The sequence below is a fragment of the Ciconia boyciana genome, chromosome 4 (assembly GCF_034638445.1).
Source record: "Ciconia boyciana chromosome 4, ASM3463844v1, whole genome shotgun sequence".
In the NCBI taxonomy this organism is placed as follows: Eukaryota; Metazoa; Chordata; class Aves; order Ciconiiformes; family Ciconiidae; genus Ciconia; species Ciconia boyciana.
In genome coordinates this window covers 97,549,978-97,622,066 of record NC_132937.1, presented here as the reverse complement: position 1 = coordinate 97,622,066, position 72,089 = coordinate 97,549,978, and the positions used below count along the sequence as shown (strand labels likewise).

General features: G+C 38.8%; 1 protein-coding gene and 2 non-coding genes across 3 annotated transcripts; all 3 read right to left on the bottom strand.

Moving 5' to 3' along the window:
• Window positions 1-37,384: 37,384 nt before the first annotated feature.
• On the bottom strand, window positions 37,385-40,054 carry COX7C (cytochrome c oxidase subunit 7C). The gene is made up of 3 exons (XM_072859289.1): window positions 39,888-40,054; window positions 38,584-38,729; window positions 37,385-37,479 (listed from the first exon to the last, which is right to left on the bottom strand). The coding sequence occupies exons 1-2, from the start codon at window positions 39,960-39,962 to the stop codon at window positions 38,613-38,615; spliced, it is 192 nt and encodes a 63-aa protein (XP_072715390.1). The 5' UTR covers window positions 39,963-40,054; the 3' UTR covers window positions 37,385-37,479; window positions 38,584-38,612.
• On the bottom strand, window positions 38,135-38,196 carry LOC140651525 (small nucleolar RNA Z39). Its single transcript, XR_012042420.1, has one exon. It is a non-coding gene; the product is annotated as a small nucleolar RNA Z39 (small nucleolar RNA).
• On the bottom strand, window positions 39,156-39,218 carry LOC140651526 (small nucleolar RNA Z39). The gene has a single exon (XR_012042421.1). It is a non-coding gene; the product is annotated as a small nucleolar RNA Z39 (small nucleolar RNA).
• Window positions 40,055-72,089: the final 32,035 nt, after the last annotated feature.

Below are 72,089 nucleotides of genomic sequence, written 5' to 3'. Positions count from 1 at the left end.
TGTGGTACAATGCAATAACATAAGTTCATTAGAAGTGGAACACCTTGGTCATAAAAGTCTCAATTTTTTCCTGAAATGAACAAAATCATGATCAAGAGGCAAATTTTAAGTTTCATTTTGAAGTATTAAAGACATTCAGGTACGACCTTCCCTCCCCCCCCCAGTACTAACGTCCTCATTTGTTTTTATGCTATACCTTTATCTTTAGCAAATTAAATGCTGCCTTCCAGGAAAGGACAGGCTGTGTCTTTACTTACAGAAGGAGGGAGGATGAGAGAAGAAATAAAATGATGTCATAGATTTTGATGTGCTTTATCTTAATAAATGGCGAAACAGTGATTTGATGGTTTTTGTGAACAAAAAACCAAAGCCTGGTTTTCAGAAGTTTGGAGAAGTTTAAGTGCTTTGAAAATCAGACAACTTTATTTAGGGGCTTAATTAAAGATTTACTGCCTTTGGCACTGACACAAAGGTGCGGGTGATGGGTCAGAATATCAAGCCAGTTGTAAACATATTCTTATCCTTACCTTGTTTATGCTGTGTGACAGTGTTCACTGATTGTAATGACTGCTGCAAAGCCTTCCTTTTTGAAAATCAGTTGCTGAATATGAAAGCAATTACCACAAACAGATGTAGTCAATTAGCACAAAAGGATGGAGGTGTTTGAGCTAGAAGCTGCTAGATGATGCAATTCCATGACACATCCTGTTTCTCACTCTGCACCAGCAAATATCCCCTAGCCGTATAACAAAGACCTATGTGATATGGGAGCTGTTGTTATCTAAAACAGGATGATGAAAAAGGGGTCCCTACCCTGATGTTGGTATCTGCTGCTCCTGGTATTTCTTATTGTTGCTTTAAAAGGGACCATATGTTCCATTGTGATTATTTCAAATGTGCTTACAATTGAAGAGAGCACACAAGGACATGCTTATAATGTGTTTCAACAGAAATTGTTATTAGAGCAGACTCAAGAACCTGTAGCATAACACAAATTCTTAATATCAAATTAAATAGCACACCTAGTGTAGATGTGCTAACATATATTCTAACATACCATATGATTTAATCAGAAATGTGAGTAACCTTAAGTGTGAGGAAAGGATTGTTTATTACTCAGTTCCACAGAATTGTGTCTTTACTCTTGTAATAAGCATCCTATGGTTTCCAAGTACAACTGGTCTGTGAGTGATTTCTCAACCAAGCATTAAAGAAATTAGAGGGAGGCCGTTAGTGTATGTTTAAAAGCACAATCTAGAGTGAAATCTACGGCAATTTAATTGTCTTACTGTTCTTATGTCTAATTTGCTGCCTAGTGGTGCAATCTGTTTCTTAAACTAATGAGTTTTAGCATAAAATGTAGGTTAATCCTGAGAGGTAAATAGCACTCATTTGTTAGGCAAATGCGGTTCACAGTCTGAACAGCTATTTTGGATTGAGTTGTGCTGTTGAGTATTACTTTCATTAAACACAGAATTCTTGTTTCTTTCTTTTGCTTTTTCTGAGTTAAATCTTTTGAATGCATTAATTTTATCCTTGATGGCCAGTAGTTTCCAGCAAGAACTGTACTGATACTCTGATAAATACCACTGTGACTCTGCAACATGTACATCACAGTTTTGTTTTAGGACAATTGCCACCTCTCCACCCATTATTCAAATGGGATGAACCTTATTACAATCACTTTTCCATCAAACTCCAGTTGGGAACTACAAACACGGCAAAATGGTCTGCACTCTGGTGTTGCCCTACCACAGTTTAGACCTACGCCTTTATAGAGCTCTCCAAAAAAAAAGTGCAACTACTGTATTAGGTTTATAAAGGATAGTGAAGTACAGCTGATAATGTCTAATTAGCAAGTCAAATGTTGAAATTAAAGGAGAAGTTAATTATAAATTTATATAGGATATATATATATTTAATATATGTTTTTATATATATTTATATTGCCTTAGAAACTGCTGGAGTTGGATGATTTGAAACTTCTCAAAGGGATGAACTCTTCAACAAAATTTCCTCAAATCTCAATGCTCACTGCAACTGCATTTTCATAGCTCCTGATTTTTTATGAGATTTTGGTAATATATAGAAATTATGTTTGGTAGATCTTAATTCCTGCTGTGTTGCAGTTCACAACTGATGTAAGAAAACCAACTGTAGAAGAACATGAGTCACAACTTTTCTTCAGATATGTCTGTCGTGAATGTGTGATTTAGATTTAGATAGCTCAAAAAATCACTGTCAAAAGTATTAGCAAAAGTAGTTTTAATGTGATTTATAAAAGTGTGACTTAACAAAGTTTGATGGCAAGGTTCACTCTATTAATTACTGCATGGAAGAAACATACACAAGAATATTGGGTTACACTTGAGTTAAAGTGATTCACAGAGAGATCAAGGATACAAAGGGTATGGAGGACACTCCTGTTGAGTCACAAGGTTCAGAGTAGACCCCCTTGCTTTCTAAACTCCTGATGGAGCTTAGGTGCAGCTAGGTCCAATCTTAGTCTCCGACTTGGGCAACAGTTTATGTCTAATGGAAGGAATATGAAGAGTAATGAAGACCATCCTATTGAGTCACGAGGTTCAGAGGAGACCTCCTTGTTTTCTAAACCCCTGATGGAGCTTAGGTGCGGCTAGCTCCAATCTTAGTCTCAGACCTGGACAGCAGTTTATGTCTAAGGGATTATATATGCAAGATTTATCAATTCAGCATGCAATCAAAGTTACCAAGACAGTATCAAAGTTACCATACTACAAGGTTACGTGCAATACCGGTCGCTTACCAAAGATCTGCTGGTGGTAAAAGGTCTCTCTGCCTCAAGGAGCAACCTTGAGAGCTGTCCCAGCTCAAGGGGAGATCACCGCCGTGCAGCCACACTGCCTAGCAGGGAGAGCTCAAAGAAGGCTCACTTGGGCTGTCATATTTATAGATAAAGTGATTGGCTTGTAGTCAAATTACATGGGATAGAAACGATATGCGTGAGACTCCTTGTACCCACAGCTTTCTTTGTTCCTTGAAAAGTGAGTCTTGGAAAAGCCACCTGCTATTCATGCGTTAACTGCATAATCGGTGTGCCAAGCTCACATGGATCGATGCTCACTGTGTCACTCTGCTTCTTTGTGGATTTTCAGAGAACAGATCAGGACCAGAGCAGTCCTTGGTCTGGTCATGGCTCAGGCCTTTACCTCCTTTGGAGCCTGCACCAAACCACTGCCAGATTGGTTAAGAGGTCGAGTGCATCCGTCACAATGTCAAGACACCAAACACATTACTCCAGGTTTGGTTTTTTTTTGAAGACGGGTGGTAAAATGAACATTGAACTCTATTTGCTGTCTGATCTGCAGTAGCTGCAGTTTCAGACTGAGGTATGGTGGAAATGCTAGATGTGACTCAGCTGAAATGAATATTACCCAAAATAAACTCAGCAGTCCTGCATCTCAGAGGGATTTTTCTCAGATTGTCAGGCCAGTGGAAGAAGGTTGCATTGCTGGAAAGGTAGACTTTACCCCTTCCTGACTGAGTGCTTTGTTTATTTTAAACACTTTTAGGGTAGCCTTAAAAACACTTGCAGACAACACAAAAACTTTAGGTAGCGTTCCTGAAAGTGTTGAAACAACTGTGGGTTGAATTTTATGCATGAAACTTTTTCAGAAAGCTATGCCAGCTAAACCTCTGGTGGAGGCATCGTTTGCAAGATGCTGGATCCACTAATTTCTCAACACAGTATTGTATCAGCATATTAACCATCAGCTCCAACATCTTAGCACATAAACCGAGTTCACCTGATTTCTGCATATTGGGCCAAGAGCTATGCTTGTTCATAGGGATTAATAAAGGGATTAGAAATCTGCCTCGGTCTATGGGGACAGGACAGATGCCTGGCTGCCGCTCGTCTATCTCCCAGGAGTCCAAGTGATGCTTATTGTATTTTGATATATTGACCAAGGGGAAAGGAAGCTGTGCCAAAATGTACTAAGGACATTAACTGTGGTAACACCTAAACAGACAGTTTTAAGTATTGTAAAGATTTCTCTTTTATTTTCAGCTGTCTCTGTGGGAATATATCTCTGTTTTATTCATTCTCCAGTTACTAGGCAGTCTGCTGGTAGACTTTTAAAAAAGTAGGTAAAGTGATGAGGAGGCAGAAATAACATCTTTGAAAATGTATTTTTTTCCATCTTCCAGGAACCCCAGTTCTCTTTGTGTGTTTTCTCTTTTCTTTACTGGTCTCCTCTACAAAATATCAGTTCTGTAGCTTCATGACCAACAGTTTTTCTCTTTTAAAATAAGTTTTTTCACTTATATTCTAAATTCAGATAAGTGAGTTAATTTGAGGAACTGTTCCAATGAGAACTAGCTGCTTTGAAGCATAGCAACTAGCTTCATAAAACATGAAATTACTGTCAATGAAAAGCTTCTTGTGTGATGTTCTCACTGTGATGATCCCTTTCAAAACAGGTTTCATGTCCTACCACAGCAAAACAATTTTTACAATATATCTTCAGCTGATTAAACGCAGTACTTCTCAATATAAGAGTGCTACAAGGAGTTGCCCTTTTCTACCTTCTTAGTATCTAAAACTTTCTTCTCTATTCTGCTTTATTTTTAGTATATTCAAAAGAAAGAGAGCTGAATTTAGGTTTGGTAAATTCAGTCAGTGATTAGTGGGCTCTAATCTGAGAAAAATCTTATAAGCAAAATTAGCTTTCTAAATAAACATGTCTATTTACCAAAAACAAAAAACCAAAACCCCCAAACCTTAAAAATGGCCATTATGACAGTATACCTGCTCTTGTTTCCTCCTAGGAAGATCTTTTCTTTTTTATTTCTTTATTATCTACCTAAGAACTGCAGTTTCTGTCTAGCTTAGCTAACTTAAATGGCAACTGCTGAAAGAGTGAATTGATGTCTTTCAGGAAGTGAAGATAAAAACTTGTCTGTAACCACACAAAAAAAATAGGAAGAAAGTAATTTATTCATATGGAAAGTTCTAGGCATACTCAGGATACCCTGCCATTGTGTGACAAAAAGCCACTTCTCCAACTGGAAAAGCAGAGGCAGCAATACTATTTCTCTCTGACATCTGTAACTTGGGAGCAGAAGTTGCTGCTCAGCCACCAAAGCAATATTGGGCTTAAAATAGGTGGGTGAAAGGTATTTTTCCTTCAGTTTTTCCAGCAAATGTCCTCTACACTGGTTATAGTTGAGTCCATACCTTCATAGCTTGGGAGGACTAAGTGGTCCTCCCCCCATACCCACTTTACTTTAAGGAGAAAGTAAGGAGTCATGTGCCACTGGAAGAGTAGCACTGGGGTCCAGCCTGTGGCATACATACTGGGAAGACCTGTAGACGTGCATGTTGTCACTGCCAATGCAAGGTCTTTCATCTCAAAAGCTTTCTGTGTGGAGGTCATGATACCCCAATGCAAACTAAAGGGACTTCTGTGTTTGGACCTATGGAGAGACCTGAATGTAGAGAGCACCTGCACACTCTCCCTCTTTTATCTTTCCCCTCTGGAACACCTAGAAGTCTTATCACTGGTCTTCATGAGTCAAGGGGAAAGGAGGAAATACACAACGGAGCAGACCAGAGGATTGCACTCCCATACAGTTCACCTGCCTCATGAGTCCCAAAAGAAAAATGTCTCATTCATAGGCAGGAATGAAACTCTTGGGATGGATGGCAAATGCCTGGGCTCTTGCTGAGATGCTGGTTTTATGTTAGATAGGTAGCTTTTATCTGCAATGAGTCAGCGTGACAGACTATTCCATGTAGGACCAGGACAAACTGTAGATCAGGCTACTCAATTAGTTTTGACTGAAGTCTAATAGATAACGTGCTTGAAAACAGCATACTATATGTATGCTGCCTTTATGCGGATGGAGGCAGGACACAACTATTTTCAGAGAAACTTGATTTCACCCTTCTCCAGCCTTCTCCCACCGTGATGTCTCAGACATGTTGATGTGATCCCAGAAGAAGGTACTTCTAGTATACAGCTGTGCTAAAGCTGCTCAAGTGGCAGAGTACATCTTAACTCTTGGTAACAATTTCATTATTTCCATCGTGTCTCTTTTTTTCTGACACCCCTGCATATTTTTTTCTGGTTACTGAATAAGTTCAATATCTAAGTCAGTTTTAAAATTAAGAGGAAGAAAAACAAAAAGTTTGGTATAAAGCTTAGCAGAGCTTACAACACCTGCCTATTTCCAGAATTATCATCGGTATTATAGACTTATCTACAGGACTCTGCAAAAGACTTAGAGCTCTTCACACTCACTTACTCATTATTGTTCTCATGATGCTTTAAAAATAAAAAGTATCTCTCAATCTCTTCATCAAGACTCCAAAGTTTTTAATGCAGGTCGTTGGAAGACTGGATTGATTTGAAGCTGTAAGTTCCGTGAACCTTAATTTTTAAGTGTACTCCATGCAGAACACCTGAAATTAAATTTTAAGTAGTATTTACGAAGTGGGAGTAAATTCAACTCTCAGCACTGACATAATTAAGGCAGATGAATAGCTTTTTTTATAGGTCCCTTTGAAATCTGTAAATGAACTTGTCCGCTCTTAAAGTCTTGCCTTGGTTAAATATATGGCTCTTATTAAAGACAAATTCTAATACATATACTTTTATTACCCATATGTTCACAGGAAGAGATTGATAGATGAAACCATATACTATCTCCATAAAATCCTGCTTGAATAAAGTTGAACCATTAAATGGAACATTTTTATTAAATCCTCAAATATGAAGCATTTGTGAAGACCACTTAAGTAAGAACTTATTAAAGGTATTAATACAATGGTTATATTATTACAATAAACCGAGAGAACTTATCCAGAATTTATCCAATTTGTTCTGTATCCAGACAAATGGGCAAAGTTGCTAACACAAGAGTTATGGCGGGAGAAAGGGTTGTAATCAAATGATGCCACTGAAAGATATTTTTAGTCAATAGAAAGCATGTGAGACGAATTTTTGCATTTTAGCTTTCTTTTTATCCTCCTCAGATCAATGCTGTAACACTCAGAACACATCCTGCACAGCACCAGTTGTGCTCTTTACTCTGTTCCATTTTTACCCTTGATCATTCACTGGTCAAAGTGCAATGCGGTATGGAATACAGTTACTGGTTCACCACTGCTTAGTGGTGACATGTCCTTTTTTCAGATGAGATGCAGAAGGTAAGGTGACGCAGATGCAGGAGATGATGGCTTCTTGGTGCTGTGGGTGAATTTCCACCTAGGAAGCCCTCTTCTTCCATCACTGCCTCCACACATCTCCTTCTGCTACGCTGGGCAGGTTTGGAGATGGAGGCATTCCCTCCAGCTGACAGCCCGATCTTGGACCTTCCTGCTGAGACCAATCTTCTCTGTGCTGTCTGTTCCTCCTATGATGAACACAAACTCAGTGCTGTTCCATTGAAGTAGACTTTCCAGTAATGTGATATCTGTGTGGGCACATCCCTAACTTTTCCCAACAAAGTGGACCTAGTACGATATGGATTTTTTTGAATCCTCTTCAATAGGTCTAAGCAAGACTAAACAGGCATACAAGCAACATTCTTGTCTTCGAGGTCTTGGCCTCATTGCCATAAAAAGCCAAATGCTCCACCTGAGCATTCCAGGGCGTACAGCAAGATAACACTATTCCTCTAAAAGTTGGAAGCCTTAAAGAGTTCCTTGGGCTAACTGGGAAAAATATGTATGAAATCAATCAGCTTTCTTAGTTTATTTTTGTTAGCTGCCATTAATTACAGGCAGCAAGGAACTCATCTGGCAGTGATGGTAATTCAGGCTTGCAAGGTATTTCCAGCAATTAGATTTGTATGAACTGAGAGGGTTCAGTGAATCTACTACTTCTTGGGCATTAACTGCACAAAATATATTTATCCCTGAGGAAAAAGAAAAAGGCTTGATGTCAAATATGCTACAAACTTAACATTTCTTTTATTATTTTTTCCTTCTTGCTCCTTCTTTTAAGAACATTTCAGATTGATTAAAACTAAAGGTTAAGAGCAAATTTTCTCCTATGTCTCTAAAAATATCAAAAGCAAATATCATGGATAAATTGGATTTCTGGTAACTTTGCATCCTGTGAGTTCTTAGCTTTTGCCTAGCTTTGTATACCCAGTACAAACAATTTTAAAAGAGCCTTGTGTAACTAATGGAGATCCCAGCAGCCCATCTGCAGCACCTTTGGCATAGCAGCACTATGCAGAGCTTTCTTCTCTCCCCCCCCAGCCCCCCGCTCCCCACTACACCTTTTCCTTACTCCCATAGCCCAGTGCATGGTTTTTTTTCTGGCCCATGGATTTGTGACAGTTGTACTGATTTCGGTCTCAGTGGCTGTTTTGCCCTTGGTAGCTAGTTTGGCATCTGCTGCCAGCCTTTTATTTCATCTTTCTTGTTTGATCGGCTTGAATGGGTGCCTGTGGACCTGCATTGCTGATATCTTATAACCAGAATCTTATGTTCCAGGCAAGAGTGTGCTGTCATCGAAATACACCTTCTTGAGGCTACAGACCAGCTGTGATGCTGTACGACACCTTCAGTTACATGTCTTTACCCCTTCCCAGCTGGCCTTCATGCTGTCTTCCTTGGAGGAAGCCAGCCCAAGGCTTCTCCTGCAAATACGGGTTATGGTGAACAGATGGGAACTGTATTGCACTTGCTATCCAACAAGTATGTCGAGGGCAGATGTTTTCTTCTATGAATCCACCTTTAATAAAATAAACACACAGTATGGCATATAGATTCGGCCTGAATGTAGCACATCTTGTTGGTGGAGACCATTATTGTATGTCTTTTACGTGCAGTAAAAGGCAGTAAAAACATGCGGGTTTTTTTTATTTTTCAGTGCCTTGCTTAATACAACAAGTACATTCAGACTGAATTGGGAGGGTAAGAATACAAAAATGAATGTGGTAGCATGATTGTGTTGGGAAAAATACAACTCAGTTATCTGAATAGATAAAGACTTTCCTAAAAAAATCTCAGAGAAAATGAATACATTTTATCCATTAAAAATTCTCAAAAAGACAGGTATTTTTGAAATATGTACAAAAAATATGAAAAAGTATTTATTCAGTTTCATTATGATTCCTTTATCTACTTGTAGGCCCCAGCCTAATCTGAGAAGGGAAGGATAAAGAAGGAACAATCTGAATAGCAATGATTCATTCAGTGCTCATCTTGTCTCTCTTTCTCATGCCCTTTACCTCGCATGATAAATCTACATGCATAGATAAATCTACAGTATAGATACCACACCACCTATGCTAATTCAATTTTCAGGACATGACAGAGGAAGTGGCATTTTTTTTCCACAAATGTATATTCATGGCTGAAAATTCAAGGTGAAAATATCTTGTCTTGAATTACAGGACCAAACACCTGAAATGTCAATAGCTTTGGAATATTTTACTACAGTAACTTTTTCCCAATGTCAATTGCCAATAGACACTTCTGGTCATCTAGAGGTGGGTGCGTAACTCACAGTCATTTCTGCATGTTACAATTTTTGTTTCTCATTTAGTGAAATGTTTGCAAGTGAATGAATTATCAAACCAAACAGAAAAATTTGGTCCAATCCTGCAAGTTAAAATAATTGCAGCGTTGCTGGACAGGAAGGGAAAAGGAGGGACTTGTGTAGCTATAGCGATTTATAGTGACTTGGACTTCTAATATTTAGAGAGTCAGGGAAAAGACTCCATCTCCAATTCCTCGAGACTGAATACTGAACTAGTACATTATATATGGTATATTAATATATCAAGCCAGAGCTGTGAGGGAGGTCAGACTTCTGTTACCACCCATTATTTTAGGAATTACCTACCTCCAGTGAGGTCAGACCCTGCCATAACAGTCAGTATCTGCAGTCGTGTCTTGCAAGGATATGAACAAGATTACATTGCTCTAAAATATGATAATACCTTCTTATGCTGCAATGAGAAGAAATGCTAGTAACTGAGCTGTGGTTGCAAAACACACAGTAATACTGTTAGAAACTGTCTTTTAGAGAAGTTAAACCTCATCCCTATTAGAAGTCCCATAGCTATATAGTAGTTCTTGGTGGTGATATGCCAAATCTCCTGGAGCACCTACCAATGAACCATGCATGTCTTATTTTACTGGATCTGACAGAAAAGGGAAAAGTTACGAATATTTATGGTCTGTGGCTGCATTTCAAGGTGAGATACTGCTGTTCCTGATGTGGCCCTAGGAGTCATAACAGGACCAGCCCAGTGACTCAAAACAAAAAGGGTACCCAATGGCCAGTTGAGGCAACCAGGGGCTTTTCTGACACTCTCAGTCTGGGGCATACCTGGGAGACAGGCTCCATTTTCCACAATGCTTTTGCCACCTATGGCAAGTTTTGACAGACAGTTGATACTGCCTTCCCCCACAGGTCTCCTCAGTCCTTATCATTTCCACTCTGTGGCTGAAGAAAATTGTCCTCTTACAGGATGAGTAATTATTCTCTGGATCTTACGTATATTCAAAGCATATTCACCCTTTCTCTGCCTATTCTTCTTTGAGCTTCCCTCTTGTAAAGGACCCTAAAAAGACCCTGGTCTATCCAGCACTGCAAGCACACTGCAGCTGTGGCATGTGGCTGAAACACTTGTAGGCATGTCTGAAAATACTTTTATTGAGTCATTTCAGGTACCAGTCCTATGTCTCGGGCATATTCTGTGCAGAGCTGCCATGAGTCTCCTACAAAACTCCGGACGAACAATTCCTCTGTTTTTGAGCTCAGCGCTTTGTCCTTAAAGATGTTCTGTGTTGGTTTTTGGTTGCACGATCAGAAAATCTCTGCTCTTATTCTCCTCAAATTTTGCACACATTGCTATATAGATGAACTCACTGTGCCGAGCACGACTAGCCTCAGCTTCTCCTCCTTGCCAGCAGCTTGTCTCCTGCCTCTGCTCTCAGTGCAGCCTGCAGCTTGCCCAGATCTGCCCTCCAGCTCCAGCCTTGGGCTATGCTACTGCAGACATCCTGCACAGGGGACCTTTCCTTGGTCTGATGCATGCCGTGTTCCCTTCCTCTACTGAGTCAGAAGAGAAAAATCTTGTTTGCTTTTCTGCTCTGGAAGACTGTGTCCAGGTGGGGATTCCTTCCACAGCAGATCCATCACAGCTCCTTGTCTACACTCTTGTAAAAAAGGTCACAGAGTTCTTATCTGTGCATGAAACAAACACGGAAATACCAAAGTGCTGTGATGCATCTGAAGCTGGGAGTTGGATAAAATGTCCCTAAAATGTCCCCCAAAATGTCCCCCAAAGAAGAGGTTAAATGCTTAGCTCCCCCTCCTCTGACATATACAGAAGCATTCTGGGGAAAGATGACCTCCAGGCAGTTCCAAACTTGCTGCTTTAGCAGAAGGATACCGACAGTTGAAGGTCAACCTGTAGACTTAATGTCTTAACTACAGGTGGTACTTAAATGTATAGATGCCCAAGCTGGATTTCAACCAGGTATTGGAAGCAGTCAAGATATTGTAGTGTGCAGTTCAATGTCATCCAATTTATTTTGCTTTTTAGATGAAGTCCATATCCTAGGTATATGCAGCCATCCACTTGTAATCCTTTTTCACATACGTATAATGACAGCTCTTCAGTGCGGACACTCGTGTTGATCTTTGCTGTAGCAGAATGACACAATAGAAAGGAAAAGAGGTCTTATCAAGCACAGTTTTTCATGGAATAATAAAAAATGGGACTGGAAACAAAGACGACCTCACGAGGTCACCTAGTCAATGTTCTGGTACCAATTTTAGCTAAACCATTCCTGACAGATGTTTGTCTAGCTCTTATTTTTCTCAACCCAGCATATCTTTATTCTCTGGCTGAACTTACTCTATTATGAATCAAGCACTATCAAGTCTCTGTAAAAGATTAAAAGTTCTCTTTGAATAAGAGACTGTACATTGTAAGAAATTATGTACAGCAGACAAGGGAGAATTTCAGAAGAGAAAATATCTGACCTAGAAGCTGCTGCCATGACTAAAAGGTGTTCTTTAAAATGAATTTAGGATTTAATAGATAAAATAAACATTACAGCATACACTGAGATTTTAAAGAATCCTTAATAAAATAAAAGCAAAATTTAAAAAAAATCAATTATACCCTAAATGGTGTTGATAATGTGCATCATGTCCTATACAAATCTCACAGGAATAAATAGTTAATGCTTATTAAATGAAACCCTTGGCTGAAAGACACCGTAGAAATGTGTATTATTACTACTAGAAAGAATCATATATAAGTTTTCCAAATTATATTGTTATAACTAACTGCTTTAATGAGCAGGCTTTTTTCTTTACATGTGTCTAGCTTTTGTCTTCCTTACAGATGCTGTCTCTCTCACAAATCCAGAAATCCTTTTCTTGGTGCTGACTGCAGCCTGGGAAACATTTAGACCTCCAGCATACACTGCAAAGCAACACCAGAGCTATGCAGGTTTGCTGGAATGATGTATTTTTGGCACAGTGTCCCTCGCCTGTGATGCATTAAGGGTCGGTCAAAGAGTGCATTGTCCTTAGAACCTTGCAGAAAGTGAAGGCATGCTGCAGAGGGCACTATTTACTAAGAAAATTAAGATAGCCACACAATTGGGGTTAGGGAGTGAACGATGCTTATAAAAACACATAGGATGCATTGATCCCTCTATTTTCTTACTCGTTTTAATCAGGTATGAAGTATGGATTCAATTCAGGTTTTTTTGCCCCAAGTTCATAGATCTGGGAATGTCTGCACTCTGAGTTTTCTCAGGATAATGTATAGACCATTATTATTTTTTCAGGAAAAAACAATATTTACTAAGATGATATTATCTGACACAATGTTATGTCTGAGACAGGCAGTTTTTATACTTTGAATTTATTCTGGTCTGCAATAAATTGCTGGAAAATGAAGGAAAGTCAAGATATAATCTCACAGAGACTAACATTATATTGTAGTTTTCCACAAAAACCCCGACACTAATAAAATGACTGAACAAGATAAGATGGTCAAGTTCACTGTTTTAATGTTCTCAGAGAAGATGAGCATATCACTCTCTGTCTGTACACAAGGTATTTTGTATGTTAATTTAAATGCAGCCATCCTGCTGGTAATAATCTACATATTGTAAACTCCCTGATGGATGTTACACAATAAACACATTCAAAATTTTCATGGGAATTAGAAGGGAGGTGGGAAGATATCAGGTAAGAGAATGAAAATGTGTTGTAAGACGTGAAACTCTCAATATCAGTGTATCACACTATTCTAGTCAGAGCCTGGCTGCATATTTTATCACAGTAGGTAGCTTTAAAAATTATTTATGAGACTTGCAGAACACTTAGTGTACCAAAGAAAGGACAAATCAATTCTGCTTAGTATATACTTATGCTAAACTCTCACTAGTCTGTAGCAAGTTTAAGATAAAGCTTCTCCTCTTTTCTTTCTGAGGAAAGCAATACAAATGTGATAGCAACAAGCGCGGGACGTTTAGCAGTTCAGCACCCGTGCACTCGCACAGGGCTGGGAAATAGTTTTCTCTTCCATCTCTGCAGCTATGCAACGGCAATGCAAGCTACCCCATTTTGTCAGCAGGAATCGTTTCCAGCAGCCTTTTGGTGAGTTATTACTTGATTGAATTAAAAAAGGGGAAACATGCAATCAGATCAAATTTACAAGTGTTAGTCTGAAAGGAACTTTTATCTCCAAATCAGATTATATCAGTCAGATCTTTAGCTGTTGCTAATAAACTCTGAGAATTAGATTTGATCTTAGCCTGGAGACTGAAGCAGACCCTCTGTCTTGGATTATTTCCATTATATTAATCAGGAAAATCTGAATGTTGATCCGGTCACAAGACATAATCTCCACAACCAATTTCCATGCTTGCTGCAAGTCCTGTAAAGCAGCCAAAACTGAACATGCAGTAAGATGTCCTGGCCTCGCAGGAGACCATGTCACTTGCTTCAGTCGCTGGCAGTGTGATCGGATTAACCACCCACATCTGGTGGGTCTTCTGCTTGGGCTGGAGATGGAGGACTCATTTCTTCAAGGAATGCAGTGAGAAGTGCCAGCTACATAACTCATATAATTTGTTAACAGGAGTAGTTCAGCAGCTGAGGAAAAGAAGCCAGCACAAAATCATATCAATGTGTTACTGGAGCACAATATAAATTCCCCACACCTCACAAAAATTTACTACTTCTTGTTCATCCCTACTCCATCAAACATAAGGATCTACTACAGACGTTCACCAATTTCTTCCTCTCTTTGTGTTACATGAAAATAATAAAGTGTTATATGCTTCTCTTCACATGAAGATTTCTGGTGATTTTAGTGGCATTAAAAAAAAGGTCAGACCACCTGGGACATGTGTTGTTGGTCATTATGACGGAAATAAGGTGATTTGCTTCTGATGAGGAAAGGGTTTGGTTTTGAATGTTGCAAAAAGCAATAAAAACTTTTGATGTACTTACTTGTTAGAGTCAAACACGTCTACATTTAAGAATGTTTTCAGCAGATACTTATAAGATCATTTTGACACTAACAATGGCATAAATATGGAAATCATACAACAGTAAGCTAGCTGATTTTTAAGCAGTGGAATAAAAGACCCTAAACAGTAAGAGTGATAAATGAGTCTGTGCACATATGAAAAATATTTTTTCTGTAGATACTTTAGAGGAATGGCTGCTTTGCAACTTCCTCCAGGCTGAAACCTTTCACGTAGTTTATTTGTCTTGTTCTGCCAGAATGAAGGACGTTGTGAGAAAGACAGACAGAAAAATGCTTGTGAGATTTCCCTTTGTAACAATGCAACTTTAGTTTTAGTAATAGAGTGCTAATGTCTCCTTTTTGTTTTTGCTTTAAACTCTGACTTTCTGTAACAATAGAGTCTGAGTGCTCAGAAATGAGGACAGGAAGGTTTCATCCTGTATAACCACAGTCTAAGCTGACAGTCAACAATATCTACAGTACCTTTTTGCATCCCCCTCCTGTGCCATATGCAGCTGAAATAATTTGGTCAGGGATTTATAACTGAAAGTGTGAATATATTCTTTCTTCATGAGGAAATGAACCCATATTTAAACTGCAGAACTAAACCATTGTCACAGTATAGGTAAGGGAATTGAAAGAGGCCTTCAGAAGTCATCTAGTCATTGCTGCTAAAGCAGGATGTAAGAATTTGGTCCACAGCTGTTAACAATGAAGACAGCAGGTCTGCCGATTCCTGACCAGTGGCCAATAAGTATTAGCTGCATTCAGCCTCACGTTAAGTTAGCTGGGGAAATCTTTGCAGAGATTGAACAGTTTTATTTGTTGAATGTGAGGTGGCTTTGTATCACCTTTGTTTTGTTTTTGCAATCTTTGTAAATAAGTGGTTATGATGATTCTAATTTTTATAAACTTTCATTGAAGCAGCAAGATCAGTGGTATAATCAGAGTCAGTGATAACATCATATTTCCTTTCCTTTTGCTAAGGTGAGAGAACAGACTTGCACAGCTCTAGCTTAGCAGCGAAAACCCCAGAGGTCCCTGGCTTTGTGAAGGCAGACATACAGGCCATTTTACTGTCTCATTCCAGAAGGGTGGTTGGACACGCTCCCAGCATTTAGTGCAGGCTACTAATTGCCTGGAGGAGAAATTCTGTGGATAAATTTTATATACAATGGCAATAGATCAAGTTTGACAGTGATATCTTTGACACATTCTGACAACTAAATTACATACTTCATGCTCAGTCTTTTAGCAGCGTTTCTCCCTTCACTTTTAAAAAGTGCATTTGCTAATAGCTGTCCTAGTACTGACACACTCCACTAGCCGCCGTTGTTGGTGAGACAGACCTCCTTGTTCTCTAATAAACATTATGATGAAAAACAGTGAACGCTCATGGGTACTGAAGAGCACGTTCTTTTCGTTGTGTTGTGTGCTTTCCATGCAATGTGTGCTGCTACAAGCTTTAAGCAGGCTGCTTGCTAAGAACAAGCCATTTCTTTATGTAAGATGGAAGCCCAAGACTGATGAAATGTATATAATCCAAGAAAAGACAAAGAGCAAAACTCAGTGGTTCAGTGAACTGCACATGGCATGACAGTGTCTTTAAAAAGGTGCAGAGGAAATGTTATCAGTTAATATAGCTCAGCAGGGAGCCCAGCATAAGATTAGATTCTCCGAAAGTGCAATACTAACCTTTAAACTAGATACTAAGATTGTTTCCTATTATTTTATTAAAGTAAACCTAACTACAGTTGCAGGCTTGACAGATGAGACAAAATCTAGCCCTAAATAATTTCTTATAACCATTTGTCTTAGCTCCCTTAGGTCTCCTACTGCAGTCAGGTTCGCTATAGCAAAATAGCAAAACATAATCTTTTGTTGCCTGTGCAAGAGCAGCATCAACACATTCACTGGTTCCTGAAATCATTCCCTCCCTGAAGTTAAGACAATTCATTTTACTAATTTCAGTGAGTAATGAAGCATGATCTTACAGAGGAATCAGTGTGATTCTTGGTGAATTGTATCAAGAGATGTTTTTACTGAACATTTTTTAGCGTCTTGAATCCATAAATAGATTTTCTTATGGAATCTCTCGAGTGATGTGTGCACCTTCAGCATATCTGCTTCCACAGTTTAAAAAGCACCCTAGCAAATTTATTTTATTTTATCTTTGTCTTATCCACACTGCTCTTTGGGTAGTGAACCATGCTGCTTTAGCTATTCAGCATGGTGAATTGGTTGGATTGGCAAACCCAGCTCTTGGCACACTGCGATGGTTCCTTCCCACCCAAGCCTGGACCAGATATATGCAGGCTGCAGTTTGTGAAATAGAGTTGCAACTTGTAAGAGCTTTGAAGTGGTTCCAATTATTCCATTTACAGTCTTGCCTCGGTTTGCTCCCCACCTTATATCCCTGTTCCTCGGCATTTTAACTGCACTTAAGGCTAAAAATAAGATAGAGAAGGATGTCATATAACACTAATGTTTTTTTCTAAATAATCAGTGATAATGCGATAAGACCTTATGAAAGAGAAATGTTTACGGATTATGTGACTATATTGATGTACTAACCACATATCCCATTAGGTAAGTGCTTTACTTCACATGCATAAATACTGCAGGAAGATATAGCATCAGATGTTATCATTGCAGTAGCAGAAACAAAAATTGCCTCAATAGCCTTGCCTCCTGAGAAAACAATTTTAACTGGAAATTAGTTAATCCTTTACCTGTGTACTAAAAAGCACGTTGGCGTGCTTCTGAGACTTGCATATTTTTGACCTAAAAAAAGTTGAAGAACACCATTGGAAACGTGGAATTTGAATTTCTGCTCAGGATAATAGTAGAATTCTTCTTGCATGTTGTAGAATGATCGTTCCTGGTCCTGTTGGCACTGTGTCTGCAAACAAAACTGCCTGGTTCCACGTGTGTAGATAGTGTGTGTTAAATCTGGAGGAGACAGCTCTTGGTCTCTAGGATGGTGATGACATCTGGAATTCCATTGTCATATTGTCAGGAGAAAGAGTCACTGTAAAATGAGAGAGGAATATGCCTTATCAGGACTGTGCAGAGATGTAGCAGCAGAGGTCCGCACAGCTTGTTTTGTGAGAGATGGGGCTGTATATCGGTGCGGTACCAGGCATGATATCTCCATCAGCTATACCAATGTACCAACACCGAAGGCTGTATGTTAAAGAAATGTTGATGGTACTTGTATTTATGCCCTTGCAAATCATGACATCCCAAATCCGTGCTGCTTGTGCAACTATTCCGGCATAGCTACAGAGATTCTCACCTACAGGGAGATTAAAGATGATTTTAAGCCATCAGTAGTTTCTAACATGGTAACTCTTCTTCTCATTATACATTAGGACATCCAAGATGTCTCATAAACTACAGCTAAAATGATGTGTACTCCTACCATCCTCATCTAAATTACATGGGGGGACTGACAAGTAAGCAACAGTGCTGTTCTTGCAGGTTTGAACTGTTGGTTAAATTCCTCCCAAAAGCCTTGCAAGGACCCCTTCACTACTTGTTCAGACTCCCCATCTCCTTCATGTGGTTGGGCTACCACATTTCTAAAACTCAGGTGACTATATAGGCTTGATTTCAGGACGTCATCTCCAGGTAGGCACCTGGTAAGGCTTTTTGTTTTGCTAGTTGGGATTTTTTCAAGCAACAGTGAAAGATTTCATATTTGTGTTTTTAACTCTGAAGGAGATATGCATGCATGGGGGCATAAACCTAATGAACAGTCCAGTGCTAGATACATAAGTCTCGATCATTGGCAGCTGAGACAAAGAAACAGACAAAAAAACCCCAGAAACGGCTGAAGATATCTTTGTCTGTGGAGCTGCGTGGTAGTGCTACTTATTTTTAGAAACAGAAAAAATATGTACAATGTGTTGTTGGTTTTTTTGCTCTTCTCACTCACAAATCTCTTTCCAGCTAAGCCTAAACGTGGACAGTGTTGTTTCAAATGAGAATGTTTGAAAACTTTGAGTGACAAAAACCAGAGACTGGTAATGGAAACAGGTGTGAGATCTTAGCTGCAGTACTTTGTGACCAGCATCAGCTCTTCCACTGATGAAATATGGAATATCTCTGCATAGGATTTTGAAATACCAGCTCCTTTAACTTTTTGCCATCCATGGAGTTGAGCTAAATCTTATTCCCACAGAACAGGTATAAGTGAATCCTCAAAAAACTAAAAGCCGTAGAAATGGGACTCAAATTCCTGAAAGTTTTTTGTAAGTTTGGGCATGGTAAACTTGCCTACATTATTCGGAGTGTCTGTAGAAAACCAATTTCCTAGGTCTTTTTTTTTTTTACCTCCAGGTCTGTCTCAGGTGCCTGTTACATATATATAATTTTGTTTGTAGACAGCATGTGCTGTTAAGGAAAAACATTAACCTATTTCAGACAATGAAAAGGAACAAGTCTTAATTTACACAGAAATACCCATAGGACGTTAGGAACTGGTCAAGCTTGTAGTTATGACCTTCCTTATTTTGACATGCAGGCACCATTTCCTTATGTGGGTTTTGAAGTCCTGTTTTAGTACATTGCCACTATGACAACCTGTGCATTGTAGCTTTAAATTACCTTGTAGGCTGAAGTCTACTGAATGAAAACAGAAAATCAACGAAAGAAATGTTTTTTTTTGCCAGGTGCTTGCAAACTAATATGTTTCCCTGCAGGCTAGAAATAAAAAGCATCTTATTAAATCACATCATAAATGACCCATGTAGCACAGTTTATTTTACATTACCTAGGTAAGGCGGCACTGAGCCAAATAAATCAAAGTGAACAAGGCAATAATTGTTCCTCCTTTTATATCACCTAAAATATGGGAGTAACGAAGGAAACGTGATTAAAGCGAGAATACTTTATTAGTAATAGGCTTTTCTTTCATTGTTTTTTAGAGAAATCATGTTCACTGTGGATATGGAAGCCCTTTTCCCTGTATTTTCAAGCTGACATTTCATATATTTGAAAAGGATAATACTGTACTTATAAAATAAGATCAAGCACAAAATGTAGGTGGCTTTTTTTAGAGTACAGATTTTATGAGCTGGATTTATTTTGAAATTTTTTTCATGCCTCCTTGCTGTGAGAAATCATGTGTTCAGGAAGAGGTCAAAACATCTCTTCAGTGCTTGTATTAAAAATTCTATGATTTTCTGGAGACTAAAGACCACCATAGATTCTTTCTTTCATGTGCCAGCTAGTTTTATTGAAATAAATGGAATTACTTAATGGAGGTTATGTGGTGAATCTGTTTCTTAACTGAACTGTGTACTATACCCATTAGTCTTCAGTAGGATTAAGATTTCACAGAGTAGCAAATTAGATTTAATCATTACAGCTTAAGTAAATGAAATAGCAATATGGCCCAGAGTAGAAAAATGGCCTTAATTATGATTAAAAATATAAAACAAAGAGAACTATATCTTCATGATCAAGATTAATCATGCACTTGCCAGGTCTGAAACACGATTAGATTTTTAAAGGTGCATCTTAAAGGACTGGTTGTTTAAGACAATATTCCAACCTGCTTGCATAGAAACATCCTTCCTGGCTCAGACCGAGGGTCCTCTTAGTGCAGTGTCCCATCTCTGAGGTCAGCCAGCAGCAGACACACAAGAACATAAGAAACAGGGAATTACAGAACTATATAGAGGTACTAAATACAGAATTATATACAAGGATACCTTTCCCAGGATACCTCCCCACAGCTTTCTGTCTTATGGTGAAGAGTTCACATTGTATTTGGGCCATCATGTTTATTTCATACTGATGGACCTGTCCTCTTTGAATTTGTCTAATCTTTTTCTAACTCTTCCACAAATTTTACTCCTTTGGAGCAATGTGTTCTGCAATGGAATTATGCAATCTGCAAAAAATTATTTCCTTCTGTTTCTTTACAGTACTCTTAATCCATTACGGGAATAAGAAATGCTGACTATTTACTTCCTGCTCAGCAGGCAGTTGCTGGCAGTACTGGAATGAAGTGTTTCAGTTACACATTGAATTCAGATTTTGGGCTTTCGAGTCATCCAGACATTGGAGAGGGGCAGAAGGCCGAACCACATAAACTCCAGATAGCTTGCTGGTCTTTCTAATTACAGCACTGTGACATCCAAACCATAACTGGGAACCAAAAAGACCATGAGCACGCCTTCAAATAATACTGTTTCCCCTGAATGACTATGTTTACCATGAGACATAAGTTGTTGCCTACCTTCTCCTTGTGTGTCACCTATAACTGATATTTATAGCTCTTCCAATTTTCTTATTTTCTGGTAAAAGCTATTTGCCTTGCTGCTAACTGGGATCTCACATTCACCGAGTTCTGCATTTTCTTCTACTTCTTATCTGTACTTTAACCACTAGCCTTGACTCAAGTCATCAGTTCTGCCTCAACTCACTCACAACCTTTCTCACCAACTACATTTTTCCCCATGCATGGCAACCATCATCCATGGTCCACAGATGATGCTGTTCTGCAAACATAATTGTATTGCAATTATATGGATTTTGAAGAAACACTTCAGATTAAATCTGATCTTATTCTGAAGGTATTTTTCTTTACTTTTCCTGTTGAAATTATTTCAGATTCCACTTGGCCAATTATTCAGATTCCAGGAAAGAGAGGTGTAAACTGTATGCATCATTTCTTCCTGAACTGTAATTGAATATCTTGATCCCTTGTGCTGCCATCTATCTCTGCAATTGTGTTGTGCGAAATCCTGTAGGATGGGTCTGTATGAAGGATGCTAAACATGGCAAATGCACATATATGAGCTAATCATGTGAACGGGTGATCCTAGACACTGTGGGCCACCACCTCACAGTGATACCAGTTCTGCCTCGGAAGTGACTTCTGCTTGCGTGGCCGTACCTACCATGTATTTGCAGTAGAAAAGGTCAGCCAACTCAAACTCTAAAACTCTAAACTCTAAAACTCAAAACTCTAAAACAGGTGGAACAGGCAATGTTCCTAGTAACAGCCTAGTAACAATCCAGTGCAAAGCCTGCTTATTCAATTAGCTGAGTATTAGCTGAAATTCAACGTCATTTCCCCGAGGGAGTCCTTCAATAATGAACTGGATACACAGACCTGCTTGTCCTCTCTCAGGGGAGCAGTGATCAACCTTGGCACAGAGGGCTGTAATCAGTATTTCCCATTATTGGCAGGTGTGAAACAAACTGACACTTCATGAATTGTTTTGTAATCCTTTTGGGATGAAAAAAATAATTCTGTAAGTAGTATAATCCTCACTGGGCCTTGTGGCTCTCTCATGTGCCAGAAATGAATGGACAGGAAGAACAGCCCATATCCTTTCTCCTTTGTAAAGGGTCTTCCAGAATTTAGACATCTAAAGCACCTCAAATTCACCTTTACTCAAAGCACATACCTTCTTAGAATATTGTTTTCTCATCCCATATCACCCCCATAGATTATAAATTAATTTCTGGAGCCAGCTCACAGAATTGGCTCAGGAGTCAAATACTTGGGAGAAGAACAGAGGAAAGAGAGTTGGGCCAGCTCCCACCAGCTGTCCAGAGACGTGATCAACCCATTTGTGCATCTGTGCTAACTCTAACCTGCCAACCAGTCTGTGAAATATGTTGATAATTTTGATCTCCCATATAATAGTATCTTTCAGGATTAGTTTTTTTGTTTTAAGGTGCAACAGAACCAACTCATTGGTACCAAGAATATTAACACTTTGTCAGGGTTTTTATGGCCAAATGAGACCCAATGCACTACTTTCTTGTGTTAGGTTACAACAGCCATCAAGCGAAACATTGAGTGAATGACCAAGGGGTTGTACCCATGCTTTAGCACCATCTGGCAAAGCAGGCATGATCGTCTCTTCCATACTGTGTCCGTATTCACCCCTAAATGTCTCTCTCTCATCGAAATTAGCAATTATTTTGGGTACAGGCCAACAGGAGAATAACGAGGGATATTGAGAATGGTTTCAAAAGATCAGTTTTCAGCTAAATAGCTCTGTTCAAAATGAGACATTCCTGGGCTGTCCTAACAGCCCTTTGGTGTAGGTCAGTGCGGATAACACGCAGCACTGGCCATGAGTCATTTCTGACAGGATTCAGGACTGGATCAACGAGCCTGATGCATGAAGCCAAAATGTAATCAAAAGGGTGTTTAGTCCTTGTGCTCTTGGCAGACGAGCATTACCTGCGTGTCGCTTATGGCTTCAATCTACAACTGAACTGTGTATGGATTTTGTTTATTGCCACTGAAGATGGCAGAAGAGTAAATGCTGTCTTTGTATACTGTTTGTTGTCTTAAATTAGTGGCTTTCAAGGTGATGGTTCTGGCTTGCTCTGTTTATTTTGGTGTGATGGGACTGGGGGTTATGAGCATTACTTTGGTAAAAAAGATTTTATGTTAAAGTCGGTCATAATTGAAAGGGTTAGAGTATATCCAAAAGTAACATTAAACAGATTGTGCTAAATACAATGTGTTATCTTAATCAAATGTGTCGTTTGAAGGGTAACCAAATACAGTCACAGCTTTATTGTCACTACATGGTCATTTACTAGAAGCCAGTAAACTACACACTGCTTGTTAAAATCTGAGTGACCTTTTCAAGGCTGAGTAGAGTGTTAAGTGCATTAAATGAGTCACGTTTTCTTATCTGGCATGACAGATGTTTGATTTTGTTGACATTTGCAGGAATGCACAGACAATTACGACTTCAATTGTTTATTCATCAGAGAATGTGAAGTTACCTGATGGTGCATATATACTGGGGGGTTTTGTACAATAAATCTTGCTATTGTTGTTGGTCTCACTTAAGTTTATCAGCATTTAAAAAGACATAAGCAACGATTGTTTTCTTCATGGAAAGGTCATTTCTTTCTGACAGGTGATGTTTTAGACACTAGCAGTATCTCAGGGAAGCCTGAGACATTTAACAAATTATTTCCAGACATTACAGAGAAATCAAGCATTTGCACAAAACTACATGAAAAGGCATCTAATTTAGGTACTCCTGAATTTTATAAGCCTCACTAAATGAAGGAGTATTCTGCTCTTTTGGATGCTCTTTGAATGGATGGGTAGTATCTGCTGGATGGTTTACTGGGAATTCTTTCCCTTTTCCTTGGCGGCAGTCCAGAATATTTAATTTTTTGGCAAACATTTGAGCGTATATTTCAATTTTCTTCTACTTATAATACTTATTAGAGCAACACAGCAATGTAAAAACACTGCCTGTTGAGAAAATGAGGTATGGGAATGATTGAAGTTATTCGGATTTTTGTATGAGACCACTTGAACTGAGCAAAGAAATGAAGTAAGAATTAAACAATATTTATTCAGGTATTGCAGTGCTATGTAAGTAATTATTCTGTGCAAAGAATTAAGTTTTAGGAAAGTTAGGTTTTATGGCTAAGCTCTACAGAATAGGGGGAAATGTAATGGGAAAGTTTTACGAATGGTTTTAATTTCTTCATTCTGTGCATATTAATTCCCAAGTAACAAATACTATTTGTCAGTGTAACAGAAAGCAAGTCTAAGCATTGAGACACTTCTGTAAATTCTTATTACTTGTACACCACTGTACATAAAAAGGAAGAAAATCAATAACTAGGAAAAGATGCATCAAATAGAGCTAAATACAGTGGTAGCACAAAAAACTGACATGATTTTTTACATATTTTTGGTTTTTTACCACTTCTACAAAAGTTTTACAGGCCATTTGAAATTAAAAGGAATTTCTTAATTAGCTAGACTTTGAATATAGACAGTTCCTATTTTGTAGCTTCCCTGTCAAAGAAAAACCTACAGCACTTTTTGATAGGACTTCTCTATTTTTTTAAAACTATGCCTGTATTTCAAGAAATGCAAATATCTTCTCCAAGGTCTGAAAACACTCAATAAGGAAAATCTGAACTTTCCAAAGTCACTTAACTACTTCTGTTCTAAATGTCTGCTTTATGTGACATTAGCAGTGTCATCCTTGCTAGCTTAAAACCAGATTTGCATTACAGCATGACAATACCGTAGAGCTTTGGCTCTTTTTTGGGTTTTGAATGCTTTCTAAATTTACTATCTTTTTAAGATAAAAAGAAGCTAAATGTGACAGAAGAACCTGCAGAAGATTATGTCGGAGAGGGAGGGAACAGTGAATTTCTGATATCCTGCAAGAGTAACTGAGACATTATGAGGCCAGATGGTGCATTGCCTCCTAAAGTACTTTTGCATTTTACAAGAAGACTGGAAATTTTTAAAGTATCAGCAGTTGAATGGGATTGTCAAATAGGTAGCCAATCATCAGCACCAAACGGGATGAGTGTTGAAGTTGCATAGGATACTTATTGCTAGAAATGGAGAAACTGTAGTTTTCCAGAATGGCTAGTGAGAAGATACAAAATTTTTGAGAAGAAAAATATTTGGGGTTAAAGGTAAGCAACAACATAGCTTTTTACATATACAGGCTGAAATTTTTCTAAATTATTTTTAGTTTAATGACCTCTAATTTTGAGAGTATGACTTCCCGAACTCTGCGTTGATCTGGTGTTCACAAACTGAGTTGGCAGACTTTTTCTGAAAAATTGCCCTGTCTGAATACCCATTTGAGATTGGGTATTCAGAACCAAGTACCGAGGACCTTTTCTATGTTGTAGAAAATACGAGCCAGAATAAGGAGATCCATTACTGCTGTTCTATTTTTAAAGGACTCCTGTAATTATAGATGGCTTAATTCAGTATCAGTTAATGTAGATAGGAGTCCTGATTTCTGATTCTTTGGGAAAATTAAAAATATTATGTTCTTCGTCATGCAGCTACCAAAACCTGTTTGCCCATTCATGCGTGTGTTCAGTGTGTGTTTCAGTGCTAAAACCATGACCCTGCTCTCTGCCTCCCAGGCAGTGGCAGGGTGTAGCTTTTACCCACACTGTTCAACCCGGTACCGCCACCACCCCCCAAAACCACATCCATCCCCGCTGCCCATGGACCTGCTGGCTGTACCAGTACAAACTCACTGTTGGTTATTCACATGAAGACGGAGGCAGTGAGGAGAAATACCTGGGAAAATTTAGGTCCCGATTTTTCTCTGTTTTTTTTCACCTGGCACGTGGACACACACCCTTCGGTGGGCAGTTTTTCTTAAATGTGAGTTGTTGCAGATATGAGACATTTTAACCTTGACTTAGTATCTCTCATCCAGCAGCGCCCTCCGCTATTTCATCTTTAGTGAGATGGTTTGAACTCTTGGTTTTTTCTCTTTTGTCAATAGACTTACCTTGAATTGTCTTCTATTTCTGTTTGGTCACTAATTTTTCAAAGGTCATTGATTTCTAAGGGAGACCAAAGGTTTCATTTAGTAATCTTACCTGAAAATTGCTAGGGGGGTTTAAGAAATGAATGTTTTCACTCCCTGATGACATATTGTATTTTCCCTCTCTTATAATTTCAGAAAAACTTAGAGTATGTATCTGACAGTAATGCCGTTTTCAAGAGCAGAACCTGCTGTTATTTTCTGTCCTGCATGACCTGATTTAGTGGGTGTTCACATGGCTACTCGAGTGGTATCTAAATTTAGCTGGAGAAAGAAGTAGTATGTGGTCACCTCCCACCCAGGGGAGCTTTTCTGCAGAATATGAGAGACCCAGGTTCAGTTTCAAGTGATCTCTGGTGGCTTCCGAAGAGTGTGCTTTAATCCACGCAGTTTCAGGTACACTGATGAGGGTGTGTTCTCAGTACCACCTGCCAGAGCTATTCCACTTTTCAAGGATTATTTAAGTATCTGTTGCATAGAAGGGATGGTTGGGGTATTTTACTAGGAGAGAAGAAATCTGAATTTGTGTTCTAACAAATGAAAAATATTAATTATATACAACTGTATTTAAATACTCACTGGAGCAAGTGCTGGAAGTCAAGTCTTCTCTCACATAAATTAGGTTGACTATCAATTTATGGGCTTTCTATAATGAAATGAAAACGGAACCACTAAAAACCTTACGACATGGCCCCTACATTGGGCACGGTTCCTCCCTTGAGACCACAAGTGAGGCACCTAACACCCCAGAGAAATGGGAGGGTCTGAGCCCCATCCTGATGTTTGGTACTGTACCGGTGCTGACGCTCTACTTGGCTTTCTGGGATTTGCACATCCCATTCTTAGGGTTGCCTACATAGCAAACCTCAGGAAAATTACCTTGAATTAACTTCTTAAAAAATGAACTACCTAAAGTGCTATTAGTTAAGTTTTTGCCGACCTGCTTAGAATTAGAGTAACTGGCAAATTTTGTTACGTAAATTGATTTCAGAAGTAAATTTGAATTGAACTGATATAGGGCTACTTTAACTTGAAAGCAGTGTCAAACTGAGAATTAAATAAAGTTTAAATAATTTTGAAGTCACACCTTCAGCTAGTTAATTGTCCTGTAGATAAGCTGTCAGGTGCCCATACTCTCCCTTTGCATTATGTACTGGGCAGAAGTGCTTAAATGGTGCATAACAAGTTAAATGATGCAGTATCTAAATCCTTTTGCAGAATACCTCCCCCTTTGTGCTGCCACTTCAGAATATGAAAAGGAAGACCTTATTTAGGGGTGGCCAGCCTTCCCCCTGCCCTCTCCAAAAAACCCCCAGACCCCCAAACCCCCCACCCCTCCAGCTTCATAAAGCTAGCACTAAAATACTCCCAACTGGGCTATAAAGAGGCATTTATAGCTCCTGGCAGTGCGTGGAGATAATAGTGAGTTAAGAACCTAACTGCTGCTGTTTGGCTGAAAACAATTTTCTGCAATATTGGATTCAGAGGACAGCAGCACGTCTGGAAAAACAAACAGGAAAGAAAAGTGACAGCGGTGGGGCAAGGGCGGGGGGAGCGGATGCACAGCCTGCATGGTTTTGGAGCACAGTGAAGTGCACGTTTCCAGAAAAGTTTCCAATTAGCTGTCCCTAAATCTGAAGCAGCAGTGCTTCAGGCTGTCAGAAAAAAACCTCCCTAAGACAAGGTCTTAAAGAGATGGATCTTCTTTAGAGAGGCACATCTTCTTTAGCTTTCACTTTCAATTACCTGGATGGATCCTGAACACACACAAAAATAATTGCTCATTCATATTAACGACCCATATATATATATATATGTTTACTTTTTTTTCCCCGACAGCCCGTCCTGCCACTGTTTCAGGCGACAGATAATAGCTTTGCTTAGCTGCAAAGCCCCATTTAGTCAAATATCCGTGCTGACTGATGGCAGCAGGCTAGTGGCTACCAGGTTTCCCCTTCCTCAAGAATGAGATCTTTCTTCTGGTCTTTACAAAACTACATTTAATGCAGAATTATGGAGCACTTTTTTCTGCTACACTCAATCTAAAGAACCCTCAAGCAATTCTGAATTCTAATGGTGCAATCAAAATTTTAGAAAAAAGAAACAAAACTTCAGACCACACTCTTTCCTCGCAGCTGTCTACTTCCGCTACGTGTCATGATTTTTACACACAGTTTTTTCACCAGCAAGGTACATTTCCACATTTTGTTGCTGTCTCTGGCTTAGTTAGGTTCTCAGTAACAATATTTATACACTGACATTTTTCAAAGAGCTGCATGCTCTACATAGCTAATGGAAAAGGTGGCACAACCACAGGAAAGAACTTAATATTATTCATGGAATGCTGAAAGAGAAAATGGAACAGTGGATCACATTAATTCCAAAAAATACTATTATTTTAAACTCATTTAAATGCAAGTCTAAGTTATTGACCATATCATCCTAGAAAGCAACTAACATTTATCTCTTGCTAGAATCAGAGCAAACAAAAGCTGGGTAGGGAGTCGGTCAGATGTTGGTGTTCACAGTTTGCAGGGACAGGCCATTAGCACAGCTTCCTCTGATAAAACCTACGGATACAGCAGAGGAGGGGCAATTCTACCTTTATGTTTTATTTAATTGGAACAATCATTAATTGCATGCATTCCCATCTGTACAGAGGGTCTTATGGTCACTGTCTTTTCATCTGGATCTGCCATAAACCAGTCAATGCTATTCCGAAGTCTGTGTTTCCAGTATCATATACCCAAAACTTACAGCATTCTTCCCATTTTTCTACTTACGTCTTTTTGTGGTAATTGAAGATGCAATTACAATACCTGTAACAAAAAATTAACGTGTTATTGTGTTCCTCTGATACCCATTCCAATTTCCAGTTAAACAATCTAGAGACTTACCTCTATTTTGCCCCACTCTACATATTTTCACGCATGAAAATGAAGATTACACAAAATTCTTATGGCTTTTTAATGTTCCCCACGGAGGTGAAAACAGGCAGGAATATTTCTATAGCACTGGACAGCTGGATTGTATCCCAGCTCTGCTATGACTTAGGGGGTGTATCATTCAACCATTCTGTAACTTAATTGTCTTGTTCGTGAAATTGAGAACAATCAATTTCTTTTACATGGAGGCACAAAGTTAGTGATTCCTTCCTTCCCTCCTTCCTCTTCCTTCCTTCCTTCTTTCCTTTTCCTTCCTTCCCTCCTTCCCTCCTTCCTTCCTTCCTTCCCTCTTTCCTTCCCTCCCTCCTTCCTTCCTTTCTTTCCCTTAACAATTCCATTTAATTTTTTAAATACTACCCACCAATATCGCTACAGTGAGATTCTGGAAGTCAGCCAAGCTAATGAAATGCAATGTATACATGACCTTTATCTTTAAAGAATAAAAATAATTTTCATGTGTTAGCCTGTGCAATACTGTCCAAGCTCTCACCCACTGCTTATGTTCAACAAGAACGGCTGCTAATTTGGTTGTCATGACAACCACATCTCCACTTTCATATTTTCTTCCTCAAGCCCAATTTGTTTATAAACCTCTAAATTGTTTCATGTTCCTACATTAACTTCAAAAAGAAATAAAAATCTCAGGCCAGCAAAAAACACACACAAAAAAAGAATAGCTGACAACTTATAGGAGAAAAGATTTAGAATTTTTACTCTACTATTTAACTAGTAGTCAAAAGATTTTTATGTAATTTTCATAAGGAACTCTTAATCTAGTTATTGTATAGAGCAACATATCACTTCAAATGGTCATCAGTAACTTAATTTAAAGCAAGAAAAAACTTAGCCCAGGTTTCTCTTGTACTAATATGCAATCTATTGTGTAAGGGTTGCCCACAATAGCTCAGAAGTGTGGTTCATCAAATCCAGTATCCTGTCTCCAATGAGGTTTAATACCAGATGCTTCCAGGCTCAACTGAACAAAACCTGGAATTTCTATTCTTTAGGAAAAAAAAAATAATCTAATGCCCATTGGTTTCTGAAAACTGAATTTGAAAAACATACATTGTAAAATGAATTGCTGAACAGAAATTCCAGAAACTTTTGATTTGAAAAATAATATATATGAAGTTTTTCATCAAGTCAAAATATTTACCCCATTTAATGTAACTGAACACAAGTCCTTCATGCCCCCCTCCCATTCAATACTAAATTTCATTCCTGTATGACAGTATATTGCTTAATGAAGAAGCAGTTCAAAGTTGATGCTCCATTTCCCCCCTTTAAAAACAAGTAAACTAGCTAGCAAACAAACCAACCCTTTTCATCCCCTTAACCCACTGCAGAAGTCACAGCTTGGAGGTGTGAACAGTGAATTCTTGTCATTGGGACTAGTAATATTTTTCAGATGTGAATGATTTTGAGAGGATAGCTTTTTCCTTTCAGTCTTTTCTAAACTAAAAAGTTCTAATAATTTACTCCCTCTTCATGTTGAAACCACTCCATATCTGAAACTATTACATTTTTTTCATGTCCTTCAGTAATCTGGGTAGAATAAGAAAATTCCATGTGGTTCAAGGAATGGCATACCACTTGTATGTATACAATGGGACTGTGATACCTGCAATTGTGGTGCCCTGGTTTCAGCTGGGATAGAGTTAATTTTCTTCCTAGTAGCTGGTATAGTGCTGTGCTTTGGATTTAGTATGAGAATAGTGCTGATAACACACTGATGGTGTAGTTGTTGCTGAGCGGTGCTTACACCAGTCAAGGACTTTTCAGCTCCCCATGCTCTGCCAGGTGCACAAGAAGCTGGGAGGGGGCACAGCCAGGACAGCTGACCCCAACTGGCCAAAGGGATATTCCATACCATATGGCGTCATGGGCAGTATAGAAACTGGGGGAGTTGGCCGGGGACAGCGATCGCTGCTCGGGGATGGGCTGGGCATCGGTTGGTGGGTGGTGAGCGGTTGCATCACTTGGGTTTTTTTCCTGGGTTTTGTTCCTCTCTCTCTTTTGTTGTTTTCCTTTTCATTACAATTTATTATTATGTGTATATATTTATTTTTTCTTTTCCCAATTATTAAACTGTTCTTATCTCAACCCACAAGTTTTCTTACTTTTGCTCTTCCGATTCTCTCCCCCAGGGTGAGCGAGCGGCTGGGTGGGGCTTGGTTGCCGACTGGGGCTAAAGCACGACAGTCCTTTTTCACGCTCAATGTGAGGCACGAAGGGTTTGAGATAATGACAGATTAACCAGAGTTTATCAAGGAATTTAGATCTGTTAACAGTTGCGGGTCACAATATTGATTAATCTGTTCTCGATATTGGTTTATCTGATCTCGTTTATCTTTCCATCCCTTTCTGTAGATTCTGAGATTAACATCCTACTTGCCTTTTTGATTGCCACTGTACACCGAACAGATGTTTTCATTCAGAAGTCCGCAATGGCATGTTCTGCTAGAGTCATCATGATTCATTCAGGATACATCACCTCCAAAAGAGTTAAAATTGCCCCACTATCACCTTGCAGTTGTCAACACTTAATTTTATCTATCAGGTTGTTTAAGAATTAGCTATCTCTGTGCATCTCTGAGATACAGAATATAAATGTGAAGCATTGCTTTGCCATCCTATTTGTGTCAAATGTTCACCATTTGTTATTTCTAAAAATTTCTAACCTCTGATACACTCCCTCTCTCCATCGAAATACTTCATTTGACAGCTTCAGAGCACTTTGTAAAGATTTTGTGAATGTTCAGCTGTGTTTATGAAATGAGACAAAGTAAAGTTCCAGAGTAAGACAGAAAGATCCCCAAACTGGAAACATTCCAAATATTAAAACATAAGGATATCTAAATCACGTCTGCTTAGATTTAATTGAGAAACTGCTTGAAGACTACTGATATCTAACATAATTAAAATGCAGAAGTGTGAACTCTCTGGAAACAAAGTGAAACTATTTTGAGCTTGAGCCAAAATGGAATTTGTGAAGGGGAAAATTATAACAAAAGAACTGGAAAAAAATCAGGGACCATAAAAGGTTTTCCTCAAAATTGGCATCTAGCAAGCAAAAAATATTATCATTCACACAGATGTGTTATTTCCCAGATGTCCTTTAACCACCACCTTGTTTCCTTCGTACAATTTTAATGATAGAGAAGCACCACTTATATATTGCTTTTTGCCTATAACCTCAAGCCTGTACTTTATTTTTCTACCTTGTTTATTCAATTGATTTATCTTCTATCAAGTCAAGATGCCCTAAAGGGAACCCAAAAGGCTATTTTAAAAATAAATATTTCATTGGGTACTCAGACTATTATATAGCTGAGTGTGATGGAAAATACTCTTATCTTTTGAACAACTTAATTCTACAGCTCCTGGTTTTTAATGAATCTGATCTGATCCCACTTATTACCATTAAATATCAGTTTGTTCTTACATATGTATAGTGACACCTCCATCTCTGGAATCAGTCAGGACTGGGTATTTCCATGTTAATATCTGTGGTGGGAATGTGTTTAGGGAAGTCATTCCTGGATGAGATTCCGGTTCCTTTGAGGTCAACAAACACCTGGTGTTTAATAGGGTCACAAAGTCAGCTAACTTTTCGCCTAACTTGTGCTGGGGGATGACAAGGTAGGGCTTGTCAGGCTGCAGAGCGGGCTAGTCCCATTTCTGTGAAGAAGATAAAAGACTCAGCAGCTCAGCACCTCTTGAAGTCATGCAATAGTATTTCAAAATTTGACATTTTTTCAAAGTTATTTTATCGACAGCATCGCTCCGAGACCAGCATAAGGTGTCCCATCAGAGATCATTTGGTCTGCCCAAGCATTTTGCTGCCAGGGATAGGTTTTCCACCCTGTGGAGCTAGGCGTGGAAGAAAAGAGATGCCACAAACAGTGGGTAGTAATAGGTCTATTTCAAAAATCTACCTGAGTTTCTCTGGCCTACCTATTTAGCAGTCAATAAGCAAATAAAAGAGTAGGAGGACTTAAATAGGAAACCACAGAATGGGTAAAACACAAAAGATTGAGACCAACATAATTTTGGGAGTAACAGTAAAATAAATAAATAAATAAATAAGGTTGAAGAGGGAAGATGTTCTAGGCTCTGATAAATGCTCCTAAAAATCAAGCTTGGCTATAAGCAGTGGTCTTCTCATAACAGCAGAAAAACAAATACAATCTCGAGTTGTGCCTCTGCAAAATTAAACAGTGTCAGACATCTGATATTAATGATAGGAGCCACATCCCTCTCAATGACCACCAGTATTTTGCACCCAAGCAACCAAATGAAGAATTTTAGAATTCGCTTTATTGAACAGTGATGAGATTATAGATAATCTAATAGTAAAAAATGTCTTTGCATAAAATGCAGACTGTCCCAATTTGCATTAATAGAAAGACAGATCAAGACAGATCTGTTAATGTGTTTCTATTACAGAAGTGAAAGTTTTGAAAACCTAAGGGACCAATTACTTAAGTCAGACAGAGAACTTATGGACTTGATAATTGGTGGGGCTTGAAAATTATTGAAAACTGCCCAAGCAGTCATGTAGAGAAATAGTCCAAATCTAAAGAGACTAATTACAGCTTTGGCAGCACGTAAGAATAACACAGAGTTTGCAATGAATGGAGAACATGGCTACTCATTTTGAAACTTACAGTGTGCAGGTGTTACATTAAAAATGCAAGCTAATAACTGGAGAGCAGCACAGATCAAAATCAGTAAGTATACTTAACCTATTGCCATGGTTTAGCCCCAGCCGGCAGCTAAGCACCACGCAGCCGCTCGCTCACTCCCCCCCGGTGGGATGGGGGAGAGAATCGGAAGAGCAAAAGTGAGAAAACTCGTGGGTTGAGATAAAGACAGTTTAATAATTTGAACAAAATAATTGTAATAATAATAATGAATTGTAATGAGAAGGAAAACAACAAGAGAGAGAGGAACAAAACCTGAGGGAAAAAAGAAAAAAAAATAATAACAAAAAAAAAAGATACAACTGCTCACCACCCACTGATCAACGCCCATCCCATCCCCGAGCAGCGATCGCTACCCCCCGGCCAACTCCCCCAGTTTCTATACTGCCCATGACGCCATATGGTATGGAATAGCCCTTTGGGCAGTTTGGGTCAGCTGTCCCGGCTGTGCCCCCTCCCATTTCTTGTGCACCGGGCAGAGCATGGGGAGCTGAAGAAAAAAAAAGTCCTTGACTGGTGTAAGCACCACTCAGCAACAGCCAAAACATCAGCGTGTTATCAATATTATTCTCATACTAAAATCCAAAACACAGCACTATACCAGCTGCTAGGAAGAAAATTAACTATCCCAGCCGAAACCAGGACACCTATACTCAAGAACTCTTGAAAGAATTAATTGAGCAGATTAGATTAAAAAGGCTTCAAAATTGTACTAAACTTTATTTTTAAAGGAAGGATTAATTAATAATGGGACACCATGAACACGAGTTTATCAAATGATAGTTTATGACTAATGTGATACATTTAGTCAGCTAACTTATCCAAAGCAGGACTGATGTGGTTTAATTTTTGCATGACTCTTACCGGCACACAGAGTAGGGGCATACAGTAGGTAACAGCTGTGTCGTGGTTTAACCCCAACCAGCAACTGAGCACCACACAGCTGCTTGCTTGCTCCCCTCTGGTGGGATGGGGGAGAGAATCAGAAGAGTAAAAGTGAGAAAACTTGTGGGTTGAGACAAAGACAGTCTAATAGGTAAAGCAAAAGCTGCGCACGCAAGCAAAGCAAAGCAAGGAATTCCTTCACTGCTTCCCATGGGCAGGCAGGTGTTCAGCCATCTCCAGGAAAGCAGGGCTCCATCACGCGTAGTGGTTACTTGGGAAGACAAACGCCATCACTCCAAATGTCCCCCCCCCTTCCTTCTTCTTCCCCAGCTTTATATACTGAGCATGACGTCATGTGGTATGGAATGTCCCTTTGGTCAGGTGGGGTCAGCTGTCCTGGCTGTGCCCCCTCCCAGCTTCTTCTGCACCTGGCAGAGCACGGGGAGCTGAAAAGTCCTTGAATGGTGCAGCAACAACTGAAACATCTCTGTGTTATCAACACTGTTTTCAGCACAAATCCAAAACGTAGCCCCACACCAGCCACTATAAAGAAAATTAACTCTATCTCAGCTGAAACCAGGACAAGCTGGAAGACAACCATCAGCACAGTGGAGGTTCAGATCGTCCCCCAGAGTATGCCTTACAGTTGCAGTAATAGAAATTAAGTAAAACAGCAGGAGATGAAAGGTTATGGGTATTGTGAGTCACATCAGTAATTTTTATAAATTGGTGGCAGGGTTGGAAACAGTCATAATTCTAAAACTTCTTATAACTAGTAGCCACCAGGACCTCTCTGCTCATAAATGACTATGATCCATCAATGTAACGACACTGTGAAAAAAGATGATTAGTTTTAGAATACATCATGAGAGGAGAAAGTCTCTAAATGTTTAATCTAAAAATAACTGTTTTAAGTTTAACCACCCATGTTCAAAACTCTATTTAAATAGAAAAAGTACAGAGAAAGGGATGATATTCAGAAAGAAGACTTCATTTTAAGCAGACTAAAGGAACTGGTTTGCCTAACCCACAAGATAAACCTTCACAGATGATGCTTGCTCTTTTCAAATACATCAAGGACTTGGGAGTAAGCGGGAAAATTAACCAAACAAAACAAGTTGTTTAACTTAAGAACAAACACAGTGAGCTAGGTACAAATAAATACACAGTGGAAGTTACTTTTGTGATCCATAAGAGAAATGTGATTCTGTAACAGGCATCCATTCAGACTTGCCTTGTGCAACAGACACCTGACTTGCTCATCTGCAACAGGAGGCAAATGAGACTTTGTCACCTAAGAGCTCCCATTTTGATTTTTGCATAAAAAGGGTGGAATTTTTTTTATAGTACCTAAGTGCTTCCAGGAAATCCCAACGCCTAGACCAAGAAATTGTCACCTTTTCTGGATTCCCTAGCTGTCTCGGCACGCTGTTCCCCTATCACCTACAGTGCACAGTTTGTTTGCTCCATGAGACACAGGGAGACACACCAAGTCTCTGTTGAGAGGCATTACTCTGCAGACAGAAAATACACACATTAACAGTAAAAAACAAATTATACCATATAATTATACCTCAGTCATAGTCATAAAGCATTCTTACTCTCTGAACCCATTATAGTTCAGGATCTTTCCTCTAAATCTTGCTTTCTTCACTATCACTTTTCTGCAGCCTTTGCTGGTCCTTTGATTAAAATCACCATGCTGCATTAAGCTTCCTTTTACCTCTACTGAAAAAGTTGTAGCAACAGACAGTATTATTCTCTTCTGTTCCCAGCTCAGGCTCTTCAAACACTAGTCATCAGCATTGTAAAGGCACCCCTAAAAAAAGAAATGTGGGACCCAAAAGCTGTTCTGTTACAAACAGTATTTTATGACTTTTATATACACTTCGGCTGATGGTATTTGATGACAAACTAGCATTCATGTAGATTTGAACTATACCAACAGAACCTGAACGTCTATGAAGCAACTATTCAGTTCATGGACTGACAGATGTTGCAAGCCACATAAAATGCACTATGCTACAGCAGAAGGGCTTGTTTTAGGGGAAAAAAAGTAAACCAGAAAACCTCACTGAAGGAAAGCAACTCAGAATACTTACCACTTAACAGCATTATTGGCAAGGGTGAAGTAACCACTACTGGGTTATGCCAGTGCTTTTCGTACCGTGTCTTCAGCCGCTGAGATTGCAACAAAAGTATATGTGAAAATGACTTTCTACTCATGCTGTCAACAGGGTCACTAATTTAAACATCTGTCATATTCAAATTGGTAGAATTATCCCGACAGCATTCTTCACAGCTCCTACATTACCTTTAATTACACAGGCCCCGATGTTAGGCACAGCCCTGTGCTAAGACTACAGCTACAAACTGACAGCTATCAATTCTTTCCAAACAGCTATGAATTTGCAGCAATATCAGTTTTGATAAGCTGTGCAATATTACCAAAACTTTTTCTGGCCAGAGCTGTGGTTATTGTTGCTGTACTTGTTCTCCAGGCTACCTCATCATGTGAGCCTGAAGCCTAATGAAATCTGTAGGGCAACGCCTATGTTCCTGCTAAGAGCAACAGCAATGCAGCATACCACAGAGACCTAGTAACAGCAGCTCTTTAGAACAGCCAAGTGTGGAAGCAAAGCCAAATAAAATGTTCTCAACTGATCAACCCAAAATACTGAAGATAATTCTGCAGCATGGATTATGGTGACAGTAAACCCACTGTGAGGCTCAGTGGTTGCAATCTATCCCAGGTCATTATTCTGTGAGTAGTCTGAAGAGTGTCTGAGAAGACCACATAGCTTAGTAAAGCTATTCAAACATCCATCAAGCTAAAAATGTTGATCCCAACTTCAGTTTTGAAATGCATTTTTTCCAACCCTCTATTTTTATACATAAGGACAATTAGTGTTTAATTTAATGTCAATACACTGCAGTTTGAAGGGGTTCTCAGTATACACCAGTTGTCAAAAGTGCTTCAGGAGTTTCACAAAATACACAGCCCAAGACCTTCAGATTTAAGATTTTATTTAGACACATTCAGCATGGTACACAATTGCAGCTATCCTTTTTCCATTGAAAGATGCTGTGTAGAAGGCTTCAACTCTGCAAGAAAAAAAATTAACAAATTTAAGAACTCTATGTTACCTTTGAATCTAGAAAAGTTATAAATATATACTTTAACTAGAATTTTGATGGGCTTTGCTTCATCCACCACATGCTTTTGTAGCAGAGGCCTTGACTTACACGAAATCATACTGTTATAAATGTTCAAGTTCAACACAAGTCTGCTAACTACTTTTTTTTTTCGCCTTAGTCTAGGGAGCCAGACACATCAGACTGGCAAAGGAATTACATAGATGACTTCAATTTGTTCCAGTTATAAGATTCCAGTGAGGATTGTTATTTCCTTCCAAGAACTACCTGGCTCATTCCAGCCCCTCAAAAAGATTTATTGTTTCTCAGATTATAGAACTGACAATACCAGGTATTTCCAAAGTGGAATCAGGTCAAGATAAATTGAAGTGGCCTTTCAACTGGAAATGGCATACTTGCACAGTCTGAACTATGTCTGAGGCTTGCTTTGGCTGTTAGGATCAGCAACAAGTATCAATTAAAATAGTTGCTGCTGTTAATAACCTTATTTTAAGCAGACATTATCCTGGAAATGGTTAGAAACATTGTATGTAGATGGTGTGATTCTTTTGACATGGCTGAACTGAAGTTCATAAAATCTTGTTTTCCCCTGAGTTTTAACTGGCACATCAGAAAGCGTTTACAGTATCACAGTTTCTCATACTGTTTTGTTCACATCACACATGCCAGTTATTCCTACAGATTACACGAAGTGTAGCTTTATGTCTCCTCAAAAAAGAAGGTAGACATGGTTTTGGTTATAGTTATTATCCAAAGCAAACCCGTAGCACTCTTCTGTCAGTTAGCCCAGCTGTAGACTATCGCTGCAGTCAGAGAGGTGCGGCCTTTGGGGAGTCAAAGTTCACAAGTCAGTGACAGTGCAGCAGCCCTGTGGAGAAACTTAAACCTATTCATTATTTGAGTTTAGGTGCAACTGCAGACCACAACTCTTAAGCACCTAGACTGCTAAAGGTTGAAAATTGTAATAATGCTTTTAGATGAGGTTAGACTCTTTAAAGCTCAGTTTTGACCACAGATTCCACTATGCTATGAAGTCTCACAAAAACCAGTTACCCAGTTAGCCCAATTACAGTCTGTCCTCTTCATTTCTTAAGAAGCTGGTGTCTGACTATAACGAAAGGGGCGACAAATCCACTTCCAAAGAATCCACACATTACTGCAAGTAATCGCCATTTGTTGTCCACAGAAAATGGAAGGTTCTAGAAGACAAAAAATGCATTTTAGTTTTGGAATCAATACAGTAATTACTGCCTCATCAACTTGAAAATGGTGAGAAGCTCAGAGCACTAACAGATAGAGTCAAAATGACAAAATAAATATCCAGTCTCAAAACAATTTCCCTTCCTCTCAAGGGAAGAAACACAGTAATTATAATAGCTTGGATGTGACCTCTGGAGGTCATTTTGTCCACTCTTCCCCTCTCCCCCCAGTTCAAGCCAGGCCAGTTTGCTGAAGGCCTGGTCCAGTCAAGCAGAAATGTGCCCGAAAATACAGATACCACAGCCTCCCTAGGCAACCTGTTCCGATATTTAATTACCTTCACTGCGAAGATTTTCCTCATGTTCATTAGGTATGTAAAACTAATTTTTAGATGTAGGACTTAAGAGAACATGTTAAGCATAAGGTACATCAGAAAGCGTTTACAGTATCATTGTTGCCCTTCATACTGCAATGCTCATCATCTGTACCGCTGAAGCAGAAGGTTGCAGGGAAGGACACGGAAGTAATTCACACCAGTTTGCTTTGCTGTGGCCATAGTAGCAATACCATTAGACCCCAAAGCCCACCCAACACCAGCTAGAGAACTGGCAACAGGGCAGTCATTATTCAGCTCCTCACAACGGCATCCACTTCGCCGGGGCCTTAGAACCCGATTATGTGTAAAACCCTTAACGGGAGCTCATCGAGTGAGGAGCTCACCTTGAGCATGCCCGAGGCAGGACGGGCCTGGCCTCATCCCGGCGCCTACGGCGAGCAAGGGTAGGCCCGCACTGCGGCTCCAACGACACCCTTAGGATTACCCCTCTCTCCAGCAACCTCCCGATTTGCCCTCGGTCCCTCACCCAGCAGCTGCGGCGGGGCCCGCCCCTGAGCTAGGCCTGCCGCAGGCTGCCCGTGGGCCGGGCGGGCGCCGCCAGCGCAGCGTCCTTCAGGGACACGTTTCTCCCCCTCCCGCTTTCCCCCCAGAATCATGACCCTCCCCTCCGCGGCGAGCCGTTAACCTCCCTCCTCCTCCCCTCCCCCTACGCCATCTCCCCCCCCGCCATCCCCTTCCCTCCCCGAGCCCGGCCGCAGGCCCCCCTTCCCGCGACCTTCAGGCCACGCCACAGCGGGCCGGGGCCTCCTCCCCACGTTACCTTTCCAGGGCCGTCCTCATAGTGGCTCCTGCGGAGGGCGGAGGTGGTAAACCTGCGGACACCGGCAGCCAGCATGGTACCTGCGGACAGGGCAGCCCAGCGTCCCTCTCCCCTGCTCGACCTTCTCTCAGCACCGCCGGCGCCTTCTGGGAGCCGGGGGCGGGGCCGGAAGGGAGGAAATGGTTGCTTCCCGGGGCATGATGGGAATTGTAGTGCCGCGCCGAGCGGTGCGATCACGTGGTCCCGAGCCGCGGCCTGCGGTTGGGCGCGCTCTGCGCCGCAGGGGCGGGAGCGTCCGGCGGGTCTCCGCCCCCGCCCGCCATGTTGTGGGCTGCCCGCCGTTCCCGCGCCCGTGGGGCGGGCGGGGCGCGGCGCTTCCCTCAGGAGCGACCGCGGAAATGGCAGCGTGCTCTGTAGAGGCGGTAGAAAAGCTCAGACGTGAGAAAAGGAAGCGGAAGCAATGACGGCAGTCGGAGTGAAAAGCAAATAAGCACCCTTGTGTTACCTCAGGCTAATCTGGCGAATAGCACAGGTCAGCTTGTGAAGGAGAGACCCTGGATCTTGGCTTCTTTGTAGGGTGGCAAAGCGGTGGTGGGGCGAGTCGAAATCCGTGCTTGATCTCTACAGTGCTACAGAAATAGAGGTCACTGGGCGTCGATTTAGCTGGTAGCCATAGTTTTAAAAACTGTAAGAGTCCAGTGAATATGGGCAAGGCAAATGGTGAAGATTTATGTGGTACTGCCAATGTTCATGAGTATATTCTGGCATAGGTTTCTTACAAAGTTACACTTCAAAGAAACTTTGACAATATGGAGGAAAAAACCCCACAACATACCACCTTTCATGTTTGGAAAAGGAATAACAAGAAACCGCAAGAGATTATTTCTAAAATTATGGTATCTCTCTGTTTTCTTACATACAGTATTTTAAATAAAAGCTCTGCATTTTTATTTCAGTAAAAGAGGAGTTTGGTGCTGCAATCTCTGTTGCAGGGAAACAATTTTTGTAGTCTTTTTTTCATAGTTATGTAGTATCTAAGCAAGGACTTTTTATGCTCACCAACATAACACAGTAATCAAGGCAGGTTGAAAGAACTGCGAATTTCAGCACTAGGACATAATTACATTAGTTTTTACCTAGAAAATCTATTTTGGAAAACAGAGTAACTAGGAACAGTACGAGGTTATTACTACAGATTGTTTTGAGACGCAAAGTCTATTCAAGTAGAAGACAGAAAAGTAACACGACACAACAGTGTTTTTTTGATATTTAAAGTGTATCAAATGAAAGTATTCACATAAAGTGGAATTAAGTGCAAAGATGAGTAAACTAAACTGCCAGGAAAATGCAGCTGTAACTTTTTCTGCTTCTGAGTTCAGCACTTCCTGAAGCTGGAGGGCAATCTGAATTAGGTCAAGTGCAATTTTCTGCGACATTCTCTGAGTTTCATGGGATAATGTAACTCTTGAATTTTTCTAGATTCAGAGTATAATTTAGCTCCATAATTCTACCTGAAAAAACAGGAATCTTCTGCAACTGTTTTGACCCAACATGCTTTTTTCTGTAGTGTTTTATTGACTGTGCAGGGGTAAGCCAATTGGAATTTTGACTCAGATGATCAATATCCACATGTATATTGATGTCTTCATCAGAACTTCAAGAGGTTTTTAATGCTGACCTTCTCATTATGGAAGCAAAATCATCACCCCCACACCGGGGTTATAATCTCTGCTAAAATGTCTGCATTGTTATAATCTCTGATAAAATGTCCTGTACAGATTACAGTTTCACAAACCTTGGAAAGTGTCGGAATAAATGGGTATCATATTTGCCATGCAAGGAAATTTTATGTGGGAGTTTCACCTAATCATTAGTAATTCAGCATTCATCAGCTTTCTCTTAGAGGTTTTATGTGAGTGTCATTTGATCCTGGTTATTTCTTAGTGCTTATTTTGTCCACAGATACACCATAGCCTGTTCATACAGATCCTGTTCTGTCCCCCTCACAAAAAAAGACTGTTACATGCAACCTAACTAGGTTTCTTCCACAGTGAATATCAGTGCAAAGAATCCATTTAAGCATGTCTGCAAATGGCCTTGTCGTTTCTGATTGCTTTTTTATTCCTTGACCATTAATTGGTAGTATAGAATTTTAGGACACCTTTTGCCCCTGTTTGTGGATTTAGTTGCGATTCCTTTAGCTAGTTGTTTTTCAGACTTTTTTGCTCCGTCTAGTTACATTTTTAGATTTTATGTGTCAGAGTTTACAATTCTTTTTCTTTATTCATTTGCTAATTCTTAAGTCTACTGGAGGATGCTTTCTTGTTTCTGTTAACTTCCCTTGCTGTTTAGGCAGCCAGGCCTCTTTTTTTACCTCCTTTCTCAAGCCTTTCCTAGTTGGAATTAATTGCGCAATGGTGCTCTGCTTCCTGTATGGTAGTCTGCTTTATCATCTTTTTAACAAGTGTTCTCATTTTAATGTAGCTGTTCTCTTCCTGTAGTGGATTTTATGGTGTTTGTTGCTGCTGAAGAGATGCTGGATGTAGGTATAAAGATCCATGTTAACCAGTGGCACTTCAGTGGTGAGATTTTGTACCAGATGAAGATCTTTCATTTTATTCAGGACCAACTAAATGGTTCATTTTCTTCTTGTGGTCTCCTAGCCAGCTGATTCACAAAGCAATCAGTGATACGGTTTAAAATTTTCTTCTCTGCTTAACATCACAGGGTAATTTTTGCTCAGGCTACTCAGGGATAATTTTACTCACTCAGTGGAACTGCAGTTCTTGTCCTAATGCTATTGTAAGTGTTCTTTCGGCATACCACAGCTGGTGTTGCCCTCCTGGTGGGGAGAGTGGTGTCACAGTACTACGTTGCTGCTACTGGGCTTGGACCAGCCACCCATACAGATTTTGTGTTATGCAATAAGGCTATTAATTACAAAGACAGATACTAAGCAGCATGTAGTAGAGAATATTACCCCACCAGTGTCAGAGTTTACTCAGTGTCTTTCCTGTGTCTATTGAATCCTGGTACTACAGTGTTTTGTTGATGGACTTCATTCTGGTGAGTTTCTGATAGGCTGATGTGTCATTGTTTACTTTTTGGGCTATGTTGCATATTTCCACACAGATTAATATTAGTAGGGACCAAAGCAGTAGATTCAGTATCTTGACTTCCAGATAATCCAGAAATGGTTGATGCCTACAGTGATACAGTTCAGGCTTTCATTAGCGATAGTAGTTTACTCCTTGAACGGATGGTTTGCAGATATTTTCTACGTAGACAGAAATAGAGATCTGTAGGAAGATATGATAGAGAGCGGTAGATCTTCAGAAGAAGGAGTTACCTGTTTTACAGCTGGTGAAGAAATTTGTATGAACGCTCATATCTGTTCTCCTTCAAAGTATAGACTAGGAAATGAAGTATGCCAGTCCAGGCGTTTGAGAAAACCATGCAGGAAGGGTGTAGAGAAACAGACTCAAATGCCATCGAACGGAATTTTGGCAAAGAAATGAAAGATAATATGTTCCAAGTTATTGGAAAGATGATGTACAGTAATTATAATGAAGATAATCAGATAGCAGGGCACATTATTATAGGAGATGGTAAATGCTCCACTGGGTGCCTTTGTAAAAAGACTGTCTAACTCGCACACAAATTGTTGGACTTACAAAAGGAATTACTGGGTGAAATTCCCTGGCCTGTGTTACTCAGAGGGTCAGAACAAGTGATTATAATGGAACCTTCTGGCTTTTAAATCTATGAATCTTTGAATCTAGGCTTTTAATTCATGTACAGCTTTTTATATCTACAATTCTTTCTTCCTTTATAAACCTGTTACTGTAATTGCTTAGGTTTGCCAGGTTATCTTCTTCACCTTCAATAATATGTTACATTTTGCTGCTTCTGAATACGACTTGGTGATGAATTCTTTCAGGTACTCCTTTCTTACTGCTACTCACTTTTCCCCACAAAGAACATTCCTCTTTTTGAACTGTGAGGCAAAAATATAAATAAGAAAAAACCCAGGTAACTAAAGAAGATAATGCTTAATATCTGTCTTTTGTGATCTTGATGAAAGAAAGAAGCATAGAAAGCTTAGAAGACATTTTAGCAAAATACACAGACCCATACAGGGCTATCTGTTTCCAAGCTGATCATGCCAATCACTGAGATACAAAGATAGAACCAAGATACAAGTCATACTGACTTTTTCAGTCCTGTTTTATGAGTGAAGGAAACAGCTATTTTTAAATACTGAAATTATATGTGGTTACGTTCAGATGTATGTACTTCATGAAAACTTTTTAATAGCAGAAATTCCCTAAAATTTGTAGTAGTGTCATGGACAGAGGTCTCAGGAGACAAAACAACTATCATATAAGACATGAAAATATTGTTTTTCTGAAGCAATTATCCTGTATATTTGTTGGCAAGATAAATTATTTTGTGGAGCAGTTAAAATTAGGAGTTAACCTCCCTCCGGTTGTAAGGTCAGGTATTAACCACAAGATTAAGCAGTTGTTAAGTGCTAATTAATGAAAGGGAAAGGCTGAATAGAAGCTGTAAAAGGCATTACGTAATGAATACTAGTTATGTATTTTTAGCAAAAATATGGGTTAGCAGAAATATCTGTAATAGAAATAGGGTAATTTGTCAGTGTCTTAGTCTAATTTCACAATTGTAGAAGTATGTCTTTCGTAACAATAATTTAGCTTGCATTATATATGGCAGGTCTTTTTTTTTAGCAAAGTGAGTATTCTGAAATGAAAAAATATGTTGCAACTACAAAATAAACAGAGAACAATATTAAAAATAACATGGGGATCATCAACCAAAAAACATAGTGTTAGGATGTGAAGCATCTATGTTTAACACAGTAAAAGGCTGAAAACCTAGAAATGAAATAATACAGAGAATGTTAGTTTAAAAGAATTCTTACTTTAAGAAGATACTTTCTTTGCTTCCAAAGAGCCCACATAAGTCGCTGGAAAATGAAATACAGTAATAAGAGGAATTGTCCTGTGGAAACAGTTACAGCACTGTTGTAGACATGGATAGTATAAGCATGCTTGTTGGAGAAGGTTGTTAGGACAAGTAGTATCTTTTATTATTTTATTTTGGATATAGTTGTTAAAACCAGCCAAGCTTCCAAATGTGCAAGCCTTCCTTAAGGTGTGAAACTGATGGAGCTATTTTTGAAGGTAAATGCAGACTGAAAATAATTTTCATAAGGCATAATTCAAAGGACACTTCCCACCCCCAGTTTTTTTTTGAGTGGATCAGTTCACAGATCCAGTTCACTATGTAGTTGCACAAAAACTTATGATGGCCCATAGAAAGGTGTAGAGCAGTTGTAACAATAAAAAGGTGAAAATGGAGGCATAGAATTAGTGCTTTTCTTGGCATCAACATCAGTTTATGTTGGCAAAAAGAGCTTGTCCAGCCACAGCTTTAGAGCTGAATACATATATATTATTTGGGATAAGGGCATGAGAAAATTACTACATGAGACAAATCAAATTCTTTCCCAAGTCCCAGATTTCTCATGTCTAGTGCATTTATGAATTTTAGTTCCCAGGACTATCCTTGATGATACTCAAGATAAGATGTTACTGTGATAGCTGTTAAAATATTTTGCAATTTGATGAGCAGATTTCAATTTATCATGATATGTTATAAGCAAGAGGATAAAATAATTGGAGATTTCTTTTTGTACTGTAATATCTTTATGTCTAAAAGTCTTCCTGACACTCCACTGTGAGCTTTCTTTTTTGTCTTTTTGTCAACCACTGCTCCACAAATGCAACTTATCTTTTCTTTAGAACTGAGTAATTAACCTATGAACATACTAACAATTAACATATGCAGTTATATTTACTGAATTGAAATATTATGATTTTTGTGTCTGTTTGAAACCTGAAAGAGGGCCTATGTGTGTCCATATTTGGCATGTTAGCTCCGGTGGTATCGTTTGGTTTACTGTTAGGATTGTATGGAGAACTAAAATGTAACAGTACCTCTGTAATTCATACTCTTAAATCATCATGACTACAAAAGTGCTATAGGAACTTCTTTGCTTATTAGACAAGGCAGTCACTTGTAAGTACTGTAGTGTCAAATCTGTTAAAAACACAGGTAATATGAAAAGCTGGGCATATATTTGTAGATGGAATGTTACTCATTAAAGGAGGTTGAGCATAGCTGTAGCTGGATGTGCATAGTGACAAAATTACAATTTTGGAGACATACCTAGAAAAATTTATTTTCACCTCATGAGGAATATTTCAAAAATTGCTCCTTCATATAAATGATTCCTTATGGATGTGAAGTCTCATTTGTATGTACAAAAACACGTTTCACAAGCTGAAATGAGTGTCTGACAATAATATTTTACCCTGACAGATTTTTTTTTCATTAATCTCAAAGCACTTTGCAGCATTAATTAAATCTCACAAAACTCCATATAAAATAGGTAATGGAAGGTTTATTATATGGAATCTATTTTAGAGGCTTCATGAGAATACAGCACTTGCATAGTGAGTAAGAGCTACTTTGCATTATTTATTTTGTCTTGACGTCTTTCTCTAAAATGGAGTATGTAAAGCTCCTTATTTATTATCATAAACACCAAGACACATTTGGTTTATAATTACAGGGAGCAGTGTTATAATTACTTGCATTTTGAACTATCTCATTGTAACAGGCATTGCTTGGTTGCTAAAACTTGTGTTTGAAGGAGCTTTTTTGTGTATAGGAATATCTAGGAGCCCTGGAATCACCATATTTACCCTAAACTTACTTGCAGGTGCAATACTCAATTTACATAGGTAGTAAAAACCAAAAATGCCCTTAATTTTTCTGCCCTATTTGTGCTTATTTTTTGTATAGTTTAACAAAGGATTTTTAAATTTATTTTATATATTAAATAAAAATTCCTTTTTTATTTTTTATCAGAGGTGTTTGAAGCCTTCTTATTGGTTTCTCCAGCATCAGGGCAGTATGTGGTTGAAAATATGCAAGGGGGCAAAAAAGACCCTTCAAAATACAGTCGTTCTAATATATCTATGATGTATACGACTTGCATACTTGTCATATCGTTTTCTGCCAGTCTCCTCCTTTACAATTCTTTAGTTATGCACAAGCATGTTTAATATATCTATTTCTGATTTTTTTTTTAAATTAGTTTACGTAAATTGAGCCATTATGATCCACTTTCTCACTGTAGAAGGAAGTCCTTTGTTTAAATGTATTGTGCAAATGGGAGGTTAGTCCTCTTACTATTTCATTTTTTTCGCATTTGTAGGTTTTTCCATTGCTGTGGAAGTTCAGAGCAATACACATTGACTGTCACCCTGACTGAGGAGAGTACTGAACAAAGACTTACAATAAAAGACTTACAATAAAATACTTTACATTTAAAAAAAATAATTTGAGAATGTGTTTTTTTTGTATCTTAATCTTGGAGAGAAATGCTGTGGTGTAGAACTCATTTTAATAAAAGCAATGTTGTCAACAGGGAGTTAGTTTCTTGCAAAACCGTGATAGATATTGTGAACATTTCCTAAAGAAATACAGTCTTTACAGTAGGCTAAAATTTGTGATATATTGGGCTAACTGAAAAGCCTGTTGAGAGTCCATAAATGCTGTTGAATTTTGAAGGAGGTGTTTAACCTATCTAGGAAGTTTTTTTTTTCTATGGATAGTTAAAAGACCAAATTACATTCAAACTACCAGACCAAGAGGTTGATGTACAATGAATTGGAAAGGGCTTGTTTGTGTACACAACCTGTTCTACTTTATACATGGTAAAGTGGTATCACATACATAGCATGAATGCAACTATTATTGACAGAAGGGGTGTCTTACATCCATACAGGCATTCCTGTAGAGCATATTGAATCATGTCAACAGTCTGTTTCACCCCCAGCTTGTACACTTGTGTGCAGGTTACAGCTTGTTCCAGTATATGTATTTTAATTGAAAAAAAGCCCACGCTTTTAAGCAAATTAGTGATACCCATTTAGATACTGTGCCTAAGATAAGCGTTGGCTAATCTCAGTAAGAGATCATAAAGAAAAATAGATTAAACTCCAAACATTTGGAGATTCTAGCTTAAAAGTAACTACTTCAGTGCTTAGTGGTGAAGTATTGTACCAGAAGGAAGCTGGTCTTAAGGCTAACCTCCAAAATTTTGCTCAGCTTCTTGGGATTTTCACATTACACAGGGGTTGGTTTTGTCTTGGCTTGCAACCTAAGTGGGGCCAATGTTACTGTGCTTGCTGTGCATGTTTGTATACCTCCTTTGATAAGATTTGAACCCTCTGGCCACTTTCAAATACATTTGGCAAAGGGTATTAAGATACTAAGTTTCTATAATTTTCATGAAAAGAGGTGACCATGCGTAGGAAAGAAGAACTCAGGAGCATTTGCCTAGTGTGATAAATGGTTTTGTTTCTTTTTAGTCATGGTAGCCATGTGCTCTGGGTGGTTACCTGGGGAGTTTGTTGGGCGAACGAACATTAGCCTCTCAGAGGTGTGTGATGGAAATGCATTTGGACTTGAAAGGGTGATCCCTTTGAGCCTGGCAAGGGGGGTGGATCTTGCGGAGGCACAAGGGGTTATGCAAGCAGTAGCTGAAGCAAGTGGAGTAGTTTGCAGTGAGAGTGCATGTTGACAGGTACATGAAGAGTATCATGTTAGTTGTGGACTGTTTGTCCTGAGGTCTTTGGGGTTTTTGGTTTTGTTTTGTTTTTTTTCCTCTCTCCTTTGTTTTTTCTTTTTCTATTTTTAGTTGGCCTAATAAAGATAGAGTAGAAGAAAAGGAGAGACTAAACTGTTGTAAGCTTTGAAAATGTGTGTGGTTTTCTTGTTACTCATATTTTTGCTGGCTGAGTTTATTCCACGGTATGTGATGTGAATAATCACCTGCCAAAGCAGAATACGTTTGTTCACCTGACATGAAAGTAATGGGATTTAAAACAGCAGGAAGAAATGGAGAAGCTCATGGGTGAAGTTGGAAAGGATGTTGTAGTATCCACCCTCATTGTGAAAAACCCTTATACTGTAAGCCTTATGGAAGGAGCATGGCCTGCTGAGAAGAAATGATCTGATCCTTTAGACGTTACACACCATCCAACTGATGACAATATGCTCATGCACTGAGAGTGGTTCTGCGTCAGGACTGCTCAAGAATAGGAAGCAGGTGGTCAGAGTTGGAAACTGTGTTAGGCAGGTAGATGGGAGGACTGGGACTGCCTGGAAACTTGGCTGCTACAAAGGTAGCAGACTTAATAAGATGTCTAGGTCGCTTAGGTATGGAGTGGGAACTCGGTAGTCATGTGCCATGTTGGTGATAATGACACAGAGAAGAAGATGAGCTCCTGGGAAACTAAACTCGGTGCTACCAGGCAGGAATCTCACTGACCAGGATCTTCATGACAGTGATGTTTGAAATACTGCTTGTGCTGTGTCTGGATCCTGGGAGGCAGACAGAGCTCTGGCATTGTAATACATAGATGGGAGAACAGTGTAGAAAGGAGGCGTTAAGGCTGTTGGTTGTCATACAGGGACTGCAGTGTAGACATAACCTAGAGGTGGGATATCTGGGAAGTGACATGCCAGCTGAAGTGCTATTTGCTTAAACCTCAGTTCACCTTTAAATCTAGACCAATATTACTGCAGAATGTTTCAGGGAATAAGGGAAAAGAGAGCTGCAATTAATTTGAATGGGAAGTCTGAAAACCTCAGTTGCTCACAGGTGCATTGTCACTTGCTACTGATCAGTCAGTATTTCTCTGAGAAGACTGCATTTCAAAAGAAATACAGCAGTTAAAACAAAAAGAAGGTGGAAGGAGGAAGATTTTTTTTTGTGCTTTTATTAAAAAAAATTATCTTTATTAAAAGTCAAATCGCATTTCTCTATAACTTATTGCACCAATGCAATTACACATCTATTTACTATTGTTTTAGGTACTTTCATGGTATGCTTTCTGGACTGACGTTTTCAGAAACTTCTAGTTAGTCATGAGCAATAGCTCTGTATTATTAACTTTCTAATAGCAGTAGATTGTTCAGCTGTTAAGCAAGTATTGCTCTCATTTTTCTTGTTTATATGTTGTCAGACTATAAATTCACTTGTGACAGTCTATGCACAACAGCTTTTAACTGAATCTTTTACAACAAGGATGCTTGCCAGTGGAATTACTTCTGACTTACCTTGATTAAAGAACAGTAGCTGGTGTTTCTAAACATTCTGAGATACCTTAAGCAGACATGCCAGTGTTGACAGGAGGTGAAATTATGTAATTGTAATTTTGACATCGGTGAGGATGTAGAAATAACCTTAGTTCTCGGAGCTCAAAGCTGGAGCTTCCATCAGAGCCTACTTCTACTAACAGATGTTCTCTTGATCTGCAACATTTTTTTGAGGAAGGTGGTTAGTCTGTCTACTGTCAGTCTCCAGAAGTAGAGAACTGGTGTGCTCTGCCTATGGGCAAGTGAAACTCTTCTGACAACTTGCTGAAATATGCTTTGATTCTGTGGTAGCGATGAGACAGGTTGGGCTGTGTGCTTGTGCTGAGGGGCCTTAAGAGGAAAAGGCTCTGTTACTTGATGATGGCCTTATATTTAAATATTTACATATATGGCAATGTACAAAATATACATATTCGTATACATATATATATATAGCTTAAAGAGAAGGAGTCTTTACAGTTGTACTGCACCATTTAATATGAGGGAGGTCCCAAGAGTCTCCTTTCTGTACTCCAGGGATAGTATTTCTCCCTCCTGTAAATATATCACCTTAAACTATGCAGATTTCTTACCATATTTTGATTCATTAATAACATCTCAGTTCAGTCAAGGTGTTTTATTTACTAGTGAGCCTTTCAGTCCCTCCACCGACCTGTTCACTGATCTCTCCTCTAAACTTAGTTTTTCAATAATGTTTTTGTAATATTCTGGTTAAATTGAATGTGTCATCTAGCAATGGTCATTATCATGAAATATTAACTGTTCAAAATGTTGAATGTGAAATATGCTGGTGGCCTATAGTTTACATTCATTGTGCATCAACATTATCACCTTTGTTTATGAGGTCAACAAAGAGCTAACACCTGCCAGAGCACAGATATTTTTTGTTTAAGAAGTGACTGTGTTTGGTCAGCAGTCAGGTATGCTGAAGGGACAATGAGTTCAGTCTTGGACTTGCTTATGAATTTGCCATGTAATTCAGGCAGTACTGACTCATTAACTTTAAATATGAACTTAAAATGAAGTGACGGTGAAGATGATTCACATCGTCTTCATTACAAGCACTAACAAGATCATTGTGCTAGAAAGTTTGCAGTCAGACTTATCAGTCAAATGAATAAGATGGGTAGGAGAAAGTATTTCAGTGACACACTTTCCATAGTGAGATAAGCAGAAGATGGTGCGCTGAATTTATTTAAAGGAATGGCATTTCCAAAATGTTTTGAACTATTGCCTAACCATAGGTTCCTCAGTTTCCACAACAAAGTTTGTGCAAAGCTGCAAATGCAGCCCAAGGGCTAACTAACTGATTTTTTTCCTAAGGGGGATCTCAAGCTAGTAATTTGCCACACCTTTTGGCATTGAATCTGTTTCTGTGACATATTCAAACATTTTCCTGGAAGGTAAGCTATATTTTGATACTGTGCAGATTCCTATTCTGGAATATACTGTGCAAGTTCTCCTCCTCCCCCTAAAACAAGATGTCTTTTTACTAGAAGACAGTGTTTGCTTTGTTCACTTTAAGGCACAATGGGAGAATTACGTGCTGTATTAGGTTTATGTGGCAAGGTTTTGGTAGTGGGGGGCTGCAGGACAAGGTCCTGAAATAACCAACTTGTGTTACGAAAACGTAAATTTGCCCTCCTTACCTTGGAATACTTGAACTTGACTGTCTGTACCCTCCATTTGGCTCCTCTCAAGTTGCCGGACAGATGGTCCAAGAATGTTCTCCAGAACTGAAAAGACTGTTCGCACTCCTGAGTCTTTGGGTTTAGTAACAGAAAGCTAAATCTGGGAGAGATGGGGCAGCTTGGCAATGAGACAGAGTGAAAGTCCAGCAGGAAAAGACAATGAGGACACAAAGTGTGTTTTGGATTCCTTTGACAAATCTGGGCTGCCTGTGGGTAGGATCAGGGTTATGGTTCTAGCCAGCAAGTCTCTCTCCCCCTAACCTTCCCCAAGTTGGAAGCAGTCCGTTCTCCCAGTCAAGCTTGTGAACCAGCACACAGACAAAGTACGAATTTGGGTGCAAGTAGAAACTGAAGCCTGAGCTTTCATGACCGTATAGAAATACTAATGTTGGAGTATCAGGCGCTAAGGATGCATCCAATACCTTGCACGAATTCTGTCTAGAACCTAGAACTCCAAAATCCTTATTCAGAGTTTTATGTGAACATTTTTTTAAATCTTTTTGATCAGCTTAATATTTGTTCCTGAGATTAAAAAAATCCTCTTAAATGTCTGAAGAAATACACTCTGGAATTCATCTTGGGTGGACTTACTGTCATTTTTAATCCTCTGTGGCTCCAAACTTTATCAAATGCTTGATGTATTTATCAAATACCATGAACAATTTCTATTGCTCAAAAGGTGTCTTTTTTTTATGTCTCATCTTTGTCTTATTCTGTGTCTTGAAGAGATGTGTGTAAAGCTTCTCTGAAGAATTTCATAGCTTCGGCAGCTTGTCACTGGGGCCCAGCTCTCTTCTTTGAAATAGTTAATTTTGTAAATGGCAATTCAATACATTTTATATAAAGGAATCATTACAAACTAGACATGGGGATAGCAGTGGATTTTTTTTCCACTGCACATACTCAATTGCTTCACGGAATTTCATTTCACAGCTGGAATCTTGACTCCTGACTAGAGTTGTATGATACTGCCAATTTTTGCTTTGACTATTCAAGTGTGAAAATGGCTAACTTTGCAAGAATACAGCATATTTAATCCAGCTGAAGGATGTCACGTTACTGTAGAGCAAGTGGTTCTTGACTATGAAAATAACCAGACTGAAATACTGGAAATTCGAAACAGAAAAGCCTCATTTTCCTGTTGATACTTGGGTTGAATCAAAGGTTATTTATGCCCCATCTTTATCAGAATGTAGGATTAATAATGTTATATTCTTATTTAAAAATACACAGAACTGAGCAGATTGATGTTCCTTTATATTCACCTACTTTATTTTCCTACTACTCTGGTAGCACATAAGACAGTTAAGTCTAGCTAAACTGGTTGTCTTACGGTTCCTCAGAATGGGGAGCTGGGCCTAAACAGCTGAGGTGTGAATTTTTGCAGTGGATGTTTTGCTAGATTTTGCTTTGGTAGGGCAAGCACATGGCTGAGTAGCTAGTGCTGAATCTTGCCTGAATACTGCTGTTAAGCTTTTCAGATAAATATGATGCATGGGTGCAAACGTGCAATTGAAGCTGCAATTCTGTGGGTGAGAATTCAAGGCCAGATATGTCTGCTTGTAGGGATATGGGGCAGAGATATAAAGTTTCTGTAAGAAGCTCAGTTTTCCCACAGTTGTTTTTTACTTATGTGCATAACGTCGTACATCAACTTCTCATAAAAAATATTTTTATCACTAACAGCACTTTATCCTAGATCATGTCTGAAGTGTGAGAATTGCACATGTAAAATGAGAATGTAGAAACTTCTTGTCTCTTGAGATTGAGGGTGTGTGCCACAGCTTCATCCCAGTTCTTGCCTCCGCTCTGTATTTCTGGGATTTCTTTCCTGTGGAAACTTCTTGCAAGTCATATGAACAGAGTCAAAAGATGTTATGGCGTTTATTCTTTTTCCCCAAATCCAAAGTCTCTAGTCCTATCTTGGCAGACCCTCTGGGGCCATTTCATCTTTTGATGTTTTCCAGGAGTACCTTGAACTGCAGTACTCAGTTTCCTCTTTTGAGTACTTGATCCATGGACAGTGATTTTGGGGAGAAAGCAGGAAGAAAGCAGAGGGCTAGGGCTGGAGGAAAATATATCAAGGAAGGATATTTGGAAAAAAATAGATGAGAAAGGGACTCGTGAAAGAAATTATAGGGGATTGGATAGTGCATATCCGTGAGATCAACAGCATCAGCTTGTGCTCTGTGCTACTATTCAGGCTTGGATTCAGCAAGGCTCTTTGTTATACAAATGCATGCTACTGCGTGGTACTCAAATGTATGCTGAAGTGCTTCCCAAACTGGGATTGGCCTTACAAGTGAGCCCATGTTTGCATCTGATGCATCTGATTTTGTGTCTAAATAAAAGGAAGATAGTAATACATCGTTCTGTCATCATAGTCTCCAAAGGGCATGTGGATATTATAAGGAAATATCTGTTAAATCTCTTTGAATTGGAAGTGACAATATAATAAACACTTTCAGTTTTTATTTACTGTGCTTTGTGTGGTGTTTATTCTTTTGCCTCCTACTGAGACTAATACATTTGTTGAGAGCATAAATATTTTTTCATGTCTGTCACTCTCTTATTTTAGTAAAGCATTTAAACAGTAAGCCGATGTCCTGGATGTTGTGCAGAGGCATACTTGTGTTGGTGATACATGTAATGATGATAATGTATACTTATGAAAGGTTTTAGTTCTTAATTTTTTTTGACAGAATATTTTTGTGCAAGTCTTTGTCTTCTTGAAATCTTAGTCTGCTAACTGTTCATAACAATCCTACTGTTCTCTGCAATTCTACCTTCCTCATTTTTCATGGCTTTAGTTTATGGACTTTCTCATAACATTTTCTGACAATTTAGCATTTTTTTTCAGAAGTTTGAGCCAAGATTACACAACTGTTTTCTCACGACTAGGCCTGGGTTTGTCACCTGATCACCAAAGATTACATAGCCCTGTACTTTAAAGGAAATTTGAAGTTCCTTGCTCAGGAGTCCCATAGCAGCTGCAGCCTTAAGGGGCTTTCCTTGAGAGGCATCTGCATTTCACATAAAGCACAGACATGGGGCAGTTTTCAGTTTATGCCTGAATTTATGGCAAGCAAAGAAAGATGAGTTCATAAGACAAAGTCCGTATCTGAATTTAATCTGCAATTTAGATTTGAAGGGGTCAACAGTGGCTGCTGTCTATATGAATTTATGCTCTTTGATCAACAAGACAAATGAGCTTATTGGTTTTTTTAGTCTTGTGCCTGTAGCTGTATGATCTTTGGAGTGAGTCTTGTTGAGTCTCAGACTGAGTGGCACAGAGATTATTCGGGAGTTGGCCACAAGACTGCTACAGAAAACACAAGGTGCAGAGAGTGTTCTGCTGATGTTTAGTGCCTTTCTGTGTCATTCATTGTATGTATTATTCCTTCCCTTGAGTAAAAACTGCCCTCAGCAATGTATTCTAATGATTCTCTTTTTCAGATAAATTGTAAATAAATAAATAAATAATCCCATGACCATTTTTCTAAGCAATATGTCGTAGTTTCTGGCTAGATTTCTGTTTGCCTACAGATATTTTATAACCTTCTTAATTTAACTGAGGAGACTTAAATGATAGTATATCAGAAGATAATGAATTGTTCTTGTTTGTAGTCACCAGATGTTGTAGAGGAGCAGGAAAAGTCAGTTCTTTGTCTGTGTGCATAAGAACAAACAGAGAACCTATATGTGCTATTTGGTATGGTGCAAGGGCTCCATTAACATTCTTTTGATGATCATGTTGCTCTGATAGCAAAGCTTTGTCCTGGTTATTTAGCATATGCACCTTACCATCAGGGCTTCCAAAGGTGCAGGTACTTCGTGAGGAAGGCAATGCGTGATAGTGGTTGACATGAGACTGTAGTTACCACGAGTTCTAGTGTGTAGGACTTGGGTTGTCACTATAGTGGCATACAAAATGAATGAAGCAATACGTAAAAAATAAATAGCTTTTTTTTCTTAACACAGAATATTTTGTTTTTATAGTCTTGTTGTCTCAGAACTTCGTGCTACAGTAAAATGTGATGAGTACTGGGAATTGTAAAGTCTTTATGCAGTGCTGTGTAGAGAGTTAGAGCTCACAGAACTAATCTAAAACGTAAAAATACCACAAACTTCCAAAAGAACAATTTTGCATTGATTTCAGTAGGATCAGAGTTGTTCTGAAATTTGACTTGTTGGTCAGTCCAGGACTCTGTAGATTCTCCTTGGTAGTTAGGTGACAATCTCTGAGACTCTGCTTGCAGTTTTAGCCCTGGAACTGACTGTTCTTTCCTTAAAGACTAATATGTCAGAGTAAGCCTAACCACATAAGGAGTAATCTGTAAACTTTTTTTCCAAACTTGCATTATGTGAGGAAGCGTTACCAGCTGGTCACTGCTTTGTGTACTGCTGTTATTGCTCTTTCTGTGAGCTTGCTCCAAACCTTTGGTTGTTGCATAGATCAGTAATCTGTGTCCCTGCTATAGATTGCCTTCTGCTCTTATGCTGTAGCAAAATGAATGGTTTGGTTTCCTGCTTCCTTGATATTGGTGTTGAGCCTATCTCACTTGGCTTCAGCCTCAGTTTTGTGCTGGTAGGGTGGTTGTCCGCATATGTCTAGAATGGTTAGGGGCGTGGGAGTGTTATGAATAAATCTAACAGATAGCTCAGGCAGTATGAGAAGACAGAAAGAACACCTTATATTTATGTGTGAGGGAATGATAAATTAAATGAAGTATGCTGGTGGGTGTGTATATAAATCAGAGTATATACTGTATGATTGGATATGGCTATAAAAAACATAACCAGTCAGGAAAGCAATTTGGATATTTCCTGCCAAAATCTTTCTTTGTAAAAAAGTATTCCTTTGCTGAAACTGGAGCTAGAGAAATTTCCTGGGAAAATGTTTGAAATATCTCACTAATACTTTCCTACTGGTACGGTTTTTTTATTGTTCAAAATGAAATTGAGCGTCAATATTTTAGATAGTATATACCAGAGAATCTCAAAATAAGGACTTTGTGCCCTCTCTTTACCTTTCCAAGGAAGAAAAAAAAATGAATATTACATGACAGGAAGTCGTTTAGTTTGGCTTAGTTTCATTTTAATTCAAGGTGGCTTATTTTTAAGGTCTGTAAAAATGTTTTTGCTTTACAGCCATGTAAATCAGAAGAAAAGAAGACTTCCATCAGGACCTATAGTACCTACAGAGATGCATTAGAAAGATCCTTGAGGTTATAACCCCACAGCTACACTGAGAGTTATAACAGAGAATTTTGACAGCTGTACTTCCCTGTGAAGCAGCAGTAAGTCTCTTGCAACATTAAGACTCCTAGGGTTTGTTTTTTTCTTTTTTTTTTTTAATCAAGCTCTAAAACTTTAAGGATGGTGCAAATAGTTTAAAGAGAAACATCTTACATGATGGGTAAGAGACTCAAATGTAAGCCTGGAAGGGTAAAAGTAAATAACTAAAATGGCAGTTTTGGGGCTAAACGACATATACTTTTTTTTTTCTGTTTAAAAACAGGGACAGAATGTTGTCTAATTCTCTGGAAAAATGAGAACTCCTAGGTAGCAGGAAGAGTTCTAAAAGTAAGACAGTGCATTTTCCTCCTGTTCCCGTGGATGTTAGATAAAAGTGGAGGGAATCTAATGTCTAGAAGAGATGCAAATTAAAAGTTGGGAGAAAAAAGTTACTCTGGGCCTCAATTAAATAAAATAAAAATACAGAACCCTAATTCAGGATAGGAGGAAAAATAGTGTAAAACATTGGTCTGTGAAAATTCATAGAATACTTGATAGCAAACTCGGAGAGATTCTAGAGCTTGTAAGATGAGAAGCCTGCCTGTCACCTTGTGTCTTACTTTGACAGTTTTGTCCAAGGAAAGCAGATACAAAAACCTGACCTGCACTCGCTGTCGGTAGATATAAATGACAAATAAATGAGAGAGGCAGTGCATGTTTATTTGAAAGTTCAAATGGCAATGACTTAATATTAAGACGGAAGAGAAATTCAGAAGGAATTTTCAAAGCCTTCCAATATTTCCATTTTTGTCTTAATATTGGACTCGGAGTTAGGATAATCAGAAACAAATACAGAGCATATGTTGTCTGTTAAAAAACATCTGTATTTTTTTTTCCTTTCTCCCACATAAAATGGGCAATGTGGTGATTGTTTTCTCTCTGCAGAGTGCTTGTATCTTATCTTCTTGCCACTGAAGTGATGTGAGGAGTTAATTTCATCTGTCTCTGGGGAGGTGAATTTGAAACTCTACCCATTCTAAAAATGAGCAGTTGTTATTTGAGTTATCTTTAGTCAGCACTGTTTTCTGTGGGTTTTGCTTCTAAACCAGCTGCAAGTAGGAACAGGGTAAGAGCCACAGATTAGTATATATTATGTTAATGATTTTATTTGCACCAAACCAAGTTCTGTTAGTTCCTTCCTTTTCGTAGGCCATGTATTTATTTGGAAAACAAACAGAAGAGGTAAGGTCCATATGTTCAGCTCTTTTCTCAAGTCACTTTCTCATAGAGGAGGAAAAATCCAGCGTGTGAGGTTGGTTTTATACAGTAATGTCTTTTAATATATGAAGGAACTGGTATATGGTCTCTTCTACAGAGAAGCCTGTCAGAATTTCCTGTGTTAGTCTGAATTACTTAGGTGAGGAGTTTATAATAGATACCAAGTGTGATGGGATGGCTAATGTTCAGAGCTGCTCCGGTTTGCGTATTCCCAGTGTTCACTCAGCCTGGCAAGCTGTTGCATTGCCGTGGTGCTGAGCCAGAGCTGATGCTGCAGTACAAGCAGAAAGCCTTGACACTTGTGACCATCGGCTGGAGCAGAGAATACAAATGAGTTTTAAGAGAGGCAAAGGGGGAGGTGGGGAATGAGTGAGGTGAATGTTAAAAATTTAAATAATAGGTGTCAGATAACTCAGTTGGACTGGAACAAGTTAGGAGATGCTGACACAAAAGGGATGCTAAAGAGCAGGTGACCATAATGAGGAAATGGGGGAGGTGATCTCTTCATCTGCTACAGCAGTGCCAGAAAAAATCCCATACTGAAGGTCCTCTGAAGGTCACTAATCCATCAAGAGCTAACTAGCTTATAAATGGTGCTAACATTTCTATTGTATGTGCAAATGTTGAAAATGTCAATTACTACAATGAGCAGTGCAATTTACTTGTGCAAACTGATAAAACACAATAGGGAATATCCAGTTAATATAATGATTTCATTCAGCCATCTAATGAAAAGAAATTTTTCCGCTCAAGATTAGGAGTTGGATTAGATGCTTTCTTATACAGCGACAAAACAATAATACTAAGTGCTATAAAAAAGGCTTTCTTAGGTGAAATGTAATTTGAATTGTAGTAGTTGTAGGTTTCCTTTAAATATTTTAGTACCTAATAAATATTCCAACAACAATGTAGATGAATTTTAGCAGAGTGTCTTGCTGGTACTGCTCATGCTAATTTACAAGATTTACAGCAATTACCATTCCTGAAAGCTAAAAAATAGTGAGTTATTTCATGAACACATAAAACAAGGCCTTTGAAAAGATTTAACAGGACTCTTAAAATGAAATATTTGACTCAGATATAATTTGAGCTGGATACAAAATTAAAGTGCACTGCCATTCCTGACATTCATAAAAAAAAATTATTGTGTATTGTTTCCTTCTCTTTATTTCTGAATGCAGATAAGTTTGAAAGAAACTAGATGCTTTCATTTTCTTGTTTCTGAGGGTGTTGGGAGGTTGCTGTGTGCACATCCAAATAGCTAATTAACCCTGGAACCAAAGAAGCCTGTCTCATAAGTTTATTTTGCTAAAATAGAAAGATAAGTCTTTTAAGTAACTGGAACTTTTTGTAAAAAACCTATTCATAAATCTAATTCAATTTTTAATGGTATTTCCGTATGTTCCTTAGGACATTTAATCTGCAGCCATTTCAGCAGGTATTATATATGTAGGGATTTTTTCTTTTAAAGGGGAGGCAGAGAGGTAGCACATGAGAAGGAGTTCACAGTATTTCAGTTCAGAGGTGAAAACTTGATTATAGTGAAATCAGTGAGAAAAAAATCTATTGATTAGTGAGGCAGGATTTATTTATCGCTGACAGTTGGCTAGAAGTTCCCTTTGAGGGTTTAAATGAAAGAATTTGTGTGTGCTTGTCCCTCTCACTGATGTTTATTCTCCTGTTAAATTTTCATGTAGATACCTATATATGTATGTTCATGATATGGTAAATATTACTTTCTCTTTCATCTCATTTAGGAATGCTGTACTGACCACTGTAAGACTTGAATTCATAATTATTTTTCGTAATCACCAGGAAGAAAAGCACTGTAAGTCTATGTTTTTTAATTTTGTATCAAGTCTCTGATAAAGACTCTGTACTAGAATAAAAATTGTTCTCCCAAAATGATGTGCTTTTCCATAATGCCATATATAAATGGCATAATGCCATATACAAACTGTTTGAAGTTCAATGGGCAAAAAACTTTCTTGATAGTGGTTTATAAGCTGGCAGTTTATAATTAAATGAATTGGTATCTTTAGAAGATACAGAGTGTAAAGTACTCTCAGTATAGATGTATACAAGTTAAATTCTCTACCAATGTCATAGTCTCTGCTGAAATTAGGTAGTTCAAAAAAACCACCACCAGCACATCATGTGGTTTTCCCACACACATCCAAAATGTTCTTTGATCATTTTAAGCTCAGGTAGAGAAGTAAAAGTATAAAAAGTAGTAAACCAGTTCACCTTGATTCCAAGGGAGGAAACAAGTGAAAGACGAGTGTGTGGATTAAGCCAACCAGGCATACATGATAAAGCATGTAATACGTAGCTGTAATTATGCAAGTGTAAGCATGAAAGTGATAAAATTTCTGTCAGCCTCTGGCGGTAGCCATGGGAATAATTTAGGTGTATACTTCAGCCATTCTTTTCTTCAGGTGTTCAAAAAGCATGCTCTGTGCTGCACAGCAACTATTCCACACCATGTTAGAAAATAAACTGGATGTTTTTGTTACAAATAATGTCTTTTTAATGGAATATACTAATAAATATGTACACATTCTCTTAATATACACCCAAGTGAAGATTCTGAACTCGGTGATATTCTTCAGAATTATGCTTTCACAACTAGGTGATAGTACATGCCCACTGAAATGTAATTGATAATAACATGATAGCAATTGGACACTTCTTCAATTTCACTTGAAAATTAAGGTTACTTTTTCTAAGAAAGAATGGAAGCCTGGAGACTATTTCCATTTGTATTCTTCAGCTGCTCTGCCTGCAAACAATCTTGCATGTAAGCTGTTTTGAACGTTGCCTCATGAGCATGTACCACCCATAATCACAATGAACTCCTAAATTTATGCTTCGTGTGCCACACTGGGATTTTGAAGTGGCTTTTGTACAATTTAATTAGACTGTTCTTTTCCTTCTGGTTTTGATACCTATATGTATATCACTGCTGTGTCTACACCTTTTCTTGCAGTTGTTTGCAAATGATACAGAATAAACATCCCAAAAGCACATTTACATTGTGGGATGAAAGAGAGAATCTTACTATTAACTTTTCAAGGAGTAGAGAGACAACTGAGAGGCAGGCTGGCTGTAAGGCATGTTCATGACTGCTTCTGGTCTAAACATGAGTGTCTTCAGCTCATGCTTGACTGACCCATGCAACTGCAAAGTTTCCTAGTCGTATCAACAACTTAGTCCAATTACTCCAGTTGCCTGGTATTCACTTGCTTCAGCCGTTGGCAGGAGCCTCCTTTTTGAAACTGGCACAAGGAGGCTTGAGATCAGAAGGTCATTTCTACCATGGCGTGCTGAAAGAGCAGACAGCTTCAGGGTAGGAAGCAGCATTCTTGCTCTTCTGGGGTGATGAGAAGGAACATGCTGCTTACCAGACTGCTTACCTAGAATCCCAGATGTACAGGAGAGAGGAAATAGGGGATGTGTAGTAGCTTCCTTTGCAAAAACTTTCTGAAAAGGTTCACCAAGTGTAGCTTACTGCCATGCTGTCATGGAGTGTTGCTCAGGCAATATGCAATCAGCTGCAGTATTTAAGGTTGTATGCAGCCTAATTCTGTAAGTCTGAGTAAGTATACGTCTTTAGTGTGGTTGTCAAAATAAGGAAGACCAACCTGAGAGTCTGCTTGGTTGTGGAAGGTGATTCTTTCTCAAACTCAGTGCTGGGAAGCTCAGTATGTGTGGATGCTCTTTCATATACAAAGCAAGATGTGCCTCAGTCAGCATGAGATGCATTTTGCCCCCTGGATGGACATCAGTTGTTATTTTCTTTAATCACTCTGAACATGCAGAGAAAGCAGGACTGTAAATAAAGTTGAGTTTAACTTTGTATTTTAGTATAGCTTTATTCAGATTATGTGCGAGTTAAACAGAATAATTTAATCCAAATACTTTCTTCCTTGACTACTGAATTATTTTTAGAAGTTTTGAAGTAAATCTCATAAGTCATTCATAGGTTATTAGTATTTCTGAAAATGGGTGTTTTAAAAATTTGTCACTTTGTGCGGAATATTGGGAGGCGGGGTAAGGAAATAAAAGTATGTTTTTAAAGTCAGCTTGAAACAATGTGAGACTTCCCCCAGTGCTAAAACGATATGTGTGTACATATCCTCAGTACAGGAAAGATGTGGACATGCTGGAGAGAGTCCAACAAAGGTCCATGATGATGATGATGAAGGGACTGGAGCACGTGTCCTACGAGGAAGGGTTGAGAGAGCTGGGATTTCTTAGCCTGGAGATGAGAAGGCTCAGAGGGAAACTCATGAATGTGTACAAATACCTGAAGGGAGGGTGCAAAGAGGGTAGAACCAGGCTCTTTTCAGTGGTGCCCAGTAACAGGACAGAATAAATTATATGAATTTAATTAATTGTACAAGTATTCCATAGAATTACTATAAAATTATAAGTGTGTGTAACTTAGATACCTTAATGATTTTTTGTTACATGCCTACATGCTTGTCCTTCTCTAGTTTAATTTGAGATCAGGATACCATGGGTTTAAGATTGTAATATTTTTGACCTTGAATTAACAGGTGGTCTCAGTTGTTTATTTGGGGATTAATCAAGGTTTAAAACAGGTATGAGTTTCTGTAAGACTAGGAAACGGATCAAATTTACTAAGTGAGGAATGTACAGAAATAGACACTTTGGGGAAAGAAATATTCATGGTTCTGAATGTTGCACAACCAGGTACAAAATAGTCAAACCTTGCTTGAAAAAATTATTTCTTGGTCGTTTTAACCTATTTTAATTATGTTATGGATCTCAGTTTTTACATCAGGAGGGAGGGGGACGCAAAGAACTGTCAGGGTGTGAGAGCTAATACAAATAAAATTCTTGTAATGGAGAGGAAATTAATATTAAAGGCAACAGAGAAGGTATTATCACCAACTATCCTTAAATGCCCAAATCCTTCTTTGTAGCTTGTTTTTTTTTAATGTTTGTTTTGCATTTACATTTTACAGTTCTCAACAAAATTTAGTGTGACTGAATTGATATTTCTAGCCTGTTTTCCTTAGCCAGAGGAAATTCAATTAACAGCAAGGACAGAGGAAAAAGATAACAAATAATTATTACCCTTCTTTTCACCTTTTTTTTTCATGTAGGTTTAGCTTCAGCAAAACTAGATTTCCGAGAAAGATGTTGGACACTTAAGGAGCTGGTAAATAACATCTCCAGCTGGTTTTACTGATTTTGTGTTAAACAAATTGTGCTTTGCAATTTTATAACTGTAATGGGTCCTTTTTGCTAATTTATTGGAATGATGCTCCATTTTTGCTTTACACATTTTTAAAGCTGTTATTTATGGTTTAAATACTTTCAACATCAGGGCTATGTTTAAGTCTTTATTTTTATAGACTAGCTTTGGTGTCTTAGCATAACATCGATAATGTGCATTCCACTGGCTTTTTGCTTCTGGAAATGAAGTTTGAATGACTTATAAAATAAATGAAAGAATAGATAATGAGATCAAGCACAGCATGAAAAAAGGAGGAAGCTTTTCTTGAAGAAGGCAAGATGCAGAAAAATGAGAAAATAACAAAAGCCAGAATCCTTGGGCTAAAGGGAAGACATCAAAACTATTTGTACGTAAGTGTAATTGCCCCATGACACAAATAATCGGTTTTTAAAGATGCAACAAAAATTACTGTTATGAGGAAGTATTCCCATGTTTCATCATATCCTTTTGGATGTTTTCTTTCTCAAGAGTGTGTGCTACTGACACTCTTACATGTGGCATTAAGAGTGAAATTGTTCATTGTCATAAACACCTTAAAATTATGCCTGTGCATAAACTGGACTAAAGTCATGGGAGATCTGTTGGTCATTAAGGATTTCACTGGTTTATTTACAAAAATAAAGACTGCAGACATATTCTTCTCGGTTTGCATGCTAGGAAGCAATATGACTGTCATTTTGATTACAGTGGCTGTGGTGTGAGTCTTAAATGCTATAGATCAGTGCACTGACAGTCGAGCAGTCTGCATTATGCTAGCTGAGACTTGCTCACAATCTTTATGCTGTGTTTTAAACTCACGTACAATATTTCTTAATATAGCTGTTGCCATTTTCTCAAGAAATGGCTACAAAGGAGAAATTAACAAAGCGGTTGCTGTGATTAATAAATGAGTCTGTATTTTACACACTATAGGACAAGGGAGAGAGAAAATAACGTGTCAGGCAGGAATAAAGGGAGCACCCAAAGTTTGCAATTCTGGTCCCCTGAAAACAGTGACTTCTTATAGCTATAGCTACTAGTACTTTTTGAAGCTTGCCCATATGACAGAAGCTGACCTGTTAACATATTGGAGGCCTCTGTGTATGTATCTCTCCTTTTTCTCCCTTTCCCCCATACCGTGGTTTCTATAGGAAGAGAGTCTGAGTGCATGGGCTGGAAGTGTGAGCTGGTATACTCTGGTATAGTCTGCCAGGTCTTCAGTCTGAATGAGCCTCTTAGAGGGTATCTGCTCCACAACTGCAACAAAGTTTTTGGGTTTTTTTTTTTGAAGTGAGGAAAGAAATCCTGTCAAATTGTCTGCAAAACGTTTGCAGGCATTTGGAAGTTAATTGGTAACTCATCCAAGATACGTAGGGCAAAATTCTTGGGGATTCCTTGGTTCAGGAATCTGAACCTCCAAAAGAATTTACTAAGACCAAGGGAATTTTATCAGATTAAGGGATGAAAATTGATTGCAAATGACTGCCTGGTAAAGTAATTTTAGCAGCAAGTGTAGGAGAAAAACAGACTGGAAAAAAATACAAGTCCTGGACCCTTTTGAATTCATGAGAACTTTGCCAGTACTAGCATGATCTTACGCAAAACATTAAATTTCTGAGATGATCGCCAGCTAATAAAAGAAATATGTGCCTTTTACATAAACTTGTGCTTCAGAATAGTGATAGTTTATTTTCAAGAGATACATTTTGATGGTAGGCATAATATAGGCATAAAACCACTTCTTTTTCTTTCAAAGGCCGTTACAGTTTAGAATTTATGCCACATAAGGTCTAGAAATAGCTCATGTTGTGTAGGACCTTGTTCTAAAGATAATTCCTTGGAATTCCAATATTAATTGCAGATTGTCTGAATGGTATATTTCTTGTCTCTATTTCTATCAGTAAGTTCCAGTAGGCAAGCGTAATGCAATGGTATTGGCATACCGCTAGTTGCCAAAGAAATTAAGAATAGTAAACTATTTTTAAAAGGTATTTCGTATGTTACAGAGGGTAAAGCTTTGAGGTGAAATCCTTGTTCCACTGTCAGCGGGACAGGCAGCCAGTGAGTCAGTAGGATTTTTCATCAGTTTAATTTCTGATCCTTTTAAAGGTCTGGTTTTGATGCATGCTTGTTTACCTAGATGCCTCAGGAAGTGATAGTGATACTAAATAGCTTAGGCAGTCTCTTGGAAATGTGTTTCTCTAGTGTGGCTTGTGGTATCTGCTTGAGCAACATTACTTAGGTAAGATTAGCTATGTGTATGATGTGCATTATATTTTGTTTCATGATATGAGCAGGTTGGCGCTTTTATTTTATTTAGTGTTTATTGAGTGAGACATGGCAAGGAATGATTATTTTGTTAGCTGTACTGGGAGAAAAGGAGGGAGGAAGAAAAAGCAATGGATTTAGAAACCAGTCTAAATATTTTATCCCTCCCCCCACAAAGGAAGAAATGCATGCACATTTTATGGAGCCTAAATGTTTCTGGGAAATAAATGAATGTTGTTTTGCAGAGAGCACTTCCTAGGCATAAATGTAAGTCATGCACTGAGTCATAGAAGCTTGTCACTGTTATGGCAGTGGTTCTCAGAGAGGGGGAATATCACAAGCAGGACAATTGCAATTCTGTGGAGAGATTACCCCCCGCCCCCAGCTTTAGTTTCTTTTCAAATAGGTGTTCTGTGTCTGCCTGAAACAATGACAGCTCATCCTTGTCCTAAATGTAATAATCTAGTTTCCCTCTTACTCATACGCACAAAGCACCTACATCTACACAGATTCATTTCTCTGTAGGCATTTGTTTTCTTTCTTATTCCTCTCTGCTGAAGATAGACATACCTAGGACCAAAAGCTGTAACTGATTCTGTTCCGTACTGCCACACTATTAGGGATGATCTTGGGGCAGCACTGGGTGAAGGAAGGTGACCATGACAAATTTCTGGTTTGCAGGGATGGCAGCTGTTTTACTTGGAGAGTCTGAGTATTAAAAGCAGACTGATCTTGCACCACAGATAAGACCACAACTAAAACAACTAGAACATGGAGCTCCGTGTATAGTTGGTGTAAAGAGACAGAGAGTTTGGTGTGGAGTATTTAAGCAAAGAACTAACTTTTCATTCACTATATAGATTTAGATCCCTAGCCCAATCAATCATTGAACATAAGTCATCTGAACGCTTCTCAGTTCTTTGCAGCACTGGTTGCCACAGTTTGACTAATATTGTCCCTAGACATCCCAACTCAGGGCCTCCCAAGGAACAAATGTAAGAGAAAAATCGAAGCTGGGAAGTATTTTAAAAAATAAAACCAAGAAGCTTAGAATTGTGCTGGCTTCATTCCTTTGCAGTGATTTTTGTCTGCAACCTTTCTTTCATAATCTTTTGTCTTGTCACTGTTTTGGAATTAAAAAGATCTCTGCAGAGGGATCATCCAGGGTGCCATCTAGTTGCAGGCCTCGAGTCATGACAAGTGTAGAAGATTTTAAGAACAGGCTAAATAAGTTTTGTATAAGAATGCATGTCATTTTCCCTGCTCTTGGGCAAGGAGGTGCCTTAGGTGACCTCTGAAACTTCTTCCATCTGTCTTCCACGACTCTGTGATTTGTGGAGTAGTGACTCATTTCTTTGTTCCTCCTGACTGGATATAAAGCTCCTGATCCTTTTCAGTTTGCTGTGATTACTACAGCAAATATGACCTTACCTCACCTCTTGCAGGTCTGTGTTCCCTCAAGAGTAGTGGTAGAGCTGACCATGGAGCACTAGGTTTTTGCAGTGCACAGTATTTATTTGAGAGAAAAACAAATGGAAGAAAAATATACAAAATTTAAACACAGCTAGCTTACTGGAAATTACCCATTGGCTACTTGAGACCTTCACTGATAAAGACAAATTTTCATCAGTTTTTAGTTCTGTAGTGGATCATTTTCAGCTGTTCTTGAGTGAGCCTCAGCCAAGTTGTTGTGTCTACGTGGCACCAGGCAGAGCTGTGTGAAGATACTAATTTGGTCTGAGAATCATCTGTGTTAGCCTGGTGTAGCGCTTGAGCTAGTAAGCCTTCCTGTCATTTGGAGTTAGCTTTTTTGTTTCTGCATGGTGACAGATTTATACAGGATTGCGCTGTTCAACTCTGGATCTTAAGATGCCTTCATATTTTTGGGCTTTAGGCTTACTGATTCTAAACAACAATATATATCATTTTACAGTGGTGCAAAAGGAAACTTCCAGATTTATTTATTTGCCCTGTGATGTATGTCAGTTACCTTGTGGTGTTTCCAGGCTCCCAAAGACTATGATGATTCATTATGTTTGAGCAACAGATCTATTTCAAAAGGCCACAACATCAGACATACTCACATTTAAAGGTCCATGCTTCCAAGAGCTCATATTTGTCCCTATGATGTAAATGGTTTTCAATCATAAAAGTTGTTTTGATGAGAACATAAGTTAACTTTGGGAATATTTTTTGGAAGACACAACCCAGAGTTTAATTCCTTTTTTAAGAAAAGGACAGCTATTGGTCTGGAACTATTTGTGTGTTCACAGTTAGAGCAGATAAATATTTTTCTGGTTTAAGCAGATCAACATATGCAAGTCCGATAGAATTTTATTTCTAAATGAGCAATTTTTGTCTTGTTTTTCTCTGTAATAAACCTCCTGCAACACACTGGACTATTTTTTTAAAAAAAGAGTATCATTAGTCACTATGGAGCCAAATTACCAGTTTGGAATAATTGCCAATTACTCTTTCTGTAAGGAAACTAGACCCAAATGATTAGGAAATACTATCTCCATAATTCTGAGAAGTATTTCTAATTCCTAAACTCTCTATATAGCACAATCAGTCCATTTTCAGAGGAAATGACCTCGTACCACTGGAAAAACAGATTTGCGTCTAAAAGATTACATTACAAGAGTAGAATTGTAACAGTCCTCATGCAAAAAGAATGGGTCTCTACAGGTTGTATTGATGGCTGTCATGACGGCTTTTGAGATTTGTAATTGACTATTAACAGTAGACCATTGCAATGATCTTTCTGCCAAAATGAACATCTGCTGACGTGTGAGTTGCATGAAAACCAGCTCTGTGAAACTCTCTGTATATGAGACCTCTAGTTTTATTGCCATTTTAATGTACAGTGGATTCAGTCCTTGCCTTGCACCCAGTGTTCAGTGAAGATAAGTGTATACTTCAGTCCACACAGTCTTTATTCACATCTTTGACTGCAGCTTGCTAAGTTGGGTATAACTCTGGTAACAGCAGCAACCTTGCCTCTTTTCCCCCTGTGGTTGCCAAAACTTACCCAAGAATTTGTAAACACTTGGGCAGTTGGCCCAACTGCAGTTCCTTGTGTCACTTCTCTGCCACCTGTACCAAATTTACATAGTTTAAAAATATCTTGGAAATGTCTGTACCAGCTGTAGGCATACCTTCAGCTACATTGTAGGCATACATATCTTTCCTAATGTTTTCTGGTTATGACTGTAAGATGGTGGAGAGTCAAACTGTTGGTAATTTTGTTAGGGAGCAAGGACAACATCTTATGCAAGCAGGGATCTCATCAATGTTAGAAGTAAAGGAATGTAAAGGATATAAAGGAACTGATGAATCTAAACCAGTTCCTTTAAAAGCTGGTTATGTTAATTTAAGTTCTGTTATGTTAATTTAAGTTCTGTTATAGATGCTCACAAATTTGAAGGTCAATTCTTACTACACCACCAGTCAGTGGCTGTGGCCCAGTTACATGCTGTCTGCTTTTGGTGAGTTAATTCATTTGCTGTTCTTACTGATGGTGTCAGAAATGCTAAACAGACCTTATAGTTCTACTTATTTTGGCTGTAGAGTACCTTTAAAAGCAGCAGTCTGTAATTCTGCTGCTTTGCATGTTGCTGTCTGTCCCTTCTGCTTTTGGGTTTCTGAGATGACAGATGTGCAGAAAAAAGCCCCTGCTTGTGCTCTGAGTAACTCAGCTCTTTATGTGATGTACAGGTGGTCTGCTTGTACATGATCAATTATTTGTAGCCATTTTATGAAGGCAATGGATCTTGTCCATAATTTGAGGTAATCCTTGTACTCTTAAACCTTGCAGCATTCAGAGATTTGTGTGTAAAATAAGTAGAACTTGCATTTAACAGTAATCTTAACTAATGTGTATGCTGCCTAACATTTGTACCAGACATGGCTGTTACTTATACTGTCCCTTTCAAAAGTGTCCCTTTTGGTGTCCTTCTGCATCCCTTTCAAAACAGAGCATGTTTCTGATCTATGTTGTAATATGGAATATCCCTGCCCATCAGTGGCAGCATCTCCTAATTTTAAGACCCGTTATTATGACTGGATGTAAGATAGGCCATGAAGGTGAAGGAGATTGAAGAAGCCTGCTTGCACTTACAGACTTACATAGTTATAGATCTGCATCGGTAACAACTGCCGGCAGAGGTGTAGGGCTTTGTAGCTAGACATGAAGTTGGAGCACTAAGCTAGGTACTACAACAGATTTACATGTTTTGCTGCTGCCTCAGAAACATTTCAGGACAGGAGCAAGATGGAATTGAGCTCTAACACTGCTATTTTGCACTGACGCAGGCCAAAAATGTGATTTATATTTACCTTTATATTGTGTTGGGAGGAGTGCCAGACCACAGTATCAGACAGCCATAAGCATCTCTTTTAATCCCATCCTTCCAACCTTCAGCCTCCCCTGTTATTTTTTTTCTCAGTGAAGGAGCGAATGAACCCTCTGAGGAGCCAAATTTTCAACCGTTGACGTTCTTTCTTTCTCCTCATAGAGAAACCTGGGCTAGCTGATCCATTCACGAAATGCTGTCTTTGTTCTATGTGTGTGCCAGGAAGAATTTCCTGATGCAATTGTTAACAAGTTTTCACATTTCATGCAGTTTCTCTCCTAAACAAAAGTCTTGCTCCTCACTTTAATCTTTCCATGTTTTCACATTTCTTATTTTTGAAGACACAGAGGTTAAGTGTGTGTCTGCCTTTTTTTTTTTGTTTTGCTTAAAGGAGGGGTTGTCAGTTCTTTGTATACTAGCAAAGCTAGTTCTGATGCTGCCAGCAGGAAATAGGCAGGCAGCATTTGTTAAGAGCTGCTGTTAACCTGTGCTGCTTCTGTCCAGTTTGCAGAAAGCATACAGGGTCAAAAGTTGCATTGCAGGATTGTCATGTCATTTAAAACAACATTAATGCTCCCTAGTCTATGACAAGTACTTCCCTCTTACCTCCTAAGTGCTTTCACCCTTGCTGTTAGTGCTGTAGCTATCTCTAGTTCGCTGTGTAGTGCTTTCAAAGTCCAGTAGCATTGGTCAATTGGTGGCTACTTAAAAAAGTGGCATTTCTAACACTGCTTCTGGATTTTCATAAACGCATTCTCAGAGACACCTGGTATGTGCACCCTAGTCTCAAGGAATAACATAAATAGGAACTATAGAGTCTTTGTTGTGATACTGATTTTGAAAGGAAAATATAATAAAAAGGGAAAATACAAAGAAAGATTAAGTAAAAAAGACTTTTCATAAGGTGTGTTTGTGTGTACATATCCTCATCTCCAATCAATGATGAAAAGTTGTTGGCATTCTCGATCACAGGTACGTGGTTATGTTGGCATGGGAATGTGTCACGTATTTGTGTGCACTTGTAATATAAGAAGACACTTGCTTTTCATTTCAGTGCTAGAAAAACAGTTATTGATCACAGAGTGAGTGAGACTTTAGATGGTAATAGAAATCTATAATACTGGATGATAAAGATAGGCCAAAAAAACATTTATGAGAAAAAGGATGAGAATAGGTTTTCAAAAAAGCATCTAATTCTTCTTTGCTGCTAATTTCAAACTCTATCTAGATACATCTGATAATCCTCTTAGGCACACATCTGAATCATTCATGCACTTAACTGCTTTGAAAATCTGGTCTGAAGCTAAAACAAATAGGTTTGTTAAAAACACAAGAGTTTTGTAATTCTACATAGCAATGACAAAATGTCTACTGCTAAGGCAATTTGCAAACAGTGAAAACTTTTAATAGGTCCTTGCATTCCCTTTCCTGCTAATTTTAGCAAAACCGGCTTTAGGAACAAGTGAAGAAGACGTTGATGTGAAGTTCCAGTCTGAGAGGGGTGGCAAACTCATGACAACAGGTGAGAGTGAGAAGAATCCAGTGGGAGGTAGCTGTGGAATCTTTCTGGTGCACGGGGCAGCTTCCGCAACAGTCTGCCAATGCACAGGGCATGGAGACTGAGTACCCTCCCTGCCAGCCCTGGCCTTGCTGCTTGTGTTGTCTGCCCTCCTCTCCACCAAGCTCCTCCTGTGCTGTTCAGGAAGAAAGCTCTGCAGCTATTAGGCAATCCCAGCAGTTGGAGAGTAATGATGAAGTAATGGAACGGAATAATGGAAGTAATGATGAAGATTGGCTGTGTCAACTCATATGGATGAAGTGACAGAGATGAAAATATGGAGGCAAATGCAGGATGCAGTCAGAT

What these genes read in the sequence shown, in the direction of transcription:
- COX7C (XM_072859289.1), bottom strand. Translation starts at nt 39,962, where the DNA reads ATGCTGGCTGCCGGTGTCCGCAGGTTTACCACCTCCGCCCTCCGCAGG. An exon ending in ATGAGGACGGCCCTGGAAAG is followed by an intron (nt 38,730 to 39,887) that starts GTAACGTGGGGA and finishes TTTGTCTTCTAG; the next exon opens with AACCTTCCATTTTCTGTGGA.